At 36.2% G+C, this 72,089-nt stretch overlaps 1 protein-coding gene across 1 annotated transcript; it reads left to right on the top strand.

Annotated features, from left to right (window-relative positions):
* Window positions 1-34,634: 34,634 nt before the first annotated feature.
* On the top strand, window positions 34,635-37,004 carry LOC127218549 (protein PPP4R3C). Its single transcript, XM_051179563.1, has one exon. The coding sequence runs from the start codon at window positions 34,635-34,637 to the stop codon at window positions 37,002-37,004; it is 2,370 nt and encodes a 789-aa protein (XP_051035520.1).
* The last annotated feature ends 35,085 nt before the right edge of the window (window positions 37,005-72,089 follow it).

Here is a 72,089-nt window from a genome sequence, read left to right as displayed (position 1 = left end):
TGGTAAAGATCTTTCCCCATAGTTTGCCATACAAAAGCTTTTCACAATTTAACAGGGTCCCATTTAGTTAAGTGTTGGCCTCAGTGTCTGTGCTATTGGTGTTCTACTCAGAAAGTTGTCTCTGAGGCATCTATTCCCTACTTTCTCTTTTATGAGATTCAGAGTGTCTGGCCTTATGTTGAGATCCTTAATCCATTTGGAATTCAGTTTTTTTGCACAGTAATAAATATGGATATATTGGTATTCTTCTACATGTATCTTCTACATGCATTCTTTCAGTTTGATCAGCACCATTTACTGAAGATTCTGTCTTGTTGCCAGTAAGTTTCTGGCTTCCATATAAAAACAAAATCAGGTGTCCATACTGAACCTTAAGATTGATTGCATTAATCAATTTGTCTGTTTTTATACCAATACCATGCTGTTTTTATTACTAGAACTGTGTAGTACAATTTGTGGTGACACCTCCAGCAGTTCTGTAATTATTCAACAGCATTTTGTTTATAGCTATCCTGAAATTTTGTGTTTCCATATTTAGCTGAAAATTATTTTTTCATTTTCTGTGAAGGATTGTTTATGAATTTTGTTGAGGGCTGTGATGAATCTGTAGATTGTTTTTGATATGATTACTATTTTTACTATAATCATCCTATTGATCCCTGAGTATGAGAGCTCTTTTTATTATCTGATCTCTCTTAAATGTCACAGATATTTTTTTAAATCATATAAATCTTGTTTGATTATAATTTTCTCAATTTTTGAAGCATTTTGAAAGGTATTGTTCTCCTGACTTCTTTGGCCATTTGTAGTTCAAATATGGTACAGCTACTGATATTTTTGTGGGTCAATTTTGTATCCTTCTATTTTGTAGAATGTATAATATCAACTAAAAGTTTCCTGTGGATTTTGTAGGGTCTTTTGCATATGCGGTCATATCATCTACAAGTAAAAATACTTCCAGTTTGTATTCCTATGATTTTGTTTAGTTTTGTTTGCAGCTGAGACTAAAGTACAGTATTGAATATATATGGAGAGAGTGGAAAACCTGGTCTTGCTACTGATTTGAAACAAAAACTTTGAGTTTCTCTCCATTTAGTTTGATCTTGACTGCAAGCTTGTTCTAAATTACATTTATTATGATGATACATGTCTCTTGTATCCTTAATCTCTCTAGGAATTTTATCATGACGGGGTGTTGGGTATTGTCAAACTCACGTCTAAATGGATCATGTGGTTTTTGTCTTTCATTAGCTTTTGTGATAGATTATGTTTATCATTTTATATATGTCTCATTCCATGCATCTCTGGAATTAAAGCTGCTTGATTATGTTGGATACTTTTATTCTCTTGGATGCATTTTTTAAATATTTTATTGCAAGTTTTTTCATCTATTCAAAAGGAAAACTGGTCTGTAATTCCTTTATTTGTTGGGCCTTTGTGTGGTTTAGATATCAGGGTAACTGTAGTCTCATTAAAAGAAGAGACAGTGTTTCTTCTGTCCCTCTCATCTGATTAGTTTTGGTTTGAACTCTATTTTGTGAGCTACTAAAATTGCTATACCAAATTGTTTCTTTGGTCCATTTATTTTGAGTATCTTCGTCCATCCCTTTACAATGGGATGAGATCTATCCTTAACAACGAGGTAAATTTCTTGAATGATGTCAAAAGATGAATCTTGTTTTCTAGTCAAGTCTATTATTCAGTGTCTTTTTACTGGGAGACTTGAGACTATTATTATTGGAAGTTTTCAATAAACATTGTTTATGAATTTCTGATTTTTGATATTATGATGTGGGTTTCCCTTTACCCATTTTTATTTACTGCTCTGGAATAATTTATTCCTTGATTCTTTTGGGATATGGTTAGCCTCTTAGAGTGAAGTTTCCTTTCTAGTGCTTCTTATAGAGTGGGATTGGTAGATGGATATTGCTTAAATTTGGCTGTATCTTTTGCTTTTCTTTCTTTGGTGATTGTGATTGATATATATTTTGGTATAGTAGTCTGGGCTGTCATGTTTGGAATCTCAGAGTTTGTAGATTATCTGTCCCAATCCTTCAGGCTTTTATAGTCTTCATTGAGAAGCCAGCTGTGATAAGTGATTAGATTAGCCTTTATATGTTATCTTGTCTCTTTCTTTGACATTTTTAATTATGCTTCATTTTTTATGTGTGTTTAGTATTTTGATTACTATGTATCAAGGTCACTTTGTTTTCTGGTCTAGTCTATTTGAGTTCTGTATGCTTCTTGTGACTTGATGGGCATCTCCTTCTTTTGGTTAGAAAAATTTTGTGTGATTTTGTTTAAAAAGAAAAGAAAGACAATTTCTGTGCCATTGACCTGGGTTTCTTCTCCTTGTGATCCCTATTGTTTGTAGATTTGATTCTTTCATAGTGTCCCTGATTTCTTGGCCTTTTTGTGCCTCAATTTTTTTTTTATATTTAACATTTTCTTAGCCTGAGTTATCCATTTTTTCCGTCTTGTCTCCAATGCTTGAGACTCTCTCTTCTCTTATATTCTGTTTTTGAGGCTTGCCTCTAAAATTTTTGTTTAAGCTCCTCAAATTTTGATTTCCATTTGTTTTCAGTTTTGGTTTTTTTAGTTGTCCTATTTGTTCATCAATGTTTTGAGGTATTTTCATTATTGCATTCAAATGTTTCTTTTTCTTTCATGGATTTCTTTGTGTCTCATAGACTTCATTAATGGATTTGTTCATATCCTCTTTAAGGTCCTTGAACATATCTATAATTACTATTTTGAAGTCTTAGTCTTGTTTTTCACCTATATTTTAGGTTGACTGAGTACTTTTTGAGTCATATTGTCTTATCTATTCATGTTTATGTTTTGGGGAAGGTGTCTAGGCATTGAAGTTGTGATGACTGGGGGGATTCTAGATGTTGATATCTGGTATTTTTTCCATTGCATGGATTTTCAATCCTTTGGATTTTGTTGATCTGTTTGAATATCAGCAAAGTGTGGTGGCAGTGGGTTCTCTTGAGAGAGTGTTTCTGCATGCCAGTGGGTGCCAGAGTGTAATACAGATGGCATATGAGACAGAAGACTCAGGCTGAGGGAAAACACTAGGTATATCTGGTCCACATTGGCAGTATCTGAGGAAAGGCTACTACAAGTAGGTGGCAGTAGGACATGTACTAAGAGAAAGGGAAGGGCTGGGAGGATCCTGGGTCTGCAATAGGAGGTGGAATCTCCAGTCAATTGAGTTGACATTGGAGGAGAGGACCCTGCAGTCAGACTTTCTACAGGGCTGGGATTGATGTCAGAGTGATAGTAATGGAGGACAAGAAGAATAATGCAGTTTACAACCTGAGTCCCAGCTCTTTTTGGCCACTAGGCTTCCCTGATAGTGTTCCTAGATTTTAGAGATAGATTTAAAAGAGTGGAGATGGACTAGAAGAGAAGGCTGCTGAAAGAATTGTAAGGAAAGAGTTAAGCTGAGTCTGCACCTAGAGGCTGAGTCCCCAGAGAAACATCATAGCTAGTTTCAAGGATCTCTTAAATGGTAAAGATAATAATGAAACATGTTCACAAAGAACATAACAATGGGCTAGGCATTGGCAGCTCTTTCCTTTAATCCCAACACCCTGGAGACAGAGGCAGGTGGATCTCTGTGAGTTTGAGGCCAGCCTGGTCTACAGAGTGAATTCTAGGACAGGCAGGGCTTCACAGAGAAACCATTTTAAAAAAAAAAAAACAAACAAAACTTGAACAAAATATTTATCCTATAAAATGGCATCCACAAGTACATGTGGGTGTAAATAATTCTCCAAATAAAAAATAAAGGAACAGAGCTCTTTCTCTTAGTAGAATTCCAAATAACATATGTTAAAAATGAAATGAAAAACATTGTTCACCAAACACACATCACTATGACTGTTACAGATAAGATATGAAATGATGTATATCAGCACTGGTAAATATTTGATGAAAATGAGAATTCATTGTCTCCTCAAAACTTGTTACTAAAATCAGAAATAGTAACTTTGTAATTCAGAAACTTAAAAAAACAGTCTATATCAACCAAATGATCAAGCTCACATATGAAGCCCTGAGTTCATTACCTAGCAACACACACACACACACACACACACACACACACACACACACACACACACACACACACACGCACGCACACCAGGAAAGGAAAGGTGGAAGGGACCAATGAAGATTCATGCTGCAGTACTGATTAAAAGATTCTGTCATTTTTGCTATGTTGACAAGATTTCTGAGGAATTAGGAGACAAACTACATGAACTGAAATTCAACTTTATCACACTGAGTTCAAAGTTCAGCTTTCTAAACACATATAGTGGTTGTAAAACTTCTTCCATAAAAGGCTCTGTTCCCAGAAGAGTAGATGACTTACTGGTGTGTTAAAATATATTTATTTCAGCAATTCATATCCTTGGCACACACAATTAATGATAGTAATATCAGTGCTTATATCTGGATTTAATAGAGAGATAGGACTATTGACATATCAATGGATAGTGCTATTATATGTATGTGGTTTGTCCACCACAGTACTTTATTTTGGAAACCTCTTCATCAGCATTGAATTGTTGACATTATAGGGCCTTTAAAGAAATGAGTTGGGGGCTGCTAACAACTTACCCCCACACACATATACACCTATAATTAAAATTAGATCTTAAGAAAGTAAATTGACATAAAGAAAAGTTCTTAGAAAATTGTGGGTGCCATTCTCAGAGGTCTCCTAATAGCAGTTTTTAAGAGAGCAAACTGCTAAGAATATTGGTTACTGGGATTTTTCCCTCTGATGTTCCCTTGCTTTCAATCTCTCATACTTGAAGCTTACTTTCAAGATTTTATCCTTTGGATCCAAGCAGATTACTACCATGACAACAGAAAATGATGTGACAATGCTTTGAGGGTTTTTACCAGAACAAAACATATTGGTACCATGTGCTTGAACCTCCAGTACTATGAGAAAAACACTTTCTCATAATAATAGTGCTTCAGACATAACAACAAAATCTATACAGATGGTAGATAGGTAGATAGATAGATAGATAGATAGATAGATAGATAGATAGACAGATCATAGATAAATAGATGGCTAGATACATAGTTAAACAGACAGATACATAGATGATAGATATATATATAGATAGATGATAGATAGATAGATAGATAGATAGATATAAGAAGAACTTATATAATTATGGAGTCTAATATATTGCACATAGGCATTTGAATACTGATAGCATGACTGTTGAAATCTGAGGTGTAGAACCAAAAAATCAGTAATGTCGCACTAAGTCCCAAGCTGTAAGCATGAAAACCTGATAGGGAGGTACTGGGATATAGAGATCATAGAATCTAGTATTCTGACAGTTACATGCAAGAGGAGGCTACCCCAACTCAGGTGGCAGCAGTTGGAGGTAAGTGGAGGAGTTTCCCTATTATTGTTTTATGTAGCCTCTTTGACTCATTGACTGTTGTTCGTATTGAGGCAACATTTTTCTAGTCATGTGAATAATTCAAGTGCTAATCTTCACTGGAACCATTATCACAGAAACTCACAGAAAATTTACTATACTAGTCAAAATGAACACCTAAAATTAGCCATCACAGTGGTCTAACAATATTGGATATAAATAACTTTATTTAATGTGTTTTCTTGTTTTACTAAATACTTCACTGTCCCTAGATTATAAATGTTAAATAGGTGGAGATACTGCTATATTTCATTTTCCTACATTGAAAAAATAACACAAAATTATTTACACATGACAAATCCAAGTACATGAGAGTTTTGTTTTCTGGTGGATTTTAATTAACTAAAATGTTCTACCTTCCTTATCTAAGTTCCTTCACTAACAGAATTTGATTTATATCGCATCTGAGAATATGCAAACTATTTGTAGCAAATAATGAATCTCTCATTTATAATATTACTGATTATCCTTCCTCAGATTCCAAGGTTTATCTTTAGTATTGATATATGAATATTCCTTTTTTAATCTTTTGCTACTTTTTTCCCCATGCAGTGGTACTAACATTTGTAAGTCAGAATTCTGTCTCCACATTTCCTAGCTTAAAGAGTCCAAACCCAACAGATTCATAACATCTAGTCTTTCTGTCAGTAACAACTCTTAGTGAATTTTTCTTTGACTTGACAATGATTTAAGGACGGTTTATGATTTAAGATCCTGATAGGTGTATCCATAGAAAGAGGCATAAATGCTTAGGACTCTTACATTTGAGTCACTCAACTGACTTGCTCACTAGGCATTTCTAATTATAGTTGACTGCCTTTCCATATTTTCCTCAGGAAAAGACTGTGCTGGTCTGATTGAACTGACCCTTTATCTAGTCAGATTGACATTTGTTTTCTCATGGTAAATTAACAGGTCAGTGGTCAGGTGGACTTGGAAACATCCTGGGAATTTCATACATGGACAAACATCTCTAAATCTGATGTCACAGAAACAGGAAAAACATTGAGTTTCTAGATCTAGTTCATGATAAATTCCGCTGGGTGAGAGCCCTTTGCAGACCATACTTCTAGTAATGTACGTATATATAAGAATGCCATTTATCATGCTTTCTGTATAATATCCATTGCTAATAAATAACAGAGGGCTTAATTTCAGTCTTATGCAAAATGTTCTATACATACATACATACATACACACACACACACACACACACACACACACACACACACACACACACACATATATATATATATATATATATATATATATATATATATATTGGTTTTTAGAGACAGGGTTTCTCTGTGTATCTTTAACTGTCCTGGAACTAGCTCTTGTAGTCCCAGTTGGCCTCTAACTCCCAAGTGCTTGGATAAAAGGCATGCACCACCACCTCCTGACTCAATATACTATTAAATAAACCATACTTTTCTTCATATAATATCACTTTGAAGAAGCTTAAACTGTCTTCTAATATAACCAAAAAAACAAACGTAATTGTAATTGCTGTTAGTTAATCTGAGGAACAATTTCACAAAAACCCATTATCAATGTTTTATTATTTGTAAAGATTTTTTTTTCTCCTTTTGACATTTTTTTTGTACTGGATTATTGAGTTGAATGCCATCGATTTAGATTTATTTATTTAATTTTATGTATATGAGTTTTGCTTGTATGTATGTATGTATGTATGTTTACCACATGGATGCTTGGTGCCTGAGACACTCAGAAAAAAGGTACTGCATTCCTCTTTGGAATCCAGTCAGAATTGGAGTGATCCAGTAGGAGTTACAGAAGGTTGTGAATCACCATATGGCTCCTGGGAATTGACAGTGGGTAATTGCAAGAGCAATCAGTGCTTTTAACCACTTAGCCACATCTCCAGGCTCATAAATTTTGTATTAAAATAAGCAAGGGATAATAAAAAATCAGAGGAAAAAATAAATATAAGTTACAATTTGGAAAAATAAGTTATTGATAACATTTTCCTTTTTAACCCATCATCTTGGCAAGCATATGTACTTGTCACGGTCATTTTAACCATATTCGCCATACAGATAGAGGAATAGAAATAATGTTGTTTCTATTCTTTAGGCAAAGCATTATGGTCCTAAAGCAATACAATTTTTTTTTAAGTTCAGAAATCTCTAGTATGAATCACATTGTGTTGACTCTATGACCTTCTATCTCCATTTTTCTATACCACCTGGACTCTGTAATGGAAATAGAAGAACTTCATTAAATATGTTCATAGATGTGAAGGAATAACACACAGATGAACAACTCAGTTGCATTTTAAGTTACAAGTTTTATCCAATGGGGGAAAAATAGGCAAGTAAAGAGCTCTAGAGGAAGGCCAGCTTTCCTTAGATTCATGAACATTCTGCTTCATGTAGATGTTGATATCTGCATTTGATACTTAATATGATGAAATTTGTGGGTGATCATATATTTTTCCATAACATATATATTACTTTATACCAACATATTTGCCTTTCAAGATTCATACAAAAGTAAGTAAACACAGTTTTTAGGACATTAGCTCAAGTATCACAATCATCAAAGAACTCTCACTGGCAAGGAATTCCTCAGCTATCCCTGATTTCCTGCAACACAACATCTGTTCCAATGTGTATTCCTCAGATAATAGCACTCATTTTCTAATATCGTTTTAAAGTTTGAGATATTATAGCAAATATAAATACTTGATTCACTGAAGTCCATAGTTTGACTTATAGTCAACTATGTTCTGTCTTCTGGCATCAGTGATTCAATTTAACTGCCTTTATTGAGTGTTTCTGGGTAACAAATGCCTGGGTCCTGCACTTTCTTTCCCATACATAAAAGACACCTTTTTGTTTGTTTGTTTGTTTTGTTTTGTTTTGTGTCTGCTTTCACAAGTAAGTAAAATGAAATTTTGTCTGTATCTATGTCTTGCTGTTCTGTGCTGGATTAATCTGGTGGCCCTGACTCTGAAAGAATGGCTTTATATGTATTGCGACACTTCTATTCTCCTCAAAATATTCCTGGGTAACCAGAGACCACCATAATAAAGTTGACTAAAACAATGAGAAATTCACACGTATTCATTGCCCTATGTGTGTTTGTGTGTGTGTGGAGGGGTACTTATAAATCAGTTATTTTTGTATCCTTTAAAATAAGGGAAATAAATACAAGTATCAATCTCAGTTTTAGAATAAGAATTAAAATACTAGCATCATCCAATGATGAATATGTGTTCGCTGTCATACTTACATAACTTAGAATATTTTTCCAAATAGTTGAATCCTTAGGAACAAAAATTTTTCCTTTCTTGACTGTAGATAAATGGAACAAAAGAAATAATCCTTAATTATAATTTATTAATAATGGGGAAGATTAATCCCAATATAAGAGCATTCTAGGAGAACTGATTTCTATTCATCAATTAGAGAAATAACTGCAGTGACTAAGCTCTCCTTATTTAGTCTATGTTTTAGGAATGTCAAATATTTTAATAAAATATAGTCAAAGGAAGAACTCTAAGCAAGCACCAAATGTGATTCAATACATAAAGGCTCATGTAGATTGCCTAAGGATCCTGGTATTTTATACAGTTACATAAAGAATATAATTGACATTTTCCTTCTTACATGCATTTAATGAACTCTATCACTCTACTATAGCTTTATTTTTAATTAATTAATTTTTTAAAAATTATGAATGTACATGTGTGTTCATGTGTGAGCAAATGCACCTTTGTGCAGGTGCTCACAGAGTCCAGAAGAAGGTGGTGGATTCCATGCTGGTGAACTGCTGGAGATGAGTCCAGGGAATTGAACTGGGGATATCTGCAAGAACAACAAGTCCTCTTAACCATGGAATCATTTATCTAGACCCAAAGGCCTTATTCTTTTCAATTTTTTTACAATTGTTTTTATTTTACATACCCAATCCCAGTTCCCTCCTCACTCCTTTCCTCCCACTTACCCCACCTTGCCCCCACCCCTATGTGTAATCAGCTTTAATTTTATAAGGAAAATTATATGTAAATATGTAGGACAAGACACTTACCTTTTTTGTTCAGAGCAGGATGAAATAGTGACCTTATTTAGAATATGGTAAGGAAAAAAATAGTTCAGTATCTATTGTGTAGTTTGTTGTGGCCATATTTCTTAAATGGTAGATCACACTCCAAGAAAATTTCATAAACTTCCATAAAATGAAAAATTGCTTAATGAGTATTTTGACATTTCTTAGTGTACCCAAATAACCTAACTGTGATATCCCCAAATTCTGAAAGTTAATGTTTTTACAGAAATACTTAGAATTTCTTCCCAATATAGTAATTAAACCTTCAAGTATCCCCAGTAGTTACAACCACAATTACCCTAGTACTCAAGGAAAGTTATGTTTAATAGTTAAAAATTATCAACATTATATGTTATTAAATGAAACTCCTACTGGTGAAATATGTAGTAGATTTTGGTGTTTTTGATGCTAATGTCTCCCATAGGTTCAGATATTTAAATATTTGGTATTATCTGGATAGGTTAGTAAATGTGGCATTTAAGTATGTCACTGAAGGCAGGTTTGAAACTTTAGTCTTTCATTATTCCTAATTCAATCTCTCTGCTTTGAGGTTATGGTAAAGGATGAGAATTCTGAGATTTCTTCTCTAGCCACCATGCCTGTCACTTGTTGCCCACCATGATGTATATTTATCCCTCTGGACCCATAAGGATTACTCCTTCCATAAGCTGCCTTGGTCATGGTATTTTATCACAAGATTAGAAAAACAAAACAAAGATGTTATGCAAGGAAACACTTGAGGTCCCATCAAAAAATGTAGTCTATTGTCATTGCTTCTGGTTGCCCACCAAAACTATATGATGAGTCTCTGTTGTTCATGACACATCATGCTATAGTTTCAGGATATAGAGAAAGCAAGCAGAAAATAAGCTGGAAGTTTCCAATGTGTTAGCTATCTTTTACATTACAAAATGTGTTTTGAAGGCCTCCAGGTGAGAAAAGGAATCAACAAATTTACCAGCTGCATAACCTGTATACTAAAAACTAACTAATAAGTTGATAGGTTTCTTTTTAATATAAAACTTTATTAAATTTATTCTTTGACAATTCCTAAATGTACATAGTTCATCCCTACTTCTTTTAAACCAAGAAAAAGAAAAGTTTATTGTTTTTTGTTATTTTGAAGGGAGATAGCCTTAGATGGAAGGCAAGGTAGATTTCCTTCTTTTATTCATCAGAACCTTTCAGGATATAATGATTAAATCCCTTTGTTTGTAAAAATGAACTAAATAAAATAGGAAGGATCTAGAGATTATCATCTGGAAAGACTGAAAAATAGCAAATAACTTCCCCTGAAGGAAAATTGAGGAGTTCAGGCAGTTGAGCCACAATAAATGAAGCCATCTAATTTTAAATGGCATCTTCAAGTATATGAGAAGCTGGCTTTAGATGGAAATTAGGCAGTTGACCCATTTAAAATTGTAGTTCAAGCAGGTTGTGGTAGCACACACCTTTAATTCCAGCATTTGAGAGGCAGAGACAAACAAATCTCTCTGAGTTTGAGGTCATCCTGGTCTACAGAAAAAGAACCAGGACAGCCTCCAAAACTACAGAGAAAGCCTATCTCGAAAATCCAAAATAAATAAATAAATACATGAGTAAAATTGCTGTTAGGAAAAAAAAATGGGTTATGTCAATTTTTACATATGGTAATCAATTCCCTCTCTCTTCCTCCCTACCTCTCTCTTCCCTCCCTCCCATCCTCTCTCCCTCTTTCCCTCCCTCTCATTCCTCCTGACCACCCTCCCATTCCATTCCCCCCACTCCACAGGGAGGGTGGGGCCTTCCAGGAGTGGTCAACATAATCTGTGAAGTCATTTGGAATAGAGACTAGGCCCTCCCTCCTGCCTTAGGTTAAGGGAGTATCCCTCCATGGGGAATGTGCTCCCAAAGTCCTTTCATGCACCAGGGATACATCCTGGTTCCACTGTCAGAGGTCCCTTAGACTGCCCAGGCCTTCTAATTGAGACTCATGTTCAGGGAGTTTGAGTCTGTCCAATGCTGGATTCCCAGCTATCAGTCTGGGGGTCCATTAGCTCCTCCTTGTTCAGGTCAGCTGTTTCTGTGGGTTTCTGTAGCCTGCTCTTGTCCTCCCTCTCTATATCAGGATTCCAGTTCTGCTCAGTGTTTAGCTGTGGATGTCTGCTTCTGTTTACATAAGCTACAAGATAAGGGCTGTATGATGGTGGATAAGTTAGTCATGAATCTCATTATCAGGGAAGGGTATTTATGGTAGCCTTTCTACTGTTGCTCAAATTGCTAGTTGGGATCAGTCTTGTAGGTCTCTGGACATTTCTCTAGAGTCAGTTTTCTTTTCAAACCTATAATGGCTCCCTCTTTTATGTTCGTTCTCTCTCTCTCTCTCTCTCTCTTTTTCAACTATTTCTCCTCTGACTCAGTCTTCCAATTCCCACGTGCTTGGGCTGGAGACACGGCTCAGCCATTAAAGGCTAGGCTCTCAAGCAAAAATGTACATTTGTTTTAATTTATGAAAATATTCATCCTACTAAGCTCGAGTCAAAAGGTAATAGAAAACCAGTAAATTAGGAGATCTGATAACTAATTGAATACCAAAAAAAAGAGAGAGAAAGTTACAAAGCAAGATGGTCTTATAACAAAACTTTCAACATAGTCAATTCATTTTAAATGGTTGAACTCCAAATAAAATAGAATAAAAGGCATCATTCAAAACTAATTCTATCAGTTCAGTATCAACAGATATCAAAGAAAGTGAAATACCAAAAAAGAAAATAAAATTACAGATTCACATCCAAGATGATCAGAATGTAAAAGTCCTTAATAAAATACCAGCTAATTGAGTTCAACAGCACATTAAAAAAATTCATACATACACAGCAACTTACAGAATTTCCCCCTGGGTATGCCAATGTTTTTACCAGACAGACTCAATCAATGTGATAGAGCATACTAACAACAACAAATATATGGTCATATACACAAAGGCTGAACAAACATTTGAAAAACTTTACTATCCCTTTTTGATTAAAACTCCCAATATCACAACTGCTGCATATGAGACTCAGGGACCATCACTTTACAGGAGGCAGAAGAATTGTTAGACCCAGTGGATCAGAATATCTCTTGTGAGATAGGACCTTCTAGAAAAGGCAGACAGTCTACACGCAAGAAATCTCAACCACATTTTTGTTCCTAAATAAGATTTGAAAAAAAAAAAAAAACATAAGCAATTAAATACTGAAGTCATTAAAGTGAATCAAAGGAAATATCTACTCTTTGTGAAAAAAAAACAAAAGGGTCATTGCCTAATAAATAGTGAGTTGTTCTTAATATTCATCTCTATAACCATATTTGAAAACTACTTTATATTCTTAATGTAAGAATTCCAGCATGACTTCTCTTTAATAGTAAATATCTTTCTCTGTAGTAAAGTTGTCTAAATTGATTTAGATTCTTTAATGCATAAATTCCACATCAAAGAGAAAATATTCAAGACTAGGAAGATCAGTGCGTTTGCAACATAAGAATAGATTATTCTAAAGGGTCACAGCCAAATATATAAAGGTCAAATTATAGAAATAGCCACAAAAATATGAGAAATATGTCTATGCTTTCCCCTCTAGGCTAGTGAACTCTGGGAGAAAACTTACCTTTTGTTTTCTATAAAATTATATAATTGCCAGGGACAAGTGTTTTCAAATGAGAGAAAATCATGTTAAGCACAATTTCATTTTACAATGTGATTGGAATTTAAACCAACAGATCAGATAGATATATGGAGTTATCCTTTTCTATTTTATAATTCAAGGCTAAGTAGACCTCTCAGGCTGTGAGATGTTTAATTATGAGAAATCATGTTGTATTGTTATTTCTACAAAATGATAAATAGGCAGAAAGTATAACTACATGGATATAAGTTAGTAACTGAGCAGAAATTAACTATGTATGTTATCTATCAACATTTTATACTCATCAATCAATATAGTTGATTACTTATTTTAGTTAATATTTGGAGATTACTTATCAAGATCATATACTGTAATAAACTGAAACTATTGGGAAGACCTCCACATTGTGCTGAAGTGTAGTATATGTTCCAAGTAGAGTTGGATGACACTTTGCTTGCCTAGAATTAAAGTTGGGAGGTCAAGTAGACTGGATATACCTGTTCAGCTCTTTCTTGTTTTATATCTCAGCTACAGAGTGTAGCTTTAATGTAGTCACCCTCATCTGAGACCAACCCAACTCTGATGTCTATATTGGTGAAAGGCATAGACACCTGCAAGTTTCTCCCTAAATCCAGACAAAATGATGAGCAGTTATTGCTCCGCAGTACCCCACAATCTTAGACCTGTTGTTTTACTGTGTCCCAACAACCACTCTCAAATAACCAACACACTGACTTTAAAGCAATGGTTGCCCAACCTGTTATTAGCCTTAATATATTCTTGTCCCTTAAGAACTACAAATTATCACTTGGTGGCATGTGGGCCACACTAGGCTTTTGCTATTCTGGCATGTACTTCATTTTCATAACAGATATTTAGTCAGGGTAGTACTTTGTCTTTACTGTATGCAAAGATTCAACCAGCACCACTGTCCATGGGTTTATATAGTGCTGAAAATGTTGATTATACATATTATAAATAATGTAGTTTCAGACAAGAGATATGAATTTACAGTAAAGGAGGCATGAAACTGGACAATTGATCATAGTCAACATAGTAGATCGGTCATATTATATATACCTCATCTGAAAGAGCATATGAGGTATAAGCCCACAAGCTTCAGGATGTTGTATATAATCCAAATGAGTAATTTTCATGAAGTTTTCTTGTCAGTACACAGACAACTTAGGAACCAAGGAATGTTTCTATCCACCTGCCATTATACTCAGCGACCCACTGTGAGCCTGTGTTTTCTCTAATTCTGCAAGTTTAAATGCTACATGGCTGGGAATCTTTTTTTTTTAAATAAATGTATACCACTTCCCAAATAATGAAGTAGGTTTCTCATTTAACAATAACCTAAAATTTTATTCAAGCAAAAAAAGTCATTGTTGACAAGAAAAGCAGTTCATAAGAAGAAGCAATGCTGCTTAAGCAATAGGCATATAGTAGAATGTGTGAAATCTAGTTCCTACACAGGAGTGCTTCATCTTATTCCCTTGCCTAAATGTGACGGTAAAGGGGCAAGTATGGACACCTGTTATGAGAAGGAAAGAATGACCAGACCAAGGGATAAAAATTCAATTTTACGTGTCAGGAAATGTTAGGGTTATTTAAAGTGCAATTAGAAGTGTGAGCTGCCTAGCAACTGTGATTGAGTATTTAAATGTAGCAGTGAAACTATTCTTTGCCTAATTGATCTTCTAAGCTTTTCCATTGGAATTTTCTAGATCTTTCCTCAAATGAGAAATTAGAAAAAGGGTCTATGTGATATAAAATGTGATTCTAATGGAGACTAAAATGCAACATCCAGATCCACTTTCAAGTAAGGACCTCAAATCTGCAGGGTCTCAATCAGTTGCATAAATCTGTCTCAACACTGGTCACATTCTTTTCAGGAGATCCAGTGTGCCTCACTGAGCAAAACAGTAGTACAAAATAAGAACCATTATACTCCTTCATGAGATACTAGGAAAACCATTACCCAAAAGCTCCCTAAATACAATTTCAAGTTACCTCTCTGTCCTAATAAACAACCTGCTTTCTACACTCTAACAAGAAAGTCCCTTCAAGGAATCCAGTCAGAATAGTAAATTTTATAGTATTCTTCTCAAATTCAGACATACATGTATAGTAGATATCCTTGCTTATATTCTTTTCATTTAGTTTGTTATTCTAGACAGGTAAAATGCTGTGGTTAGTATAAATCAACCTATGGAAAGAATTTTAACAATGAAAGTATTAGATAACTTGACATTTCAATTTTCCCATTTTATTTTATTTGATGCTGGGAAGTGCCACATTGAATGTTGTTTGATCAGCTCCTAAAAACAATATAACATGACAAAATATCTAATATTATGAGCATTCAAGTTGATAGATTCTTTAGACTAGAAAGATTGTTTGAGTTTTTAAATGTCTTTTTGTTATTTGAATAACTCAGGAAAATTTATGGATTGATGAACCTATTTTTGTATTTTTTACACTGCTGATTTGGAGACTTTAAAATATTTAAAAGCTATTAAACCAAGGGAAAATTAACAGTGTTTGTGAGTATTTTCAGAAGTAAAGTGAATATGAATGATTAGGCTCTCCCTAATCTTATTTTAACATTTGCCACACACTTTCTTTAAATGATGCATTTGTCAGATGAAAAGCATAGATGACCTATCTCAGCACATTGCTAATAGCTGTTTTTGGAGCTGATGTGATCTTCCTAGTTATATTAGCATCCAAATGTGTGATGCTTTATAATATATATTTAAGCTTTATAAATATACTTGGGTGGGTGCACTTCTAGTCTTGTCCTCTTTATCATGATCCTATGGTACTTCAGTCAAAATTCCTCCTCTAAGTAATTTTTATGACCACAAAGGGGATATTTTCTCATATTGCATAACCTGGCACTCTCAGCTCTTCTGCATGAATGACAATGATAATTTGAAAATAATCCATGAGCAATGCATAATATTTTGAAACTAGACACCCATATCTTTATCATCATATAATTTGTCAACAACAATGAAATATTACTTCATGAGTCTTCCATTTGATATTACTAATATAAACTAAAAGTGTTTATATTCTTATTGAATGTTGCACCTTACAAAGTTTTTATATGTATATATCAGCTGATCTACAGAAACAATATGTTAACAAGACTACACAGGCTTAAAATATCTTAGTTGTATAGGAAGTACTGGAACTAAGAGAAAAAATTAAATTGGAAATGGTCGTAAATATTGGGTTGATGAGTTTAATTTTTGATGCTATGATAAAGAATTGTGACTAAAATCAACTTAGGGGAGGAAAGAGTTCATTTCAGCTTCTGGTTAGAGTCCATTATTCAGAGAAGTCAAGGCAAGAGCTCAAAGCAGGATCTTGAAGCAAAAGCCATCAAGGAATGCAGCTTGCTGAATTGCTTATAGGCTCATGCTTGACTAGCTGTCATATACCATCCAAAACAACCTGTCCCCGCAATGGTGCCACCCATGGTGGGCTGGGCCTCAGGCCAGTTTTATCTGGGAAAAGCATCACTTGAGTGAGCTTCCCTTCTCAGGTGACCCTAGGCTTTGTAAGCTTGATAGTTAAAGCTAACTACGACAGCCCATTAAAAGAGACTGAATGTAAAATGTAAGAAAAATCTGTATGGTATATTATGGCTAGGGAGAAACTGGAAGAGAATCTCCCTTTGGTAGCTAGTAAGAAGTCACTGACTTTACATCTTACCAGCAAAAGAAAATTGTGTTTGTGTTTCTTGGTTGGAGATGTTGGGCCCTGGTTATTGAAGCTAACATCTGTAGATCATATAAACCCAATTGGATATTAATGTGTCAATACATGATGTGTCAGACATGAAGATCTGAAACATAATCATAGTGTTGTCAGGGCCTACAGCAAAGTGGTCACTGCTAGGGGCCACACCTGGGAAAGGTTCCTACTGCATGTTCTAAACCTCACATCTCTCACCAATGACATAGCAACTAGAATAAGAAAACAAAATAAAACCAACAAACAAACAAAAACCTCTGTAATGTGACTAAGGCAACCTTTATCAAGAGACTGTAACATCGGGCTCCCTATAAAAGAAATAAAATAATTCTTTCCATCAAAGCAGAATAGTTACTTACAGATGAATATGGGGCTGAGAGAAAACAAATCAACAGTTACCATAATTCCTTACTTACTAAGAAGTCACTGTTAAACCCATCAACAGTCAAGTTTGATGTTTGGCAGCAATATTCATTTGAGTTATTGAGTGAAAAATCTGTCGCCTTAGTTTCCGCCATTGTATCTACTAGTTTCACAGACATATGGTATCATTGTTTGAAATAGCCAGTGTCAGAATCTAGTTGCCATGTGCTGATCTTGTCATTCAGCATACATGTGAACATCTAAGTTTATTAAGTTATGGTAAATGCTCCCTTAGTCACACAAAATAAAATATTCATTTGGTGCTCCTTGTCATGCCAATCTATGTGTCTCTAAATGAGACCACTCTATTACCATATTCTAGTATTCTTTCTTCATGGGACTCTCATCAATGTACCAAGTCATTCAAAGATGCCATGATTCCACACTATCTCAAACCAAATATTTTTGTAGTTGTTTCAAATGAATTGATAAGGTATAACTTCTGAGCCCTGCCCATTGGGTATATTTTCCTCAATATAAACATTGAAGGATATCCCAGTGTGAGGTTGCTATGGTATCACAGTCCATTTTCACTTTTTTAAAAAAAATATAACCAATCTTAGCTCCTAGAGAGATTGCTTATGGATTAAGAACACAGTCTGCTCTTCCAAAGGAACCAGACTCTGTCCTCTGTACCTATATCTGGTGGCTCACAATCACCTGCAACTCCTGTTCTTGGCGATCTGATATTCTTTTCTTACCTTTTCAGAAAACCACACTCACATGCCACAAATACATATACTTAAAATCATAAAGTGGTTATAAAATTAAATAATAAATCTTTAAAGCCAAACTCATCACCATGAATGGTGGCACACATCTTTAATCCCAGCATTCAGGAGGTAGAATCATGTGGTTCTCTGTGAGATCAACCTCAGCCTGGTCTGGAGAGTGAGTTTCAGGACAGTCAAGACTACACATAGAAACCCTGTCTGGAAAATCCTAAGAAATAAATAAAATCAAGTTTATCTATATGTTGATTTAGAGTTACACATCTAATGTCTCTGTACTCAGCTTAAGACACTCTTCTGTTTGATAAAGTTCACATCATTTAACACTTAATAATGCAAAAAAATTAACATATGCACAAACTGGAAGATAGCTATTTATTTATTGGCATGGAAATATGAATAAGTGTTGCTTCATCTTTCTTAGTCCCAGATATTATCTAGTATCTTATATCATTATGATCTCTTCCTCACTCCCTTCTTCCTCTTCACCTCAATGCTTTATTGAAGTTTTGTAAACATGTTTTACTTGAAAACCAAGCATCTCTAATTCAATACAATTAGTGTTGATGTCGTAGTGGTGATTATAGCTGTCTTACAATTCAATACAATTAAGTACTTAAATAATTTACATATAAATCTTTTAAATATTTGCCACAATGAAAAAATAGTTTTATGAGGATGAACTACTTTTATGTTACTGTTATTCATAGCATTCGACATCTAAGAGAGCAGGAACACTGGTTTGGTACATTTAGGAGGGTTTAGTTTTAAGAAACCTAATGAAATTTACTGGAATTAATAAGGCAAAAGCCATAGCCCTGACACGCTAGTAAGCCATGTTTGTCTATCCATCCCTAATTAACCCATTGAAGAAACAAGTAATAGTATAAAGCAGAAAACAAATTTATTCAATGTTGCTGCATTGGAGACAGCTAAGTCCAATAACTTAGCAATATGAGTCAAGAAGTGGCCACTTCCACCATTGCTTATTCTCTAGTCTCTCCTGCAAGGTGATCTGAGAAGTTGTCAGAACTGTGTAAAATCTCTTTCCAGGTAACCAACAATCCTCTGACTGACACCATACTTCAGTCTTTTTCTTTTGCCAGTTCACTGGGATGCATTGTTTCAGTTGTTTTATGTTTTTGAATTGAAAATCCAAATATATAATAGAAGCATCAGACAAGGACCCCATATAATCCGTTTTTAAATCCCCAGAAACTGCATTGTATGTGATAAAATACAGTAAATATTTGTTAAATTGATAGTATATAAATATTAGAAAATATATTCTTGAAAACAATATGCTTTTCAATTCAGAGTAAATGAGACCTGAAGTAGAAAAGAAGTCATCAGGAAAAAGGCAGGCACATCTGGGAATTAGGAGGGAAGAGAGGTGTACATTTTGTGTCACTGGCAGTCTCAGTATCTCACAGATGAGTGCAATAGCAATTAGGAAAAGAAGTAGTGACATTGATTGACCCAGTACTACAGTTGATTAACCTTGTATGCAGGAAGAGAGATTTTAAGGAGTGAAATGAAAGCAACTACAATCTAGGGACACTGATAAATTACCACAATTAACCTTTCTGATAGCCTAAAGCAACTAGCACAGCATGATAAAACGTAGAACACAGAAGTTACAACAGGTGAGAGATACAGGCTTCAAGGGAGGATGGAGACTTCATTTCAGCTAAAGTCTCTCATGTGTCGCCCAACAAGGCAACATTTACATTCTGCTAAGAAGAAAAAAAAAAAGAAAAACTGTTTCAACTTTATACTAGCTATGCATTATATACTTTGCAAGTGATGTTAGTTATAGCAAAGACATCAGCATAGAAACAGTATATACTGCATTGGTAAACATGTAATGAAATAACTGAGCAAGGATGAAAAGACATGGCAAGTACAGGGACATGAGTTAGGAGAGGAGCCCTCACCTGTGAATCTGACCTCCTTCCAATAGCTAAGCAACAATTACAACATAATTAACAATGGCTTAATACCTTTCTCCCTTTGTTAAGGATAAATTTAAAATTATCTAAGAATCTCACCATAAACCTCATTTACAGAGGAAAAATATGCATCAAAATCCTTTCACAATACAAATGGCCCATGATGTTACCCTATTTATATTATATTACATATAATAAATATACCATATTACAATTCTATTCATGCCATCCCTGGATTCACCTTACTTATCTAATTTATCAAACGAGATTGAAAAGAAAAAATAAAATGTCTTCACAAAATTTTTTTTGTTTATACCTAGGATTTAATTTATTTTATGCATATGTGTTATGCCTAAATGTATGTTTGTGTACCACATGCATTCAGTGCCCATGGAAGGTAGAAGGAGTCAGAATCTTTATAAATGGAGATGTTGAGCTACTATATGGATGTTGGGAGCTGAACCCAAATTTTTGTAAGATGAGGGACTGATGTTAACCTCTGAGCTTTCTCTCCAGATCCAAAGATTATTTATTGTAGGCATATGTGTGTGCACCTGATTGTCTATATGTGCACAATGTGCATGCAAGTGCTATGGAGGCCAGAAGAGGACATAAGATTTCCCTGGAACTGAAGTTATGGACAATTGTGAACCACCTGATGTGGGTACTGAGTACTAAACCAAGGTAGTCTACTGGGGCAACAATTGCTCTTAACTACTGGGGCAACTCTTCAGCCCCTACTATTATTTTGAGATGTAACTTGAAAATAACCAAAGTTACGTATATAGCTAATGCTGAGACAAGTAGTTATGACTGTGACTTGAGGAGCATATATCTACATATGGATATTCCTTTCTGCATCTCTCTTTCCCAAATCTGAGTATGTGTGGTCTCCTTGATTCCCAGTCTTTCCCTCCTCAGCCTCAATAAATAAAGATTACATTAAACTAACTTAAATGAATCTCCACCTCTGCATCAAAACTTAACTATCTGAAATTTTTCTCTTTGTCCAAGTCATGAATCCTGGTTTCCTTGTTTCAAGTTCTCCAAAAGATTTAGAGAACTTCTCAGGCTGCTGAAGTTGATAATGTGGAGCCATTACCTCTATTACTTCACTACTGACAGGAGGTGTAGAGAGAACATATGAACCTAATGCATGTAACATTCAAGATCCAAGTATTAATATATTCTAGTACGTACATGTCTGTAGAAGGAGATTTTCTCCATCTATCTTGGTCCCACTGGACTGGTTTTCTTTCTATCCATTGGGTCCAGCAGCCACTTAAACAAATAACCACTCTGAGCCTCAGCATCAGTTACAATTGTTAGCCAGTGGCTTTGGCATTTTATTGGCTAGCTCTCTCTTAATTATTAACCCATTTCTAGTAATCTGTAATCAGTGTATCTCTTTGTGGCCTCAATTACCAGTAATACCCAGGTCTCTTGACTTCCTGGCTGCTATATGGCATTTGTCTTTTCTGTTTTCCTGGTTTTTTTTTAAGGTTTTGTTCAGAATTCCTGCCTAGCTAAAGTCTGCATGTCCATTGGCCAAAACAGCTTTATTCACCACCAATAAGAGAAACATATAGTCACAGCATACAGAGGATATGCCACATCATCTCCTCCTTTTCTGTCTAAATAAAAAAGGAGAGTTTTTAACTTTAACATAGTAAAATATATAACAAATTGGTTATATTTAATGTATCTTTTATCATACCTGAGGAAAAACATAACCAAAACTGTCTGTCTTCAAAACCATCCAGAAGAATCCAGAAGTATAATATATATATAAACTACAGATTGACAGAGACTTGCTGCCTTGATAGATTTTTTTTTAATGATACATGAAATAGACTGACAATCCTGTCTTTTGGCAAGTTCAGAAATCACTTTCCTTTGTAACCTGCTTGTCTAGTTTGGGTAGCATGTTGTCAAGCAGTTCAGTCAAGAGTAGTTTCTTATCCAAATGGTTATCCCTGCCATATTGAAGACAAACTCAATAGTGAGTTTTTTCAATGCCCATCTTCCTCTCTGATGTAATTAGTGTTGCCAGAAAATGTGTCTCATTGTCATGAAAAACCCTAAGTCAACAAACCAATTTGAATAACATATTCTATAGGTATTTGAAAGGTTTTTGAAGAATACCTATCCATCTGAAATATATCTCTATATATCTAGAAAACATAACTAATTTGACTATAAGTTTTGACTATTATAGTTGACTATTACATTGTATTTTTAATTTTTACATTATATTTTAAAATGAGCTGTATAAACCCAATAAGTTAATAGGAGTAGAAATGTACATATAACAAAATTGACCTTAAATTTTTTTGAATAAACCAAAACCCATAACACTGTGTAACTCCCTCAGGTTTCTTTTATCTTTACCTTTCTTTCTTTTATCCTTTCTTCCTTCCTTCCTTCCTTCTATCCTTTCTTCCTTTTTTCTTTCTTTCTTCTTTTGGATTTTTGAGACAAGGTTTCTCTGTGTAGCTTTGTAGAGCAGGCTTCCTTCTTATTCGCATAGATCTGCCTGTCTCTACTTCCTGAGTGCTGAGATTAACTCTAAACCATTCAAAGTCACATAAAGATTCTTTCCATCAGTATGCATATAACTTCTAGTTACTTGGAGCAACAAAGACAAATTTTTTTAATGTTCTTGATATTATTCATTGCCTTTGGAGGCAGCAAATTATTTTTAAGATAAAACATTTTAAAATGAACCAATGTGTTTAAATTATTTCACTGGGTCGACTGTGTATGTGTTTTGATCTTATACCAAGGGAATGAAGTATAAAATGGTTTTACTAAAATGACAATTTTATCGAGACTCAAATATACCAAGTATTTTGACCATACTACATTAATAATGCCTTACAAAATTTGGATTTCAACTTGAGGTTTCTATTTTTCATATTTGAACCCTTTACCAACAAACATGCTTCTGTTCAGTTGTCCATTTAGATTATGGTAGAAATGTGAAACTAGAAATGTATGTTTATGTGACTGAATACAAATATGAAAGCAGAAGTTGATATATAAAAATGTGCCTATATGACACTACCTCTATTTTAAATATGAAACAAAGAGTGATTATATGCTATGTCAATTTTAAAATGTGCTCTTTTGTGTTCATTTCTTTGAAAACTTTCTTCTTTCAGTATCTTGCATCACTACCTAGGTTTCTTCCTGTGTTTTCATGAACTATTTTCTGCACAAGGATAATTGCTTCTTGTACCATGAGCAGCAAAAACTTTCCTGAAATAACTGAAAAGACCCAAGGGACAGATTTCTAGTCAGAAGCCTTAGGTATTAAAATACACTTGGGGCTTCAAATGAGGTTGAACATTAGAGCCCTAGGGGGTGGATATGCCTTATCAGTTTTCTATGTCTTCCTTTCCTGCTTATTTTTAATAAATGACAGGGGATTCCATAAGTATCTGCTCAGGGCAAATTCAGAAGTTTTGAAAAAAGAGGAATATGCTTAGCTTTGTATTTTAATTGTTAAATTATCGTGAAAGCACAAGCAATATGTGTGAGGCAAACATATGTAACTTTAAAACAAACATTACATAATTTGGTATGTGTAATTTTTAAGAACAATATAGGATTTCTTTATAGATTAGAATGATGTTTTCCTTTGAGATATGGTATAGGAGTCTTAAAGATAAGATGCAGCCACAAAAGTCAGATTAATGTTCAATTACAGGAGAAATAATTGTAACAAGTAGATATGTTTAGCGTGAGATTGGGCCTTAACTTTGTACAAAAAGAGCAACTAAGTCTACGTAGAGCCTCATTCTCTATCTTTGTTTTGGGGAAGAAAATAGAAAATTAAAACAGGGAAATTTACTCAAAAGAAGAGTCACTAAGAAATTCCATTGGTGCAAGTTTTGATACTTAAAAAATTCTCTGTGGACATTATTACATTTCACTACATTATAGTATTTAAAATTAAAGCAAATGAATACCAGCTGAAAATAGTAATAGTTACTCAGAAAATTCACTTCTTTCTATGGACAGAAACCATTATAAAAAATTCATGGGAATAAAAATTTATTCTGATTATATCCTTCAATTAGGGTAGGTGATGAAAATGAGTATCAGTCTCATATATGTAATTATATTTTTATTTATTTATTTATTTAATATAACCAAGTCCATTTAAATGAAAACAAACATTTATAGACAATATTTGGGAATTTGGGAATCGTTCTTTCCAAACTACTTCCTGCTGGTAAGGGGCGCTGTCATGGGGGATTCCAAGAAGATTCAGAAATCCTGGCTGTAGTCTGTAAGGCTGCTTTGTCCAGCTGTTTTGAATGTAGGATCACCTGGTACTCTGTTTCAGGCTGTCTGGCGTGATCAAACCACATTAGTCTGGAAGGACTACTCATCTTTTCATTTTCTGTGGAAACAAAAATAGAAATCCTTTTCCCCAGTAACTTGTCCTTGAACTTAAATTTTGGAGTCAAAGCATTTTTTTAAATTTAATTTATAATTTTACATGTCGATCCCAGTTCCCCCTCCCTCCCTCCTTTCCTCCTTCCCTCCCTTTACCCTCTCTGCCCTCTCACATGTACTCTAACAACCCGCCCCTCCCATCCTCCCACCACAATTCCATATGTAGAGGAATGCCATCCAGTTTGGGTCATGTGGGTCTGACAGGCCATGTGAAGTACGGACTAGGGCTTCTCTCCTGTCTCTAGATTAAGGCAGTTATCCCTCCATGGGGGATGTGTTCACAAAGTCCTTTTGTGCACCAGGGATACATCCTGGCTCCACTGTCTGAGGTCCCTTAGACTGCTCAGTCCTTCTGGCTGAGACCCATATTCTGGGGGACATGAGTCAGTCCCATGCTGGCTTCTCAGTTATCAGTGTGGTGGCCCATTAGCTCCTCCTTGTTCAGGTAAACTGTCTCTATGTGTTTCTGCTGCTTGATCTTGTCCTCTCCATCTGCATATGGGTTCTACTTGGACTCTGTGTTTATGTATGGGTGTTTGCTCCTGTTTCCAACAGGCATTAATTGAAGTCTCCATGGATAAGTTAGTTGTTGATCGCACTATCCGGGAAGGGAATTTATGAAAGCCTTTCCACGGAAGCTCAAATTGTTAGTTGGAAGCAGTCTTATAGTTCTCTAGACCTTTCTTTGTGTTCAATTTTATCTTCAAACCAATATTGGCTCCCTCTTTTATGTTCTCTCTCTCTCTCTCTCTCTCTCTCTCTCTCTCTCTCTCTCTCTCTCTCTCTCTTTATTCCTATCCAGTCTCAATCTTCCTGGTCGCACATTTTTTCCTTTCCTCCCCCTCATTTTCTCCTACTTGTCTCTACATTTGGTGCCCCCCCACACTTCCCCTAAGCTCTGGGAGACTTGTCCCTTCCCGGTTCTGTGAGGGACTTTATATGAAACCCTTAGAATACACCTTATATCCTAGTTCCTCTGCTGGTGTGAATTATAGGCTGGTGATCCTTTGATCTAGGTCTAATATCCATATATGAGTGAGTACATACTGTGTTCCTCTTTTTGTGACTGGGTTACTTCATTCAGGATAGTTTCTTCCAGTGCCATCCACTTGCCTGCGAATTTCAAGATACCATTATTTTTTTCTGCAGAGTAGTATTCCATTGTTTAGATGTGCCACATCTTCATTAACCATTCTTCAATTGAGGGGCATCTAGGTTGCTTCCAGGTTCTTGCTATTACAATTAGTGCTGCTATGAATATATTTGAACAGATGTCTTTGTTGCATGGATGCGAGTCCTTTAGCTATATGCCTAAGAGGGGGTTTGCCGTGTACTGTGGTAAACTAATTCTCATTTTCCTGAGGAACCGATATACTGATCTCCAAAATGGCTGTATGAGTTTGCATTCCCACCAGCAGTGGAGGAGTGTTCCCATTTCTCCACATCCAGTCCAACATGAGTCATCATTGGTGTTTCTAATTTTACCCATTCTGGCAGGAGTAAGATGTTATCTCAAAGATGTTTTGATTTACATTTCCGTGATAGCTAAGGATGTGGAACATTTTCTTAAGTGTCTTTCAGCTTTTTTGATTTCCTCTATTGAGAATTCTTTCTTCAGTTCTGTACACCATTTTATTTTTTAATAGGGTTATTTGGTGTTTTGTTGAGTAGGTTCTTGAGTTCTTTGTTTTTTTTTTTTTTTTTTTTTTTTTTTTTTTTTTTTGGAGATCAGCCCTTTGTCAGATATAGGATTGGTGAAAATCTTTTCCCAGTCTGTGTGATGCCTTTTGGTCTTGTCCACTGTGTCCTTTGCCTTACAGAAGCTTCTAAGTTTGAAGAGGTCCCATTTATTAATTGCTTCTCTCAGTGTCTGTGCCCCTGGAGTTATGTTCAGGAAGCGGTCTCCTACACCAATTTGTTCAAGGGTACCTCCTACTTTCTCTTCTAAGAGTTTCAATGTGGCTAGATTGATGTTGAGGTCTTTGATTCATTTGGACTTGAGTTTTGTGCATGGCGACAGACATGGGTCTATCTTCAGTCTTCTACACACCCTCATCCTATTGTGCCTGCAACATTTACTGCTGTCCTTGCGCATTGTATAATTTTAGCTGTTTTGTCGAAAATCAGGTGTATATAGGTGTGTGGGTTAAAATCAGGATTTTCAATTCAATTCCATTGGTCTATCTGTCTATTGTTATGGCAATACCAGGCTGTTTTCAGAACTATAGCTCTGTAGTAGAGCTTAAAGTCAGGAATGGTGATGCCTCCTGAAGTTCTTTTGTTGAAAAGGATGTTTTGGCTGTCCTGGGTCTTTTGTTTTTCCATATAAAGCTGATTATTTTCCTTTCAAGGTCAGTGAAAAATTGTGTTTGGATTTTTAATAGGGATTGCATTGAAACTGTAGATTGCTTTTGGCAAGATTGTCATTTTTACTATGTTTATCCTACCTATCCAAGAGCATGGGAGATCTTTACATTTTCTGGTATCTACTTTAATTTCTTTCTTTAGAGCCACAAAGTTCTTATTATGTAGATCTTTTACTTGTTTGATAAGTGTTACACCAAGATACTTTTTGTTGTTTGTGGCTATTGTAAAGGGTGATGTTTCTCTGATTTCTTTCTCTGTGTCATTTTTGTCTGAAAAAAGTAGGGCTACTGATTTTTTTGAGTTTATCTTGTAACCTGCTAGTTTGCTGAAGGTGTTTATCAGCTGTAGGAGTTCCCTGGTAGAGTTTATTGGGTCACTTATGTAAACTATCATATCATCTGCAAATAGAGACAGTTTGACTCCTTCCATTCCAATTTGTATCCACTTGATCTCCTCTTGTTGTCTTATAGCATTAGCTAGAACTTCTTGTACAATATTGAAGAGATATGGATTGAGAATGCAGCCTTGTCTTGTTCCTGATTTTAGAGGAATTGGCTTAAGTTTCTCTCCATTCAGTTTGATGTTGGCAGTTGGTTTGCTGTATATTTCTCTTATTATGTTTAGGTATGTTCCTGTTATCCCTGACCTCCCCAAGACCTTTATAATGAAAGGGTGTTGAATTTTGTCGAAGGCTTTTTCTACATCTAGGGAGATAATCATGGATTTTCTTTTTCAGTTTGTTTATATGGTGGATCACGTTGATAGATTTTCGTATGTTAAACCATCCCTGCATTCCAGGGATGAAGCCTACTTGGTCATGTTGGATGATTTCTCTTATGTATTCTTGAATTCGGTTTGCCACTATTTTATTGAATATTTTTGCATCGATATTCTTCAGGGATATTGGCCTGTAGTTTTCTTAGTTGTGTCTTTGTGAGGCTTGGGTACTAAGGTTATTGTGGCCTCATAAAAAGAGTTTGGCAATGAACCTTCTCTTTCTATTTTGTGGAACAGTTTGAGGAGTAGTGGTATTAGTTCTTCCTTGAATGTTTAATAGAATTCTGCACTGAATCCATCAGGCCCTGTACTTTATTTGGTTGGAAGGCTTTCGATGGGCTGGATAAATGGCTCAGCAGCTAAAGGCTAGGCTCACAACCAAAAACATGTAATTATTTTTTTATTTTATTATTTTACATGTCAATTCCAGTTCCCTCTCCCTCTCTCCAAACCTTCCTCACTTTTACCCTTTCTGCCCTCTTACATGCACCCTAACCACCCTCCCCTCCCATCCCCCCACCTCAGTTCCATATGCAATGCAGTCCAGTTGGGTTCATGTAGATCTGACAGTTAAAAAAGTTTCCACCAGTAATGGCACAAACCTTTAATTCCATCATTCAGTAGGCACAGGCAGAGGCAGAGAGGCAGTAGGGGTCATGTAGATCTGACAGGTCATTTGAAGTAGGGACTAGGGCTTCTCTCCTGTCTCTAGGTTAAGGCAGTTACCCCTCTATGGGGGAAGTGTTTGCAAGGATTTTTGTACACCAGGGATACATCCTGGTTCCACTGTCTGAGGTCCCTTAGACTGCTCAGTTTTTCTGGCTGAGACCCATATTCAGGAGGGCCTGAGTCAGTCCCATGCTGGCTTACCAGCTATCAGTGTGGTGGCCCGTTAGCTCCTCCTTGTTCAGGTTAGCTGTCTCTATGTGTTTCTGCCCCCTGGTCTTGTCCTCTCCATCTGCATCTGGGTTCTAGTTCAGCTCAGTGGTTAGGTATGGGTGTTTGCTTCTGTTTCCAACACCTATTAGATGAAGGCTCCATTGATAGTTAGTTGTTGATCTCACTATTCGGGAAGGACATTTATGGTAGCCTTTCCATGGAAGCTCAAATTGTTAGTTGGCAGAAATTTTGCAGGCCTCTAGACCTTTCTTTGGGTTCAGTTTTCTCTTCAAACAATATTGGCTCCCTATTTTATGTTCTCTCTCTCTCTCTCTCTCTCTCTCTCTCTCTCTCTCTCTCTCTCTCTCCTGTCTTCTATTCCTACCCTGACTTAATCTTCCTAGTTGTTTTCCTCTCCTCCCCAACTCTTTCTCCTACTTCTCTCTCCATTCGCCACCCCCCCACTTCTCCTGTGCTCTGGGGAGACTTGTTCCTTCCAGCTTCTGTGAGGGACTTTATATGAATCTCTTGTATCCTAGTCCTCTGGTGGTGTGCATTATAGGATCGTGATCCTTGGCTCTACTCCTAAAAACCATATATGTGTGAGTACATACTATGTTCCTCTTTTTGTGACTATCCAGGACCTTCTGGCCTTGAGGTTTTCCATGGAGAAATCAGGTATAATTTTGATAGGTCTGTCTTTATATGTTACCTATCCATTTTCGCTGTTCTTAATATTCTTTTTTTTATTCTGTATGGTAGGTGTTTTGATTATTATTTGTCAAGAGGTCTTTTTTCTTTAGTCCTGCCTATTTGGTGTTCAGTATGCTCCTTATACTTTCTTGGGCTTGTTCTTCTTCAGATTGAGAAAGTTTTCCTTGATGATTTTGTTGAATATGTGTTCGACACCTTGGAGCTGGGCTTCCTCACCTTCCTCTATGCCTATTATTCTTAGCTTTGGCCTTTTCACGGTGTCCCACATTTCATGGATGTTTTTTGTTAAGGATTTGTTGGATTTATGATTTTCTTTGGTCGATGAGTCTCTTTCTTCTAGTTTATCTTCTGCTCCTGAGTTTCTCTCTTCCATCTCTTGAATTCTGTTGGTTATGCTTGTGTCTGTAGTTCCTGATTTTTTTGCCCAGTTTTTCTGTTTCCGGCATTCCTTTGGTTTGTGTTGCCTTTATTTTCTCTATTTCAGTTTTCAAGTCTTGAACTGTTTCCTTCACCTTCTTAATTGTTAGTTTTTTTTTTTCTTGGCTTTCTGTACTTTCTTTACTTTCCTTAAGGAATTTGTTCATTTCTTCCTCTTTTTCATTTGTTTTTTCTTCCATTTCTTTAAGGGATTTTCTCACATCTTCTTTGAGGGCCTCTATCATTTTTATGGTGGTATTTTTTAAGTCATTACCTTCTGCTTCCTCTGCTTTTTGTTGTGTTCTCTTCTAGTTGGTGTAGATTCCCTAGATTCTGGTGTTGTCATTCTTGTCTTTCTGCTGTTAGGTGTTTTCGTGTATTGCCATCTTCCCATAGCTTCTTCCACTGGTGTGGTCTCTCCTTTTCTCTATGGCACTTCCCCTGTGTGCTTATGTGGGTCAGAGGTTTGATATCTGTAGCTCTGGGTGGTCCAAGCTCTCTAGGAAGTCTCTCCGCAGACAGAAGCCAGGGGATGGGTCAGGGATCAGGCTCCAGTAGAAGATGCTGGCAGGAACTCAGAGTGGTCCTGCAGAGATAGGCAGATTTGTGGCTGGGGCCTGGGACTCCAGCAGAGGAGACCAAGCAGGTGGAATTTATGGGTGGACCTGCGTGGATAGGCAGGTCTCCTCTGGCCAATGGCTGTTGTAAGAGGGCAAAGGCTGGGCTGATACTCCGGATGTTTCTGCATTGATAGTCAGATCTCACTGGGACCTGGCACTCTCCACCTGAGACCTCTTTCTTTAGCAGAGGCCCTGCTTTGGGGGTCAAGGATCTTGCCAGCAGGAATTCAGAGTGTACCTGCAGAGATAGTCGGATCTCTGGAAGGGGCCCGGAATTCCAGTAGAGGACTAGAGGTGGTGGTCAGACACCAAGCAGGTGGAAATTACGGGTGGTCCCGTGTGGATAGGCAGGTCTCCTGTATTCAGAGTTGCTAACCCTAACCCTGAGTTGTAGTTGTGTGGACTGTTGGCTCTGCCCTCTGTCCCAGTTCTCAACCAGAGTGGCGGGACTGTGGGCAGGGCAGGGCACAGGGTATGGGCGGCAGGCTCGCAGTGGGGATGTATGGGGGTGTATCAGAACTCCAAGGGTGCTCTGGATGGGGAAAGGACACAGGAATAGTTCTTGGTGCTGTAGTCGAAGTACAACAGGAGAACTAACATGGGAAAACTAATGTAGCAAATTTCCTTAACAGTTTTCTAGAATAGGGCCTGATAAAAATCGACACTTCCTGTTTTACAATGAATATGCAGAAATTCTACTTAAATGAAATTTGGGGTGACAGAATTTCAAATATTCTCATTTATGGTATCAGGCCTGTGAACATAAACACAGAATTTCTCTTGGTATTTAATTATTCTTGATTGCCAGTAGTCATTCTCAACCTGAAACAACTTTTCCTACCACACCTGTGGATATTAGGTACTCTTTTTTGTTATAACAGGGGAATGAGGCTTTACAAGATTTCTAGTCATTAAATGTATCTACTGTATTTTAGTGTGCTTGTTAATAATCCAGCCAACTAATCCATCAAACAAAACTTATGCTCCCATGCTAGTGTGTTATATGAATGACATTTATTAACGTTTACTTCATAGGATCCCTCTATATAACATGTATGAGGTGCCTAAGGTATATATAAACAGTCATTATACCTAAGAAGTAAAAGATATATAAACTATGTTTAACATGATGGTCTAACTGGCATTCTTTAAATGTATTAATGCATGTTAACATTCTTGGAGGTAATTTTGTAAACAGAGGGTAGTGTTTTTTTCTGAATTAATTTTATTATAGAAATCAAAATTAATTTTCTGGGTTGGTATGATGTTTAGCAGGGGACGGCACTTTCTGGCAAGCTAGATGACCTGAATTACATTAGTAGAACCCAAATGGTGGAAGTAAAAGTTCAACTATCACCAATTATCTTCTGAAATCCACATACGCAACATTGCACATATATTTCTTCCTCCTAACACAAACACAGAAAATTTAAAAAGTAATGAATGCGTTTCTTAGTGTATATCCTGCTGTAATATATGATGCTAAGTGCTATGGAGAAAACACATATTAGGACAACATAAGTAGTCTTATATTACAAAGAAATGGTAAGAGTTAACCTCTGACAACAAAAGGAGAAATCAAATAAAATTTTGAAGGAAATGAGTGTTTGAGACAAGTCCTTAATGAGAAAAAGAAAACTTCTGGTTAAAAAGGTACAAGTTGACAACAAGTGTACAAACATGTACAACAGCCCTGAGATTCAAGTGTGTGTTATTCATTTTAGGCACAGCTAGTAGTTTTGGAGACTAGAGCACTACAAATGAGAGAGATGCTATAGGGTAAAGAATTTTGTTCAGTTAATGGGGGAAAGAAGTGTTTGGGCTGTAAAGATCCCAAATTAGAGGTATGGTTTTTATGATTACTGATGTCTACAAATATCAATTTTGTCTATGAAGTACCATTTCACATTGGAAAGACAAAAGAGGAAAAATGAAAGTATAAAATCTTACCTTACTAAAGCCTTGACATCATCACTTTTTGTAAGTATTTTCACCAAATGCTTTATGATATTTATGAGGTAGTAGTTTCTATTCCCCATACTATAGCAGTAGTATCCTCTTTTGGACAAGCCTTTATGATGAACATTACAAACAGAACTATGAATCTCCTAGATTCCATAGAACATGGTGGTTGCTTACTTATACCTTTATTCCTGGGAAATCAGCAAGGACAATACCAATGACATAATAGTCTTATGTAGGTATAATTAATAAAGCAAAGTGGAATAATATTTCCTCAAACAAAAAAGAAGCTGTTGCAACAATAGCAATAACGACTGTGCCTAAATACTCTTTTAAATTGTAAAGAAACTATTTTGTTAATCTAATTAAAATTAAATAATTTTTGGCCTAAAAGAAATTACAAGGGATAAAAACTGTGAGAATACATGGATTTGAGCTGGATGCTTTTCATAGTATCTTGACTGAAGACATACTCAGAGAAGTGATGGCCGTTTGATTATTGTGAAGGAGGCTTAATATAAACACAGTAGATGCAAAAATTTGGTGAATAATTAAATACTGGTTTTTATATTTCTAATTAATTCTTATTAAAATAAAGTAATTTAGCTACACATAACAGACCTGATGATGGTCATTTCTTGTTATATTTACAAAATACAAAATTACAAAATTTCTGAACTTAAAGTATTCTCCATACAATTTAATATTTAATATTTTTTTCGTAAATGATTGCCACTTACATATAGCATCAGTAGTGCTTTCCTGATGAGTATTCTAGAGTATAGTATTTTGAGTGTCATATTTCAAGAGAGCATATAGAAATATTTCTGTGCCCGACATAATTTTCACACATAGCCAGTGCCATGGAAAATTGACATGGTTACTACAAACAAGAATTTTCAAGTTCAAATAGTCTTAATATGTTCAATTGCCAACTTTCCTCTTGAGCTAACAGGGTTAATATTTGGAAGAAATATTTCTTGAAAAAGGAAACTGCAGAAGTTGCTGTTACATCAAAATACAACTTAAACACTATTAAAATTATATTTAACAGAGTTGCCATATCCAACCTTCTATTTTTCTGTTGTCTATACACAGATGTGGATCTAAAGGAGGAAATGTGTGACTTTCATCTAGTCTTGATTATTTTACGTTGATTACAAATTATATAGATGGGAGGAATGGGAAGTAGTGTGTAATGAATGCCAAGAAAAGAAGGCAATAGCAGTTCAATTCCACAGTTTACCAGTTTGGGAATTAGAAAAGCACGTACAAATTAGAACTCCCCAATTTATTAAATATGTGAACTTTGAAAATTTATTTGAATTTTGTTTGTTTCCTGACCCTGAGGTCATGATTATAGTAATATACATATATTGGTAGGTTATTATGAAAATTAGGCAAAAACATAAGTCCTTGTCATGCCGTAATAAATGTAGTAATCAATCAAGTATGATACTTGATCTATTAAGTTTTACCTTTCTTCATAACAAGTAATCACTGAAATTTTAGCAACTGTGAGGTTATTCTTAATATCTTCATCATTATAACTAGCTACAGACTATAAATATGGTTTAGTTTTAGAGTCATTCCTTATGAAGTATCCAGATACTCAAATATAGCCATATCATGTTCAAGGTCCAATAGATTCACAAAATAGAAAAAAAATCAGAAAAGAAAATGCAATAATTTTAAGTGTCAATTCTCAATCATGGCAAATTTTCACTCACTTCCTTTTTGACCCAGTTCCTCTCAATAACAATGTGGATGATCAGGCAAAGAAAACATTTGAGGCAATGTTCCATCCACTTAATTGAAACATGAAACTCCCAGCTGAACAGTAGAAATGTGATAGAGCACATCTTGTAAAGAAATGCAATCATAGTTTGTGATTCTAGGGAAGGCAGTTTGTCTGTAAATAATGCATTCCTGCTTCCTAATAAGTCCAGGCTTTCATTGAAAGTGAAAAACTTCTGAGAAACAAAACTCAAAGCAGTAGACTTCCATTTTTAAGGCAGGGAAAGCAGGTCCCTTTAACAGTATTTGTTACATAAGCACATTCGTTTTAGGAAGAATCTTGGGTGAATCATAAGATTCTTGCCAGAATGAAGCAGGCTCCCGGAGTCAAGTATAAAGGAGCGAGGTTTGTAGGGGATTGTTCAGTAGTAGAATATTTAGAAGTATCCAGGCCTATTTCCCCAGTCATTCTAATGACTTTGGGCCCTCTCTTAGCCTCTGCCAATATATTAAATCCCACTAATCTTCTCTCTGATGATTTTTCAGAATTGTGAACTCAGTGATGATCCTGGCCAAGGTAACCTTAGCCAGAGTACACTAAGCTGATATCTACGCAAGGATGTGGCCTAGGGAGGCAAAGTCACAAATCCACCCACATGACAGATTTTATAGAGTGAAAGTCTATGTCCGGAAGGAAGATGAGGAATGGGAACATCTAGGCTCTGGACAAATTTCCACCAAATACATCGGTCGCCTGCAAGATGTTTGCCTGCTTGTTCACTCAAAATCAAATGACTCACTGATAATGGAGTGCACAATACATCACAATGTACCATATAGGAGACTAAAAAGGAATTTAATTACTTGGACTGAACCTAACAACCTTACCATAGCAATACGTTTCCGTGACCCAGATGGTTGTCAAGATATCTGGGAAGATATCTGCCAAGTTCAAGGCAAAGATCCAAGTGTACAAATCACACAAGAACCTACAGATGATTTAGATGTTTTTCAAGAACTTCCCAATATCCAGAATTTGTATGAGATGCAAACTTGTGAAAACAGCACTCTTGAGCACATTGCAGATTTATTTAATTTTGTTGAGGAATCGCCATGCTACAAGGAAAGGCTGGCTCTTCTTTTGGAAAATGAAGATTACATTAAAAAATTGCTACAGATCTTCCACATTTGTGAAAACCAGAAGAACATGGAAGGATTATATTATTTATACATCATTGTTAGAGGAATGTTATTTCTCAACAATATGCCATTGTATAAGATCTTGTTTTCTGATGAGTGCATCATGGATGTATTAGGATGCCTTGAGTATGACCCTATTTTGGATCATCCATATCGGCACAGGGAATTCTTGACCAAAAATGCAAAATTCAAGGAAGTTATGCCAATAACATGCTCAAAACTCAGACAAAAAATAGACCAGACCTATAGAGTACAATATATTCATGACATTCTATTCCCGACATCATCCAAATTTCATGATAATCGTCTTTGTGAATTTACAACTTTCATTTCTTATAACAAAATTGAAATAGTTACCATGCTGCAGGAAGATGAAATGCTTTTGCATGAAGTATTTGCTCAGTTAAAAGATAACACTATAAGTCATGAAAGACAGCTTGAGTTGTTATTTTTTTTCAAAGAATTCTGTGAATTTGGTAAGATATTAAATTCTCAAAACAAAGATGAATTGTTGCAAACAGTGATAAATCTTGGACTCATGAGTGCTTTAAAAGTTTCAGTACTTAAACAAGACTACCAAACAAAAGAAGCTGGTATAGATATATTTACTCGTCTAGTAGAATACAATCCACAAATAGTCCGAATGTATGCAATGGAAGAAGCACAGGCAAGCGAAAATTATGATGATCTTCTCATCAATATCATGATCAAACAAATCATCTGTGATCCTGACCATGAATCTCCATATGTTTTAAGTTTGACTGCAGTTCTCCGTGCAATTCTTGATCCACAAAGCATGTGCACAACAGGGGACAGATGTGAAAAGGAGAAATTTATGAATTTCTTTTATTCACATTGCATGAATAACTTGGCTGAACCAATTTTGTCTATTCCAGGACAAAGTGATAGTGATGATAACAGGGCCAACATCTATCCTGATAATTACCAAAATGCACAATTGCTTGGAGTAGTGTTAGAATTACTCACCTTTTGTGTAAAACACCATACAACTTACATTAGAAATTATATTTTGAGCAACAACTTGCTCAGCAGAGTCCTGGTGCTGACGAGCTCAAAGCACACATTTCTGGTTTTGTGTGCTATCAGGTTTATGAGACAGATGGTTGGCCATAATGATGAAATTTATAATCTTTACATAATGAAGAAAAATCTTTTTGAACCTGTTATAAAAGCTTTTACACGTAATGGGGAAAGAAATAATATGCTAAACTCAGCTATTATTGAGCTGTTTGAATTTATAAGAGAGGAAAACATCAAGTCTCTTATTGCAAATGTTGTAGAAAATTTTTTTACTGCATTGGAATCAATTGAGTATGTCCAGACCTTTAAAGGGTTAAAAGTTAAATTTGAAGAGGAGAAGGAAAGGGAAAGTCAAATGAGAAAGAATTTACGTAATATAGTATACCAGATTGTATACTGCACACATAAGAAGTCTATGGAGGTACAAAGCAAGGAAGAAATGTGTTCTGGAGAAAGTACTGAAGCTATTCTACCAATGGGAAGTGATTTTCCAAATCATTATGACATGTTTGTAAGAATTAAAGATACAAGTGAAAATGTAGAACAGCCAGAAAGAAAAGCTTTTGACTGTTCTTCATCTCATTCTGATGCTTCTGCTAATAGAAAGTGTGAGCCAAACTATAGCCACAAGATTCCTTTAGTGGACTACCCAGATGATGACGATGATGACGTAGACAATGAAGACCATCATGACATTGATAAAGAGGAAGAACAACCTCTTCCCAAAAGATCTAAACTTGGTTCATAAAATCAGATGAGGTGCTCAACTTTCTTTCTTTTATGGACTTTTAGGTATGGTAGTGTAAGTAGCAAGTATGATGAATAAAAGGCCTCAATTTTGTATGAAGAATATCTCCCATAACATAGACGTACAGCATAAAATAGTCACAACGATGTGATAAATTCTTATTGGTAACACCTTAGTTTGGCAGCAGACTTTGGGAGGAGGAAACAATCTGATAACATTATACAATTTTCATTCTTGTCTTTATATAACAAATAACTTCAAAAGTTTTATTGCAAAGCCTGCTTTCAAAAAAGGCTCTGTTTAACAATTGCATTCTTTTAATAAATTGAAGTTTTTTGATAGAACATTTTTCTATGTGTTAAAGAAAAAGTCAATATTACAGTAAAAATAAAGTTAGAATTCAACTTTTTGTGACTTAGCAAAAGCTCAGTATTGTGAATAACAGGATGGAAAGAACATTCAGCACAGTTAAGTGAATATGTTCATGAATAAAATGTTAAGCTGGATCCTAAATGATCTCTTGTTAATGTACTTCTTTTTAGATGAGAAATATCAAGTATCAGTATCAATACAATACATTTCCTAATGTGCATTCTCTAGGTCCTCTGAGAATGAAACAGGATGTACCAAATCTCCAGATTGTTGTTTCGTCATTCAGTTATGAAGCTTTGTTCTTTTCCCCAGATTAGTAGGTACACAGTAGCTAAATAAGCATTTTTTTTTCTGGTTACTGAAACAAAGTAACTAGCAAAAACAACCAAAGGAACAAGTTTTAATTTTGCCTTACAGTGTGAGGGATTACATTCCATCCTAGTGGGAAAGGTACAAGAGTGGACTATTCATTGGTGGGAGGAATCTAAGCAGCATTTCACATTGCATCCACTATGTATAAGCAGCCAGATGAATTCTGATGCTTTTTACAATTTCTCTTTTTATTTACTCCAGGACATCAGTCCATGGTACAGTGTCACACACATTTAAACTATGTCTTTTCATACACAATTTTTTCAGTCTTTGAACTGCCACATAAACATGCCAAGAAATTTGTCTCCTAAACATAAATTATGTTATTAATTATCACTAATTAACATTGACACATTGCCTACTTAACCCTCAAGCACATGACTTTTAGTCTCATTGCCATTTGATACTACAAAAGGTATCCAGTCTAAACCAGCCTCCCCTGGATAGCAAGGAGGAAAAAGGACCCTGTCTTAGCCGTTGAAGACTGATTAGACAAAGGAGAACCAGGGAAGCCTGCTCTGGACTGAGGAGAAAACACAGGCTAGGCAGTTGGGTATTATTTTGGTGAGAAAAGACATGGTGTCTGACCCTCTCCCTTATCAGCTGAAGCACTCAGGAAAGCAGGCCCTGTGCCTTGCCAAGGGATGCAGTTGAGCCCTCCCCTAGAATGTGAGTGTGGAAGAACTGGTACCACTACTCATCTGACACATGCTGGTTTGTGTGAGGGAGAGATGCCCCCCCATCATTGCTGTGGTGGTTTTGAACCTGATACTGACAGGGTCATGAAAGCAGGAGTATTGGACCTTCTCCCCTTTACTTACAACACTCCTGAGAGTAGCCCCTGCATCAAGCTTGGGCAACATGGTAGAATTGACCCTGGTGGTATACCTGTGGGTGATCCAGCCTTGAGGACCTGAGAACAAAAGAACAGGCCCAATACCTTGCTCCTTGCTACATAGGGTGAACAAACAAGGCAATACTGGTAGGCAGACCAACCCTGAATTTACCCAGGCCTAGAACCCATGCTATGAGTTGTCCTACCCTGGCATCCAAGCCATCTATGATCTGCTAGAACACATGAAGGTGCTGGTCCTGCTTGTCCAAATTATAGGATCCCCATGACACAGGGCAAGAACAAGATATCCAAGAGATAATCCAAATGAGGGCCCAATAATAATATTGTAGCTGAAACTAGAAGCCTGGAAGAAGACCAAAGACGCTTTGCAATAAATATTTGCATTAAAAATATATAGACTGAAGTGCACATTGTGTGACTCTCTGTATCACACTACAGCTTCTTTTTTGTTTGATTTTTCATTTCTTGTTTTAATTTAAATAAGAAACAATCTTATTGTATGTATCAACCCAAGTTCCCTCTCCCTCCCATCCTCCTATGTCCCCCACAAACCCCGATCCTATCTATCTTCTCTTCCCCAGGGAGGGTGAGGCCTTCCATGGGGGATCTTCAAAGTCTATCACATCATTTGGACCAGGGTCTAGGCTGACAGAGTATCCTTCTATGTGGAATGGGCTCCCAAATTCCACTCATACACTAAGGATAAATACTGATCCACTAGCAGAGGCCCCATAGAATACCCAGGCCTCCTAAGTGGTACCCATGAAGATTTTTCTTTTTTACTCTCTCTTTCTTAATTTCTCATGAATTATATTTTATTTGAAGGTGGGTTGCAAGGGTAGAGGGTGGATGCATGATGTGAAAACCACAAAGAATAAATAAAAGTTTAAAAATGTATTCAGTCTAACTATAAAACACTTCAGACTTTCATGGTTTCAACTTGTTCAGAATTGTAAGGAAAGACTATTTTCTAATACTCAGATATTCTCTTAATTGTGAGCCCTCATATAATAAGATTCAAAAAATAGTGATAGCTTATTATGGTTATAAACACATGACTGTGAATCAATTTATGGAGGCTAGAGTGATGACTAAGGATTTAAAGCACTGTTTGTTCTTCCATAAGATTGGATTTGATTCCCAGAATGCACATAACAGCTAAGACATTTTGTACTATTCTAGCCTCCATTGGCACTTTATGAATGGAGTACACAGACATACATACAGACAAAATATTCATACATAAAAATGTATTTAAAAAAATCAGCTCATGGAAGAAATAGTTCCTTTTGTCTTATGGTTGCAGGAGGAAAAGCCCATAAATGGTGGGGGAATCATGTCAGCAAAAGGTGGTGATGACATATTTATCTACATTCAGAACCAGGAGAGAGAGGGGGGGAGAGGGAGAGAGAGAATGAGAAGTAAAAGTTAGGATAATCTATAAATTCTCAAAGCCAACCATCAGTGATGTACTTTGTTTAGCAAGGCATTATCTCCTAAACATTCCATAACATTCCCAAACAGTGCCATCAACCATGGGCCAAGTGTTCAAGTATAGTCTGCCAACAGGGCTGTCGATTTAACGTGATACTGTTGTGTGACAAAATTTTTCCCTGCAGAAATGCAACGTACATGTCTAGTCACTTCAGATAGTAAACCCATGGCAGACCAAAGTACAGCAGATAATACCAAATTCCAACTTGGTGGACCAATGAGGTATTTCTTTTCCTTTTTTCTTTTTACAGGTATATTTAAGAATATGGGTGAAGTCTTACAGGTACAGAAATGACTCAAGGATAACTGTATCCACAAAGTCCACCCCAACAGCTGTGATGACAACTTATAAAATATGGAAACCTACATCCTGCACAGTGTGAAGGCAGCACAACTGGTTGGAAAGTATCTTTTCCATTCGACTCGGTTGATGCAAATTTCTTCCAGGCAATTCAGCTTGTTTTTGCTTCTTCCAGGCTGTAGCCCATTAGTCAGAGTCATCTTTGCTGTTTTTCCTGTCGCAGAGTGACTGTCAGCAGCCTTTTTTTGTTCAATCTTAGGAAAGAGAGGCTTAGTGATTCTCAGCAGTTTCAAGGAATTCCTGAAGCTGTCTAGAGTTGTTTCCCTTCTGTCTTAAAACCCTGTCCTGCTTGAAGGGATGTTTCAGTCTCATAGGAAACTGCTACACAAAACTCTACCTCTTCCTCTGGCTCTTACATTGTGCTGCTCCCTCTTCTACAATGATCTCTGAGCCTTGGAAGAGTTGGCAGTAGATATTCACCTGTGGCTAACAATTAGGCAAGCATGACTCAGCAATAGCCATTTGATGTTTTAAGGTTATTGGGCTATGATGAAACATTAAGGGCAAAAGCAACTTTTTGATGATAGATTAGTTTTTATTTAATAAAGCTTGCCTTTGGGTTCAGAGTGCAAAGCTAGTCATAGATATAGGCAGTGGTGATAAACACATTTAATCTGAGGAGCCATACTAGTTAGCTATAGAGACCACGAAGTTTGTGGCAAACACATTTAATCCCAGGACTCAGCAGGCAGGCATATTGATATCTGTGATTTCAAGGCCACCCAGGTCTACACAAGAATAAATCAGTCTAAAAGAATAACAGAGCTCAAACCTTTAATCCTACCACATGGGAGGCAGAGACAGGTAGAACTCAATGAGACTCATGCAATCCATGTCTACAAAGTGAGTTTCAGGTCAGCCATGACTTATTAACATAGAGAAACCTTGCCTCAAATAACAAAACAAAACAAAGAAGATGGGACCCCACATAAGACCATTCCACCAAGACTGTGATAATACTATTAAGCTCAACAGTACAAACTTGGAAATATACATTTCTCAGAACAATTTCAAGGTGACTTGCTGGGATGATACAGCCACTCTGACCCTGCTAAGAACAATACTGATGTGGCCAGTATAGATGATGCATTCTCACAAACACTGTTTGAGAACAATTGTGAGAAGACTTGCTGAGATGACATAGCTTCACAAACTTTTCTATCTAGGACTTAAGACAAGTCCTTCACTTTTTCCTTATGCAGAGACTGGATAACAAATGATACAACTTGACAATTAAATCAAATTTTATTTTCAGGATCCCCTAAAGATGCAGTCTACCCCAGACAGTAGGAATTAACTTTAAGAACATGACATCCACATTTCTAAGAGGTGGAGTGGATCAGTTTTGGTCATTTGATAATTTATGGATACTTATAATTGTTTAAGGGGATTGTTTACAAGTTGCTATTGGTAATGGTCAGGAAAATGCTAAACAAAGAAGATTAGTTTCAAAATTCTTGTTTTGAAATTATAAAAGGGAACACAGATATGATAGGATAAATGATACATTATTAAATCTCTGTCCAGACCTACGGGAACAAGTTATTCGCGCGTCAAGGTGGACAAGAACCTGAAAATAAATGGGCAAGAAAGAAGGAACGAGACCAAGCAATGGGTTGTCAAAGTCTCATTTATTAGGCACAAAGAGGGGTTTTTAAAGCAAAGTGGGGAAGAAGCAGGGAGGGGTAACTGTACTGACTCTGGGGCTCTGGCAGTTATCTCAGACCATTGTGGTCTCATCTGCTTATCTCAGCTCCTGGCATCTGGTTATATCAATTCCTAAAGTAAGTGGAATAGACTGCCCGTTGAGCATTTTCCTATTTTGCCAGGTTAAGGCTCAACTAGAGGTATGGCATAAACAATTCAGCGAGAATTTTTGACTCAAGGCTGGCTGTGACTCGAGGCCGGCTCCCAACAAATCTCTGAATAGAAAATAAGGACGTTATAGATATAATAATAAGTTAGATTATTGAATATACTTTCAAAAATATAGCTATGATAACATAAAAGGTGGTTTATTGAATCTAATTTTAAAAAGTAACTACTAATTTTAAATATTTTACATAGGATTGGACTTTTTTAATAACCAAGTCCATTTAAATGAAAACAAACATTTATAGACAATATTTGGGAATTTGGGCATCATTCTTTCCAAACTACTTTCTGCTGGTAAGGGGCGCTGTCATGGGGGATTCTAAGAAGATGCAGAAATCCTGGCTGTAGTCTGCAAGGCTGCTTTGTCCAGCTGTTTTCAATGTAGGATCACCTGGTACTCTGTTTCAGGCAGTCTGGCTTGGTCAAACCACATTAGTCTTGAAGGAATCCACAGCTTTTCATGTTTGGTGGAAACAAAAATAGAAATCCTTTTCCCCAGTAACTTGTCCTTGAACTTAAATTTTGGAGTCAAAGCATTTTTTTAATTTAATTTATTATTTTACATGTCGATCCCAGTTCCCTCTCCCTCCCTCCCTCCTTCCCCCCACCCTCCCTCCCTCCTTCCCTCCCTTTTACCCTCTCTGCCCTCTCACATGCACTCTAAACACCCTCCCTCCCATCCCCCCACCCCAATTCCATATGTAGGGGAATGCCATCCAGTTGGGGTCATGTAGATCTGACAGGTCATGTGAAATACGGACTAGGGCTTCTCTCCTGTCTCTAGATTAAGGCAGTTATCCCTCCATGGGGAATGTGTTCACAAGGTCCTTTTGTGCACCAGGGATACATCCTGGCTCCACTGTCTGAGGTCCCTTAGACTGCTCAGTCCTTCTGGCTGAGACCCATATTCAGGGGGTTCTGAGTCAGTCCCATGCTGGCTTCTCAGTTATCAGTGTGGTGGCCCATTAGCTCCTCCTTGTTCAGGTAAGCTGTCTGTATGTGTTTCTGCGGCCTGGTCTTGTCCTCTCCATCTGCATCTGGGTTCTAGTTCGACTCTGTGTTTATGTATGGGTGGACTTTTTATATTGTATACAAATAACTGTATATTGATACAAATTTGATATTAGTTTTGTTAAAACACTGTACATACCTGTACATACCTTTCTAGTATTGTTCAAAGTATTGACATATAGAGTTAATTTATCAAAGTTGTGTAAATTTCTAGTTCTTGAAAGTTATTATTACCAACTTAAGGAAGTATATGTTAGCAATTAGTCACCTATTACAATCAAACTTATAGTCAAATTAGGGATGGTTTCAAGGTAAAACAGAAATACATTTTAGAAATACAGGACATCTTTAGACACTTCAGAGATCTATAGAATATGACATTTAAGATGTTTTAATAGCCTAGGTTCTTTTATTTTTATGGAGATGAGACATGTCTGCTCTTAGCAGCACCAGTCTACTATAAAAATGATCATGGGCATTGAAGAAACTCCACATGGAATTTACTTTCTATGTGGCAAAATAACCACTGGACAAGAATATGCCCTTGCTTTGACTGCTAACTGTATACGGTCAAAATTCGACAAACATGACCCAAAGTAGAATGAGTGTAAACATTGCCATGACAAGGTGGCTCAGTGCTTCAAAAATCCAGCCTCACAGAAAAGTCTGTCAGATACCCAAGACCTTTATACCTAAGATGGACTCCACAACTTTTCAGTAGAACCTTGGGTGCTGTAAAGGCAGCAAGCTGGTTTTTCGTTTTGTTTTGTTTTTTTTTTTTAAAATCATTTCTCAAGTTTTTGGAAGTTACTTGATTGCACATCTTGCTCGTTCTCAGGTCTTTGAGGGAGTTGAAGACTAGATAGTTACAATTATAGTTGTCCTTGTTTACAGGACTCAGAAAATAACTCACTAAAGAAGTGTAAAATGTAAACATTTGAAGATAATTTGATGATGCAAATTACAATAGAATGTAAATTAGATATAAGATTTTGGATGCCTAAGATTGAATAGATAATGGAGTATTTTCTCTGAATTTGTCAAGTGAAAATGAACTAGGTATTGTTGATGTACTTATTGCCTGTATATATTATATATAGTTACTATACTTATTGTACATACGTTTTCTCATGTTAGTTATTTTCTTCTTTTTGTATTAGATAAAAAAGGGTAATTGTAGTAATATATTATTTATGATTTAATAAAGCTTGCCTGGGAGTTCGGAATGCAAAGTTAGCCACAACCATAGAGGCAAGCAATAGTGATACACAAGTTTAATCCCAGTGGCCATACTAGCTAGCCAAAGAGGCCAGGCCATAATGTACATACCTTTAATCCCATGACTTGGGAGACAGAAACATATGTATCTCTGTGATTTCAAGGCCACCAGAGCTACACAGGAATGGATAAGATTAAAAGAAAGAATAACAGAGCTCACACCTTTCATTCCAGCACTATGCAGTATAAAAGGACGAAGCAAACAATGTCATGTGACATTTAGTTTCCATATAGTGAAGGCATTGCATTATACTCTGAGAATTCATGGAGGCAGGATCACCCATTTTGGTCTGAGGTAAAGGTAAGAGCTAATAGCTGTATGCTTTGCTTCCCTGATCTTCAGATTGAACTTCAATATCTGTCTTTGGGGCTTTTATTATCAGTCTTACAAAAGTTGGTGTGAAAGCATTTATTTCGTGCATTCTTACACATTCATTTATTTTATTTTATTTTTTTCCTTATTTTACATATAGATCTCAGTTCACTCTCCCTCCAATCTTCCATTCTTAAAGGAAGTCAGAGCAGAAACTAAAACAGGGCATGAACCTGAAGGCTGGAAATCATGCAGATATGATAGAGTGGTGTAGCTTACTGGCTCTCTGTGACTTGTTCAGTTGGGTTTCTAATACAGACTAGGACCACCAGCCCAGGGACTGTCCACCCATACTGGACTGTGTCCTCCCACATTAGCCTAAACTCCCTCTTGTGGAACAAATATTAAATCCAATCATAAGGCTGTTGGTCTTACTAAAGATAACACAGCTACCAATGATCAAGCAGACACATTCTGCCTTGCATGTCAGTATTTTAGCATGATGATCCAGGGCTGAGCAGGAAAGTTGGTGACAGCTCTCCACCAGAAGCCTGCATAGCACTATGGTACCATGGAAACCAGTAAACAGAGTGGAACTTTCAGCATCAGTCCCAGATTAATTTTTCCATGTCCTACAGTTAAGCATGGTTTTCAGAAATAAGGTCCTATTCTTTAATTCTGGGGAACTAGGTCTGAGGAGGAGCCCGGGAGTACTCACTTGCTGGCTGGACAGGAGAGCATCGGGTGGAAACTGCCGGTGTTCATCTGTCTATGTTGTAAGTTATTTCTCCCTGAATAAACATCAATTCAGCCTATTTGTTTACCCTGATCCTTATTAAACCACGATACTCACATGAGACCCTTTGCTTCTTATATACCTCCCTAGTGCTGGGATTAAAGACATGAGCTTAGTTATTCTTTTAGACAGATTCATTTTTATGTAGCCTTAGGTGTCCTTGAACTATGCCTCACTCTCCTGAGTACTGGGATTATAGGTGTGTGCCACTATTCCTCAGCTTCTATGGCTGTGGCTAGCTTTGTGTTCTGATCCTTGGGCATGCTTTATTAAACCACAAACAATATATCACCATAGTTCTTGACTTATTGTCACTATAAAGAAACCTGAGATGACTCAGGTACTTTCAGGAATGCTCTCAGAAGGGTGAAGGTAATGTGGCCTTCAAATTATTTGCTTTTCATACTCCCACTGTAACATACCATTATGAAACAAGTCATGTGATCACAGGTCAGGAAAGGGGCTTTTCCATAGACCAACACATATGGTTATGGTATACACATAATAAGCAACACTGCCAATTTCAGTACTTTCATTTACAAGTTAATTCATTTCTAAAACCCAAATTACCATCTTTTTTAGACACAAGGCTTTGGGGACCAAAACTCAGGATAAGTTAAATGTAAGCACTCAGTTAATAGCAATAAAGCATCACAGTTCATAGTGGAGTAAAGGGGATTGTTAAAAGCAAGTGCTAGTTTGTACAAAGCAAGCAATAGTGTTTGTTAATAGGGTGATGATTTATTGTTACTAAGACAAAAAAAATCAACATACTTTATATTCAGAATCAATGATGTATGTTATAAAAATTAAATTTATGTATACACATAAGCACACAAGATGCACAACTGGACACCAACATACACACACACACACACGTATGTATGTATGTATAGAGTAATAAGTGTAGAAATATCCTGAAGTTGACATATTAAGATTACTATTTGTGGAAATAAAAATGCAGTGATGTTTGGTACTATCACTGAATGACAGTGATATGAGAAAAGTGCATTCAGATGTACACATGGACACAATAAGCAGAATACTCTTAGGTGAACAAGTAGGATGACAAAAGCTTTCAATTATTTCTCAATCAGTGCAGTTTCTTCCTGTAATTTCCACTCTTTGCCATTTAATCAGAAGAAAGTGGTTCATTTGAACCATAACCATTTAATAATTCCAAGCACTATAACATTTGACCATTAAACTCATTAAACATGTTTGTTATGGAAATTTTATTACTTTAGTTATTATAGACTCTACAACTCTAAGAGCTGTGTTTATTTTAGGAAATGTATCTTTACCAGTATTTCTTAAACAAATCATTAGTCTTTGGGTAATAAAACTGCTGTCATACACATCTATATGCACATTCAGGCAGGAAAGAGAAACCCAATCAGCAAGGACAATGATAGATAGAAGATAGGGACATGTTAATTTATGGATATTGTTAGATTCCTTTAAAGGTTATCTTATTACAACATCATTAAATCTTAAAGGCACAAGCTCTCTAGTGAAACAAACTGAGTTCATTCAGTTCTGGTGTCTTTATCCTGTTTGGTTAGTCTCCTTGTACTTCATTTTCTTCATCTGTAAGCTCACTAAATATATTGATTAGCTTTTGTGATAAGTAATTATGATAATAACTGTGTGATAGGAAGTAATGAGTACCTTTTAACTGGTGTTGGTGTTATTTGTGTACAAGCTACAGCAGGTAATGATAATTCATCTTTTTGAATGAGTCTTAAAATAAAAATTAGTTTTTACAAAGTTAAGTGTAAATACAGAGAGAAATTTCATTCTTCTGCATTGTTCATTGATAAGTTCACTGAATACACTACAGGCTATTATTTGAAAGCACCAGTTAGCATTGTTCATGTAGATTCATTAAACTTATCTATTTTTGAATGTTAATGTTCAATGGATTCCAACTAAATAAGATAAAATAAAAATAAACTTAACTATAGAGATACTTCAGCACAAATTCTAGATAGAAGCATTTATATCATTAAATTACTAGACATTATTGTATATATGTTGTATGTATGTGAATATATGGGAATGTATTTTAAAGTTATCATTAGTTTTTTTCTCTTTGGACCACAATGCAACTTAAGAAGTTTTACTTTTTATACCTCATCTTATTTGTTTGTTGTTTTGTTTTGTTTTTTGCCAAATACAAGTAGGCATATTCCTTGAACTTATTTTTTTAACATAGCAAAGTAAAATATAATAAGAAGCAAAAGGTTTCATGTCAAAATTGGACACGGCAACCCAACAGAAGAAAAATTGCCCCAAGGGCAGGGAAAAGGTCAGAGACCCACTTGTTCTGATAGTCAGGATTTCCATAAAAATACTAAGCTCAACAAAGAAACAAAAGAACTAACAGAAGTTATGTCTCAATTGGGGTTAACAGACATCTATAGAACATTCCATCCAAAGACAAAAGTATATAACTTCTTCTCTGCTCCACATGGAACCTTCTCTAAAATTGACCATATACCAGGTGGCATAACAAACCTCAACAGATACAAGAGAATAGGAATAGTCCCCTTTATCTTATCGGACCACCATGCTTTAAAATTGGAATTCAACAACAACACAAATAGCAGAAAACCCGCATACTCAGGGAAAGTGAACAATGTGCAATTGCACCACACCTGGGTCAAAGAAGAAATAAAGAAAGAAATTAAGGACTTTCTAATATTCAACGAGAATGAGGACACCACATACCTGAACTTATTGAACACCTTGAAAGCAGTGCTACCAGGGAAGTTCATTGCACTAAGGGCCCATATGAAGAAAACAGAGGATAGTCACATAAGAGAATTAACAGTACAACCGAAAACCTTAGAAGCCTCAGAGAGAAGCAAATTCACCCCTTAGGACTAGATGCCAGGAAAATTAACTTGAGGGCTGAAATCAACAAAATAGAAACCAGGAAAACAATACAAAAAATCAATGCAATGAATAGTTGGTTTTTTGAGAAAATCAACAAGATAGAAAAACCTTTATCCAAATTAACAAAAAAGCAGAGAGAGAACATGCAAATTAACTAAGTCAGAAACAAAACGGGGAACATAACAACAGACACGGAGGAAACCCAGACAATTTTCAGGTCATATTTTGAAAATCTGTATTCCACAAAAATTGAAAATTCAAAGGAAATGCACAAATTTTTGGATAACTATCACCAAAATTAAATCAAGAACAAACAGCTTAAATAGACCTATAAGCCGCAATGAAATAGAAGTAGTCATCGAAAGCCTTCCAACCAAAAAAGGTTCAGGGCCAGATTGACTCAATGCAGAATTATACAAGATATTCAAGGAAGAACTAATACTACTACACCACAAACTGTTCCACAAGATAGAAACAGAAGGTTCATTGCCAAACTCTTTTTATGAGGCCACTATAACCTTGGTACCCAAGCCTCACAAAGACACAACTAAGAAAAATACAGACCAATATCCCTGATGAACATCAATGCAAAAATACTCAATAAAATACTGGCAAACAGAATTCAAGACTACATCATAGAAATTATCCACCATGACTAAGAAGTCTTCATTCCTGGAATGCATGGAGGGTTTAACATATCGAAATCTATCAACGTGATCCACCATATAAACAAACTGAAAAAGAAAAACTATATGATGATCTCCCTAGATGCAGAAAAAGCCTTTGACAAAATTCAACACCCTTTCATTATAAAGGTCTTGGAGAGGTCAGGGATAACAGGAACATACCTAAACATAGTAAGAGCAATATACAGCAACTGACTGCCAACATTAAACTGAATGGAGACAAACTTAAGCCAATTCCTCTAAAATCAGGAACAAGACAAGCCTGCCCTCTCTCTCAGTATCTCTTCAATATTGTACTAGAAGTTCCAGCTAATGCTATAAGACAACAAAAGGAGATCAAGGGGATCAAAATGGGAAAGGAAGAAGTCAAACTGTCGCTATTTGCAGACAATATGACAGTTTACATAAGCGACCCAATAAACTCTACCAGGGAACTCCTATAGCTGATAAACACCTTCAGCAAACTAGCAGGATACAAGATAAACTTGAAAAAGTCAGTAGCCCTACTTTTTGCAGACAACAAAGAAACAGAGAAAGAAATCAGAGAAACATCACCCTTTACAATAGCCACAAGCAACATAAAGTATCTTGGTGTAACGCTTACCAAACAAGTAAAAGTCCTATATAATAAGAACTTTGTGGCTGCAAAGAAAGAAATTAAAGAAGATACCAGAAAATGGAAAGATCTCCCATGCTCTTGGATAGGTAGGATAAACATAGTAAAAATGGCAATCTTGCCAAAAGCAATCTACAGATTCAATGCAATCCCAAGAACAATTCAATGTTCTGAAAACAGCCTGGAATTGGCATAAAAATAGACAGGTACACCAATGGAATTGAACTGAAAATCCTGATATTAACCCACACACTTATGAACACCTGATTTTCAACAAAACAGCTAAAATTATACAATGGGGTGAGGACAGCATTTTCAACAAATGGTGCTGGCACAATTGGATGAGGGTGTGTAACAACTACAGATAGACCCATGTCTGTCACCATGCACAAAACTCAAGTCCAAATGGATCAAAACCTCAACATCAATCTAGCCACATTGAACCACTTAGAAGAGAAAGTAGGAGGTACCCTTGAACAAATTGGTGTAGGAGACTGCTTCCTGAACATAACTCCAGGGGCACAGACTTTGAGATAAGCAATTAATAAATGGGATCTGTTCAAACTTAGAAGCTTCTGTAAGGCAAAGGACTCAATGGACAAGACCAAACGGCAGCCCACAGACTGGGAAAAGATTTTCACCAATCCTATATCCAAAAAAGGGCTGATCTCCAAAATATACAAAGAACTCGAGAAACTAGTCAACAAAACACCAAATAACCCTATTAAAAATGGGGTACAGAACTGCAGAAAGAATTATCAATAGATGAAATCAAAAAGGCTGAAAGACACTTAAGAAAATGCTCCACATCCTTAGCTATCATGGAAATGCAAATCAAAACAACTTTGAGATACCATCTTACTCCTGCCAGAATGGCTAAAATTAGAAACACCAATGATGACTCATGTTAGAGAGGATGTGGAGACAGGAGAACACTCCTCCACTGCTGCTGGGAGTGCAAACACATACAGTCATTTTGGAGATGAGTATGTCGTTTCCTAAGGAAAATGAGAATTAGTTTAAAACAGGACCCAGCAATTCCCCTCTTAGGCATATACCCAAAGGATTCACATCCATGCAACAAAGACATCTTTTGTACTATGTTCACAGCATCACTATTTGTAATATCAAGAACCTGGAAGAAACCTTGATGCCCCTCAACTGAAGAATATATAATGAAGATGTGGCACATGTACACAATGGAATACTACTCTGCAGAAAAAAAAATTGTATCTTGAAATAAGCAGGCAAGTGGATGGCACTTGAAGAAACCATCCTGAATGAGGTAACCCAGTCACAAAAAGAGGGACACAGTATGTACTCACTCATATATTGATTTCAGACCTATATCAAAGGATCACCACCCTATAATTCACACCAGCAGAGGAACTAAGATACAAGGTGTATTCTAAGAGATTCATATAAAGTCCCTCACAGAACTGGTAAGGGAGAAGTCCCTCAGAGCTCAGAGGAAATGGGGGGGGGCAGTGAATGTAGAGAGAAGTAGGAGAAAATGAGGGGGAGGAAAGGAAAACATGTGCGACCAGGAAGATTGAACCTGGTTAGTGTTAGAAGACAGGAAAGAGAGAGAGAGACAGAGAGAGAGAACATAAAAGAGGGAGCCCATATTGGTTTGAAGATAAAATTGAACACAAAGAAAGGTCTAGAGAACTACAATACTTCTGCCAAGTAACAATTTGAGCTTCTGTGGAAAGGCTACCATAAATGCCCTTCCTGGAGAGTGAGCTCAACAACTAACTTATCCATTGAGCCCTCAACTAATTCCTGTTGAAAACAGGAGCAAACACCTATACATAAACACTGAGTCGAAGTAGAACCCAGGTGCAGATGGAGAGGACAAGACCAGGGGGCAGAAACACATAGACACAGTTTATCTGAACAAGGAGGAGCTAACGCGCCACCACACTGATAGCTGGGAAGTCAGCATGGGACTGACTCAAGCTCCCCTGAATATGGGTCTCAGCCAGAAAGACTGAGTTGTCTAAGGTACCTCAGACAGTGGATACAGGATGTATCCCTGGTGCACAAAAGGCCTTTGCAAACACATCCCCCATGGAGGGATAACTGCCTTAATCTAGAGACAGGTGAGAAGCCCTAGTCTGTACTTCACATGACCTGTCAGACCTACCAAAATGGATGGCATTCCCTTACATATGGAATTGGATTGGGGGGATGAGAGAGGAGGGTTGTTAGAGTGCATGTGAGAGGGCAGAGAGGGTAAAAGGGAGGGAAGGAGGGAGGAAGGGATGGAGGGAATGAGGAGGAACTGGTATTAACATTTAAAATAATAAATTTTAAAAAAATGCTTTGACTCCAAAATTTAAGTTCTAGGGCAAGTTACCGGGGAAAAGGATTTCTATTTTTGTTTCTATAGAAACTGAAAAGATGTGGATTACTTCAAGACTAATGTGTTTTGATCAAGCCAGAGGACCTGAAACAGAGTACCAGGTGATCCTACATTGAAAACAGCTGGACAAAGCAGCCTTGCAGACTACAGCCAGGATTTCTGAATCTTCTTCAAATCCCCCATGACAGTGCCCCTTACCAGCAGGAAGTAGTTTGGAGTGATCGATGCCAAATTCCCAAATATTGTCTATAAATGTTGTTTTCATTTAAATGGAGTTGGTTATATAAAATAAAGAAAATACTTGTAGCAACCAAAAAAATAAAAAATAAAATAGAAGTCAGAGATGACAGTCCATTAGATTTTTAAAAATTCTCTTGAATGGTGACTAGGTATTTGAGTAACAACAGGCTGAAAATGAAAGTCTTTAGTGGAAGATCATCTTTTAGTACCAGGAAAAGAAATTGAAAACCAATATTTGCTTTATGGTTTTGATAAGTTTTACAAAAAATAGATTGAAATAAATTTTTCATTTTATAAATGTGACAGCAACACAGGGTAATCTTTTATATAAATAAAACAAGGGTTATTTATATGGTTTTTATTATAAGGTTCATTGATGAAAATCAAAAGTCTCCATTTACAAAAGCACTTGATATAAACTTCTTGACTCTAAATATTAGAATGCAAATTCATATTACTAGAGAAAGGGACATTTTCATTAATATTTTTAATAAAGATAGTACTCACATTCTTTCTGCCTACTCTTTCAACTTGAGAATGCTTCCTGTAACTTATTTGATGAGAATCATGCTTTCATGATTCAACTTTACATAATTGTTTCAGGATTTTTTTGAGGGGGGTGTTCAAGAAAGGACTTCTCCTTATAACTTTGACTGTCCTGTAACTTGATTTTAAGACAAAATGGGCCTTAAACTCGGAGATATGCCTACCTCTGACTCCTGAGTACTAGAGTGAATAGCATAACTGTGCTGCCACCACATCTGGCTCAGATGGGGATGGTGGCAAAGAAGATAGTGTATGTAAGGCATGATTAGAACTGACAAACTTTTGGGTGGAAGTATGGAAGCCTAGTAAAGTGGAAAGTTCCTGAAATATAAGAGAGTGACCCTAATGAGGACTACTAGTAATGGAGAATATAGTCTTAATTGGACACCTTTTATAGCCAAGCAATGTTTCCAGTGGATGGGAAGGATTGCATTTGGTGAAAATGTTGGCCATGTGGGTCCCTTGGTTATCTTCAAACAATCCAGGTTACTGTTAGCACACAGGGTCACTCCATGAAAACAGAAACCACATCTCCACAGGTCCTTGAATACAGAGGTTTAAGTGTTCCCAGACTTAAACATTTACCCATACATTCTAATCTCTTTAGTTTGAGAGGGTACTTTGATGGGTATAGAGAGAAAAACCAGGACACAAGCCCTTGACATAACAATATATCCTGCCTACAAGATTTCAGGAAGAATGAAGGCTGCAAAATTTATGGGTGGGGCCAACCAATGTTTGGTTTAACTTGAGGGCCACACACAAGACTTAGCCCATATCTTATACTAACTATCTGTATAGCTAGGAACCATAGACTAGGCAGAAGAGAGACCTAAGGTAGAATCAAACAGGACTGGAAAAAGATGAAACTATTTCTAATGATAATATGATATATTCATAAATCATGTTTTTGTCCAGTCATTCTCTGGCAGCAGATGAGAACAGGTGCAGAGACCCAATGTCAGACATTTAGAGAGAGTCTTAATTGGGGATCTCAATCAGACACTTCTATAATATTGTGGAGTCCCACAGAAGTGGGGAAGAAAGATTGTAGGAGGAAGAGGGATGGAGGACACCAGGAGAACATGGACTAGTGAATCAATCAAGTATAGTACCTATGAACTCACAGAAACTGAATCAACAAGCACAAGGCCTGCAGTGATCTGCATCAATTCCTTTTGTGTATATGTTATGGCTGTTAGGTTGGTGGTTTAAGTTGGACTCAAAACAGTAGTAGCATGTTTATATCTAACTCTTTTGCATACTTTTGCATCATGGATTAATAAGGATCAGGAAAAACAGGTAGACTAGATAGGTGTTTATTCAGGGAGAAGTAACTTACAACAGAAACAGATGAACACGACCAGGTTCCTGGTCTTAGGGATCCCTCTGTGTGCTCTCTGTCCCTGTCCAGCAAGCAAGATAGTGCTCCAGGACACCTTCCCTAGACCTAGTTCCCCCAGGTCATGGCTGCCCCTGTCCTTACCCACAATGTGCGTGGTCAGTGCCACAGGTTTGGACAAAGTGAATATCTCACTGCACTTTTGAGACTCATTTCCTTCTATTAGCTTGTCCAGTCTCCATATAAGGGCTTTTGTCTTATGTTATTTTATGTTGTTTTGTCTTGTTTGGCTGTTGTCTCTAGGAAACCTTCTTCTTTCTGAAGAAGAAATGATGGGAGAGTGGATTTTGGGAAAAGAGGAGGTAGATGGCAAATGGTCAGATTGCAATGAGGGGAAACTGTGGTACAGATGTATTATATGAAAGAAGAATCTGTTTTTAGTAAAATAAAAAAAGGGTTGGAAGGAAGACAGAAGAACAGATAGAAAGAAGAAAAAAATGAAAGAAAATTAAATGGTGTTTTTACACATTTATTGTACTGATGAAACTGTAACAAGAAATACTGAATGTTTACCAGAATTGTTCTAAACATGCAAGGAAAACTGAACTCTTTTTTTTCAGAGCAAAAAATAAAAAATAATAAAATACTAAGCTAATAGCCATAATGTATACACAGATGTCCTGATACAGATACATATAGGGCCTGTGCTTGATGATTCAGTCTCTCTGAGCTCATGTGTGTCCTACTTAGTTGATCCCGAGGGTTATATTCTCCTGATGTCCACCATTCCTCTGACTCTTATGCTATCAATCTCTTCTTCCTCAGGATTCCCTTAGCTCTCAGAGGTGGGATTTGATGGAGACATCCCATTTAGTCTCTCTCTCTATGTATAGTGTCTGGCTATGGCTCTCTCTACATTTTTACTATCTGCTCCCAGAAAAAGCTTCTCCAATATTGATTAGATAAGGCACTGATCTATGAACATAGCAGAATATCATTAGGAATCATTTTATTGATTTTTGTTGGTTTTGTTTTGCTGACCAGTCCAGTTTGGTTTTGAACTAGAACTTTGGGCTATCTACTCTCTGGTTCTTATGAAATCTCTGGAACATTGTCATGCAAGCAGTATTGAGTATAGGTTCTTTTTCCTTACACTCTCAGGAATAGGCCTTAAGTCAAATGAGATATTGGTTGCCTCTTCCCATAAATTTTATGCACAATAACTCTAGCATATTTTTTAGGCAGGACAGGTTATAGGCCAAAGGTTTTGTGACTGGATTAGTCTCCATGATTCTATTTCAGTAGCCTGTAGAGTTCCTTCCCACATCAGGAAGACAAGAACATAGTGGTAAAGGCTCCATGTAAACACCAACCTCACCAACTCAACTTCTCTGTGTTCAGTGTATTGTGTGAATGTTGTCCTTGGCAATGTGCCCATGCTGTCAATTTGTGAATAGCATTTGGTCTTAGATCAGCCTGTGTTGTTTGCCTATTTCCATGGATCCCCTTTGGCCAAAACCTCAATTGAATGCAACCAAGACCAACCACTGGAAGTCTTGCTGGGCTACAAGGGACAACCAGTTGAGATTCAATATCCACTATTACTAGGAGTCCTCTTTAGTAACACCTTCATTGATCTCAGGAAATTTCTACTGCACTGGGTTTCCACACCATGCCCCAAATGAGAATTTTAAGGACATACTTTAAAAACCAGTATTCTACCAAATTAGAAAATCTTTAAAACATGGATAATTTTCTCGATGGGCACCACTTAATACTTAAATAGGTATATGATCACTAATAAAATAGGAGTTATCAAAAGTCTCCCAATCAAAAAGAGCCCAAGGCTAGATGGTTTTAATGCTGAATTCTACCAGATGTTCAAAGAAGAGTTAATCAAATATTTCTCAATTTATTCTATATATATAAAAAAAAACAGAGGAAACGTTGCTCAATTTATTTTATGAGGCCATAGCTACCCTGAAACACAATACACACAAAGACTCATCAAAGAAGTAGAATCACAGACTAATTTCTGTTATGGATATGTGAAAGTACTCAATAAAATACTTGTAAACTAAATCCAAGAGCACATCAAAAAGGTCATCCACCATGATCATGTAGGCTTCATCGCAGAGATGCATTGATGGTTCCATATACAAAATTTAGTAAATGAAATTCATTATATAAAAAAACTAAAATAAAAAAGAAAACATGATAATTTCATTTGAGACAGAAAAGGACTTTGACAAAATCTAATCCTTCTTCATGAAAAAAAAAGTTCTGAAGAGAAGAAGGATACATGGGAGATACTAAACATATTAAAGGCAATTTATGGCAAACCTATATCCAACATCAAATTAAATGGAAAGAATTTCAAAACAATTAAACTAAAACTAAGAGCAATCTTTGGTTGTCTACTCTCTCCCTATCTCTTTCAATATAGTGAAGTTTTAGTTAAAATGATAACACAACTGAAGTAGATCAAAGAGATTTAAATTGGAATGGAAGAAATCAAAGTATCATTATGTGCAGATGATATGATAGAATATATATGAGACCCTATAAAGTCTACTTGGGAACTCTTACAGCTGATAAACACCTTCAGCCAAGTGACAGGATACAAGATTAACCCACAAATGTCAGTAGCCCTCCAATATACAAAAACAGTCAGAGAAAGAAATCAGGATAACAACAACTGTTGCAATAGCCTCAAATAATGTAAAACATATTGAGGCAACTCCAACCAAGAAAGTGAAAATCTTGCATGTTAAAAACTTTAATAACTTGAAATAAATTATAAAATGTATCAGAAGATGGAAAAATCTTCCATGATCATGGGTTTATATATTAGTATAATAAAAATAGCCATCCTACCATAAACAATCTATATATATAATGCAATCCAAAGCAAAAGTCCAACATGGTTCTTCATAATACATAATATAACTATTCTCAACTTTATATTGGAGATTAAATAACTCAGGATAATTAAAGTATCCTGAATAATAAAAGAACTGCTAGTGGGGTCATTATTCCTGTTGAACTATAGACCAACACTGCCTAGCAAACAACTGGTGTATAACAATAAAACAACATGGTATTACCATAAACACAGACATGTTGATAAATGAAATCACATTGAAGACCCAGAAATAAACCCAAACACACATAGACACTGGATTTTTTGATAAAGAAGCAAGAAATACAGTATGGAAAACAATGAAAACATGTTTAACGAATAGTGCTGATCAAACTGGATGTTTGCCTGAAGAAGAATGCAAATAGATCCATATTTATCACTGCACCAAACTCAATTTCAAGTGGATCAAGGACATCAACATAAAATTAGATACAAGATAGTGGAGAAAATCCTTGAATACATTGACATAGGAGACAACTTCATGAACAGAATATTGATACTTCAGGCACTAAGAACAACAATTAATAAATGGGAATTCTTAGAACTGAAAAGTTTTTGTAATGTGATGAACACTGTTATTAGCACAAAGCAGCAGTCTACAGAATGGAAAAAGGTTTTTATCAACTATCCATTAAATAGAGGACCAATAAGCAACCATATAAAGAACTCAAGAACTAGACACCAACAAACCAAACAATCCAATTAAAAATAAGGTACAGTTCTAAACAGTGAATTTTCAATAGATGAATCTCAAAATCTTTGGCCATCAGGTAGATGTAAATGAAATGTGTTAGAATGGTTAAGATCCAGAAATACATTCAATAGCTCATGCTGGAGAGAATGAGGAGCAAGGAGAATACCCTTCCACTGCTGGTGGGAGTGCAAACTTGTACGACTACTTTGGAAATCAATATGGTAGTTTTTCAGAAAGTTGGGAATTGACCTAATTCAAGATCCAGCTATACAACTCTTGGGCCAAAGGAAGTTACATCCTTTCACAAGGACATTTGTTCAACTATGTTCATAGCAGTTTTATTCATAGTAGCCAGAAACTGGAAACAACCTCTATGACCTGGTTGATTTTCAGTTTCTTTATTATTAAAGACTAAATATGTCAGACATATATGGTGCCACGTGCAATTGGGAGGTAAAGGCAGGCAGATATCTAAGTTGAGTCAAGCCAGCTTTGTATGTCAAGGGGCCACAATGAGAAATCAGTGTTGAACAAAAAGAAAAGCAAGAGAATAAATGTACATATTACTATTTCATTATTGTTTTGTATCTTTAGAAGTAGATTTTATAAAACCTAGTAAAATGTATACATTTTCTAGTGAAATTCTCTCAGTAATTTTAACTTTCAATTTTTTTTTACTGGAAGAAATGCCATCAAGATGGTTATAGAGGATGATAAATACCCCGTTCTCCCCCATGGAGCCACAAACACAACACCAGAACAGACTATATCCTTTTATGAGATATATTCAAACCAAGTACAACATTATTCATCATAAATTACTCAAGGGACATCAAAATTGGTATACTATCTCTTGGTCTGTCATCGTGTTTAGGGATCCTGTTATAGTGTCTGTCCTGAGCATAGCAACAGGGGGAACTCCTAGCACATAGCTTCTCTTTGGAGAGGGAAAGATAAGAATGCATTCAATTTGCTCACTTTTTACGGTGTCATTTGAGGGCTTGAGAATTCTACTTAGCCTAGCTTAGAGCACAGATGATGCTAGAACACATTTTCTATCACTAAGGATAATTATGAATAAAATATCTGGGAATTCTGCTGCTGTTACAGAGGATATGTGGTACAGTATAGTAAACCAGGAATAAAGACAACAGTGGAACCTATACCCTATAGTCTGTTTTTTAGGGGGCTACTGGAAATGTAAATTCTGTACATTTGTTTTAAGGTACAGATAAGTCTTGGTATATCCTGAATGCTTTGGAGATACTAAGAATAAAAATCAAAACAACAAACAAACCAAGTGTATTGTTTTCCTAAAAGCCCGCAGTACTATAATAGATTTCAATACATCTCACTACTCTAAGAAGAAAAGACACCTGCGTATTCCAACTTCTGGGGTTTATCAGTAGGGTCTTCCCAGAGGAGTAGATTCTATCTGCCTCTATTCATGTCATACAAGGGGCTCTCAATACTCTAGAAGCTCAGACTCAGAAGGAGCAAAATGAAAGAAAAGAAAATGCAAAATAATAAACAGATGAGCAGCATTTTCCTACTTCTAAGAACTGGCGATACAGTAGACTGGCATCAGAATGAGCAAAACATTACAAGGACACAAAATAAAAACAAAATTCTACTAATTAACAATCACCATATGGAAGTTGAGGTACATCACAAAATGTTGAAGAGAAAACCTTGAGTCTCTTAACTAGTCTGATTATAAAGATGTTTGCAGCTTTTTCCAAATAATAAATACAATGCAAAGTTACAAGGAATTTAGAAAAAAAAGAGCATATTTCCCTTGCCCAAAACATAACAAAACAAACCAACAAACAAACAATAGTGCAATGATGAGAGTGCCCCTATTGAAATTGATATTTAAAAAGTCACTCAAGAAATGATTCAAATAATCATCATAAAGAAAGCAAGGAAAGCCAAGAAAAAAAATCAAACAGTTGCAGGAAATATTTCCAACAGTTCAAGACTTGGAAGTTGAAATAGAGAAAATAAATAAATCAGAGACTGGGGGAATTCTGGAAATAGAAACACTAAGTATATGATTAGGAACTAGATACAAGCATAAAAAACAGAGTACAAGAAACTGAAGAGAGAATCTCATGGGTTGAAGATACACTAGAGGAAATAGATTCATCCACCAAAGAAAATCTTAAGTCCAACAAATCCCTAACACAGACTATCCAGGAAGTACGGGACACCATGAAAAGACCAAAACTGAGAACAGTAGGTATAGAAGAAGATTAAGAAATTCAACTCAAAGGTTCAGAAAACATATTCAACAAAATCAGAGAAGAAAAATTCCCCAACCTAAAGAAAAACAAGCCTATGAATGTACAAGAAGCTTACAGAACACCAAAAAGACTGGACAAAAAAAAAAGTTCCCTCACCACATAATAATCAAAAAACCAAACATACAGAATAAAGAAAGAATATTAATAGTAGCAAAGAAAAAGGCCAAGCTACATATAAAGACAGACCTAACAGAATTACACCTGATTTCTTAATGGAAACTCTGAAAGCTAGAAGGTCCTAGATAGATGATCTACAAATGCTATGGGACCAGAGATGACATCAAAGACTACTATAAACTATAAGACTACTATAAAAGCAAAGCATTTAATCACTATAGCTGAAGAAACCAAGATATTCCATGAAAAATAAAACAATATAAAAATATATATCCACAAATCCAGCTCTACACAAAGTACTGAATGAAAACTTCAACTCAAGGAAGTTAACTATACTCAAGACAAAACAAATAGGCAATAGATAATCCCACTTTACCAAAAACCTAAAGGGGAGTGATGGGAGATATCATTCTGTATATGTTTCTCATAAATAAAGCACTGTTGGCCAATAGGAAAGCTAGATAGGCGGGACTAGGAGACGAGGAGGAAAGAGGAAGTAGGTGAGAAGAAGCCAAGATGGAGAGTCTGGAGAAAGCAGAATGCCAGCCAGCTCCCCGGTAAGAGAAATACATAGATCAGCATAAATGGGTTAATACTTAAGACAGAGCTAGCCGATAAGAAACAAGTACCTGGCCAACAGAATTATATCAAATACAGAATCTCGGTGTATTATTTGGGGCTGGCACCACGGCATTTCAAGACTAGACGGCAGGCAGGAAAACCATACTCCTTATGGGGGGGGATCTGCATACAATACCACTACCACCACAAAATCCAAAACAAACAAGAATTACTGATCAACTGATCAATGGTCATTAGTATGCCTCAATATTAGTGGTCTTATCTTGCCTATAAAAAGACACAGGCTAGCAGATTGGAAGATTGCATAAAAAGACAAAATCCATCCTTCTGCTGTATAAAATATAAACACCTCAACTTCAAAGACAGAAGTAACCTCAGAGTAAAAGGTTGGGAAAAGTTTTCCCAATCAAATTGACTTAGGAAACAAGTTGGTGTAGCTTTCTTAATATCTAATAAATTAGATTTCAAACAAAAATAAACTAGATGAAGAAGGGCATCTCATCACAGTGAAAGTCCATCAAGGTGAAGTCTCAATTCTGAACATTCATGTCCCAAATACAAAGGCACACACATCTGTAAAAGAAACATTACTGAAACTCAAATCACACATAAAACCCCACACACTTATAGTGTGAGACTTCAACACCACATTCTCACCAATGGACAAGCTTATAAGAGAGAAACTTAACACAGAAATAAAGAAACTAACGGAGGTGGGTTTAACAGCCATCTATGAGACATTCCATCCAAGCACAAAAGAATATACCTTCTCAGCACTGCAAGCAACCTTCTCTAAAATGAAACATATACTCAGCAACATAACAAACCTCAACAGATGAAAAAAAAAACCCTGTATCTTATCAGACCACCATGCTTTAAAGTTGGAATGCAACAACAACACAAATACAGAATCCCTACAAACTCATGGAAACTGAAAAACGTGCAATTGCACCATTCCTTTAATAATGAAAGAAATTAAAGACTTCCTAGAATTCAATGAAAATAAAAACACAACAAACCCAAACTTATGGCACACTTTGAAATCAGTACTAAGAGGAAAGTTCATAGCTGTAAGTGCCCACATGAAGAAACTGGAGAATAGTCACAATAGAGAATTAACAGCACACCTGAAAGCCCTAGAACAAAAAAAGGCAAACTTGTCCAAGAGGAGTAAACACCAGGAAATAATCAATTAAGGGTTAAAAATCTATGAAGTAGAAAAGAAGAAAACGATACAATGAATTAATGAAACAAAGAGTTGGTTCTTTGAGAAAATCAACAACATAGACAAACCTCTATTCAAACTAACCAAAAGGCAGAGAGAGAACTTGCAAATTAACAAAATCAGAAATGAAAAGAGGAACATAACAACGGACACTGAGGAAATCCATAGAATCGTCAGGTTATAATTGGAAAACTTGTACTCCACATAACTGGAAAATTTGAAAGAAATGAACAATTTTCTTCATAGGTATGACTTGCAAAAATTAAGTCAAGAACATATAAGCAATTTAAATATATCTAAAATCCCTAATGAAATAGAAGCAGTCATCAAAAGTCTCCCCCCCCAAAAAAAAAACAAAAACAAAATAAAAAAACAACATCAGTGCCAAATAGTCTCAGTGCAGAATTCCACCAGAAATTCAAAGAAGAACTAATACCAATACTCCTCAAATTGTTCCACATAATAGAAACAGAAGGCTCATTATCAAACTTTTTATGAGGCTACAATTACCCTGGTACCCAAAGCACACAAAGACACAACTAAGAAAGAGAACTACATACCAATGTTCCTCATGACCATCAGTGGAAAAAATACTCAAGAAAATACTGGTATATCGAATCCAAGAGCACATCACAAAAATCATCCACCATGATCAAATAGGCTTTATACTAGAGATGCAGGGATGTTTCAACATATGAAAATCCATCAATGTAATCCACCATATAAATAAACTGGAAAAGAAAAAACACATGATCATCTTACTAGATGCTGAAAAAATCTTCCACAAAATCCAACACCCCTTCATGAGGCAGAGAACCAACTCCTGTACTGTCCTCTGACATCCACAAATACAGAGGACAACCACCCCTACACACACACACACACACACACACACACACACACACACACACACACACACACTCACTCACACGTAAATGTAATAAAATTATAAAAGGAAATGAAAATATAACATTGTTAATATATCCAATTACATTTAGAAATGTTCCTCATAGATTTGGGTTTCTGTTTGAGAGATGATCTGGAATCTTTATGAAGTGCAGCCTTCCTGGAGGAAGCTCATTACTAGGAGGTGCAACCTTGTGATTTTGTAGCAAAATCCCCCTTACAGTTCACTCTCTACTTCATATTTGGAGCTGAAGAGTTGGTGTCTCTTCCTACTCTGGTTGCTTGCTGTCATGCTTCTCTGCCCATTATGGACTATCACTCTGGAAACTGCCTTATATGAGTTGCTTCTAATTATTTTATCGCATCACATAAGCCGAAGAGTACCATATACACACTACCCAAAGCAATACATGGACTCAGTAAAATCTCTTCAACTTCCTAGTGATACTGTTTACAAAGACAGAAAAGCTATGCTTGGTAACAGAAAATTATATTCCTTACTATGGCAGAAGGGACATAAGCTCAAGGCTGGCATGGGATATGCAGTTAGTTAAGGTCAGCCTATGCTAGAAGATTATGCTATGAAGAGTATATGTGCAACACAAATTGGAGTTGGTGTGTGTGAGTGTGTATGTGTGTTTCTTTTGAGGGGAAAAGGCACAAGGGTAGGAGGGTGGACCCTGGAAGAATGGGAAACAAATATGATTAGGGTAGATTGTATAAAATTCCCAAATAACGAAAATATTGTGTCGACAACATATAAACTCATATAGAACCATAAAGAAACTTAGCTTTCCAGAGCAATATTAACAAAGAAAGGTAAATTTGAAGCCCTCACTCACTTGGATTTTAAAATATTTACATAATTGTAATGATCAATTGTACTATAGATAAAAAGTCCTATAAATCAATGGAACAGAATAAAGACCCAGAAATTAAACCAAACATAGACAGTCAATTGATCTGCAACAAAGTTGTCACAAATTCTGACCAATTATGTGGACAGTACTGTTAATTACTGTGAGAAGAATGAAATAATAATCCTAGAAGAAAATGTAAGGAATGGTTTAATATGATTTGGGTCATGATTTCTTAGTTATGGCATTAAAGACATGGTCAGAAAAAGAAAGGGCTTGAAAAGGCGACTACATCAAAGTGAAATACTTTAAAAACAGTGTGAAAGTAATGATCAAGAATAGAAGAACATATTTTAAAACAATGTGCCTGGCATAGGTTTAATATCCAAAATCCACTAAAAAATAAACATACTATAGCAAAAAAATTAGTAAGATTTTAGAAATTAATGAAAGATATAGTCATTTTACAGAATATGTATTATATATATATGAATGTGGATAGAAGCTATGTGATGTCACTGATCATCATTAAATTATAAATCAAAATCACAGTGAGATATCTCATAGCTCTTAGGGTATTTTTTAGCAAGAACACAAGGGCTGAGTATTGGCAAATATGAAGAAAATAAAAGCCCTGAACTATTGGACATTGAATAGAAATGATATTATGGGGAAAGGGCATGAAGACTACTCCAAAAATTAAAGGAGCTATCATTTTTAAACATTTCAATGTAGCGATATCAGTACAACTCCACTTTCTCTAACAAAAAATTTCATTAATATTCTCCCAATACTTTTTCAGTCTTTCAATATACTTCTTTAATTTCTTACAAAAATTAGTCATATTTTTTCACTTCAAAATACTTATCCTTAACATTGAAGTTTTATTTTTAGATTATGTTTGAAACACAAAAAGTATAACCATATATGTGTCAATAACAAGTTATCAGAATTTCACTTATATTCTTTCAAGATATTACTTTTGAATCTGTAAATCATTATATTAACAATGTATTTATGCACAAAATATCTTTATATTCATTTATTTTGCTTATTTTGCATGCCATTCCCAGTTCCTTTGCCCTCCCTCCATCCCTTTGTCCCCCTCTGCCTCCATCCCATGACCGCCATCCATTCTCCCATCCCATCCAACCCCTCCCTCCACTACACAGGGATGGTGATGCCTTCCAGGAGGGGGGTCAACAAAATCTATCAAGTTGTTTGGAGTAGGAGGTTAAGGGAGTATCCCAACATGGGGATTGTGAGTCAAAAGTCCTTTGGTGCAACAGGGACACATCCTGATTCCACTGTCACAAGACCCTTACACTGCCCAGGCCTTCTAACTGAGATTCATATTCAGGGGGTCTGAATTGATCCAAAGCTGGTTTCCCAGCTAACAGTCTGGGGGGCTGATTAGCTCTTCCTTGTTCAGGTCAGATGTCTGTGGGTTTCTGTAGCCTGGTCTTGTCCTCTCTCTCTACATCTGGATTCATGTTTGGCTCAGTATTTAGCTGTGGGTGTCTGCTTCCATAGTAGTAGAACATGGATTAGGACTCTATGACAGTGGATAAGTAAGCCATCAGTCTCATTATCAGGGAAGTACATTTATGGTAGGTAGCCTTTCCATTGTTGCTCAAATTGTTAGTTGGGGTATTCCTTGTAGGTCTCTGGATATTTTTCTAGAGTCAGTTTTCTCATCAAACCTATAATGGTTCTCTATTTTATGTTCTCTCTCTCATTTCCTCTCTCTCTCTCTCTCTCTCTGTCTCTCTCAATCTCTCTTTTCTCTCTATTATTCCTCGTATGACTCAATCTTCCTAGTCCCACAAGCTTTCCTCTCCTCCCTTTCTCTTTCTCCTCGTTCTCTCTCCAATCATTGTCACCCCCATGTGCTCTGGAGATCTTGTCTTTCCCGATTCTGTGAAGGACCTTATGTGAATCTCTTAGAATCTGCCTTGTATCCTACTTCCTCTGGCGGTATGAATTATGAGCTGTAGATCCTGTGATGTATGTCTAAAATCCATATATGAGTAAGTACGTACCATGTTCCTATTTAGTGACTGAGTTACCTAATTCAGGATCGTTTCTTCAAGTTCCATCCACTTGCCTGTGAATTTCAAGATTCCATTGATTTTTCCACAGAGCAGTATTCCATTATAGAAATGCGCCACATCTTCTTTATCCATTCTTCAGTTGAGGAACATCTAGGTTGCTTCCAGGGTATGGCTATTACAAATAATGCTGTTACAAACATAGTTGAACACATGTCTGTATTGCATGGATGTGGATCATTTGGGTATATGCCTAAGAGGGGGATTGCCGGGTCCTGTGGTAAAATAATTCCCATTTTCCTGAGGAACTACCAAACTGATCTCCAAAATGGCTGCCCAAGTTTGCACTCCCACCAGGAGCAGAGAAGTGTTCCCCTTTCTCCACATCCTCTCCAGCATGTCATTGTTGTTTCTAATTTTAGCCATTCTGGCAGGAGTAAGATGGTATCACAGAGTTGTTTTGCATTTCCCTAATAGCTAAGGATGTTGAGCACTTACTTCAGTGTCTTTCAACCTTTTTGATATCCTCTATTGAGAGTTCTCTATTCAGTTTAATAGGGTTATTTGGTGTTCTGTTGACTAGTTTCTTGAATTCTTTGTATATTTTGAACATCATCCCTCTGTCAGATATAGGATTGGTGAAAATCTTTTCTGAGTCTGTGGGCTGCCATTTGGTCTTGTCAACTGTGTCCTTTTCCTTACAGAATCTTCTACGTTTGAGGATGTCCCATTTATTAATTGTCAATCTCAGTGTTTGTGCTACTGGAGTTATGTTCAGGAATTAGTCTCCTGTACCAATTTGTTCAAGAGAACCTCCGACTTTTTCTTCTATGAGGTTCAGTGCGGCTGGATATATATTGAGGTCATTCTCCCATTTGGACTTGAGTTTTATGGGTGGCAATAGACATGGGTCTATCTACAGTCTCCTACATACTATCATCCAATTGTGCCAGCACCATTTGTTGAAGATTCTTTCCTCCTCCAATTGTATACTTTTAGCTATTTTGTTAAAAATAAGGTGTTCGTATGTGTGTGGGTTAATATCAGGATTTTTGATTGGATTACATTGGTCTACTTGTCTATTTTTGTGCCAATACCAAGCTGTTTTCAGGAATATAGCTCAGTAGTAGAACATAAATTCGGGGATGTTGATGCCTCCTGAAGTTCCTTTATTATACAGAGTTGTTTTGGCTATCCTGCGTCTTTTGTTTTTCCATATAAAACTGATTATTATCCTTTCAGGGTCAGTGAAGAATTGTGCTGGGATTTTAATGGTGATTGCATCGAATGTGTAGGTTGTTTATGGCAAGATTGTCATTTGCACTATACTTATCCTACTTATCCAAAAGCCTAGGATATCTTTCCATTTTCTGGTATCTTCTTTAATTTCTTTTTTGAAGATATAAAGTTCTTATTACATAGGTCTTTCACTTGTTTGGTAACCGTTACCCCAAGATACTTTTTGTTGTTTGCAGCTATTGTAAAGGGTGATGTTTCTCTGATTTCTTTCATAGCCCCTTTGTTGTCTGACTAAAGTAGGGCTACTGATTTTTTGAGTTTATCATGTATCCTGCTAGTTTCCTGAAGGTGTTTATCAGCTGTAGGTGTTCCCTGGTCAAGTTTTTAGGGTCACATGTAAATAGTCATATCATCTGCAAATAGAGAAAGTCTGACTTCTTCTTTCAAATTTTTATCCCCTTGTTCTCCTTCTGATGTCTTATTACTTTAGCTAGAAATTTAAGTACAATATTGAAGAGATGTGGAGAGAGAGGGCAGCCTTGTCTTATTCCTGATTTTAGAGGAATTGGCTTAAGTTTCTCTCCATTCAGTTTGATGTTGGCTGTAGGTTTATTGTATATCTCTTTTATTACGTTTAAGTATGTCCTTGTTATCCCTGATCTCTCCAAGACCTTTATCATGAAAGGGTGTTGAATTTTCTCAAAGGCTTTTTCGGCATCTAGGGAGATGATCATGTGCTTTTTCTTTTTCAGTTTGTTTATATGGTGTATCACTTTGATACATTTTTCTGCGTTAAACCATCACTTTAACCCAGGGATGAAGACTACTTGGTCATGCTGAATGATTACTTTGATATATACTTGGATTTCTTTTGCCAGTATTTTATTGAGTATCATTGCATCAAAGTTCATTGAGGATATTGATCTGTTATTTTCTTTCTTAGTTGTGTCTTTGTGTGGCTTGGGTACCAAGGTGATTGTGGTCTCATAAAAAGAGTTTGGTAATGAACCTTCTGTTTCTGTTGTGTGGAACAATTTGAGGAGTATTGCTCTTAGCTCATCCTTGAATTTCTGGTAGAATTCTGTTCTGAATCCATCTGGCCCTGGGCTTTATTTTGTTTGGTAGGTTTTTGATGACTGCTTCTATTTCGTTAGGGGTTATGACTCTATATAAGTTGTTTGTCTGTTCTTGATTTAATTTTGTTAGGTGATAGTTGTCCAGAAATTTGTCCATTTCCATTGAATTTTCAAATTTTGTGGAGTACAGTACAGTATGACCTCGAAAGTGTATGGATTTCCTCATTGTCCATTGTTATGTCCCCCTTTTTTTTTTCTGATTTTGCTGGTTTGCATGTTCTCTCTCTGGTTTTTGTTAGTTTGGATAAAATTTTTGTCTATTTTCTTGATTTTCTCGAAAAACCAACTGTTTGCTGCATTGATTTTTTTTGTATTGTTTTCCTGGTTTCTACTTTATTGCTTTCAGCCCTCCAATTGATTATTTCCTGGCATCAACTCTCTGGGTGAGTTTGCTTCTTTTTCTTCTAAGGCTTTCAGTTGTGCTGTTAATTCTCTAATATGGTTATGCTCTGTTTTCTTCATATGGGCACTTAGTGCAATGAACTTCCCTCGTAGCACTGCTTTCAAGGTGTCCCATGAGTTCAGGTATGTTGTGTTCTCATTCTCATTGAATTTTAGGAAATCCTTAATTTCTTTCTCTATTTCTTCTTTGACCCAGGTATTGTGCAAATGCTCAGTGTTCAATTTCCATGAGTTTGTAGAGTTTTTGCAATTTGTATCATTGTGAATTCCAACTTTAAAGCATGGTGGTACTGATAAGATACAGGGGTGTGTTCCATTTTTTAATATGTATATCTGTTGAGATTTGTTATATAGCCGTGTATATGGTTAGTTTTAGAGAAGGTTTCATGTATAGCAGAAAAGAAGTTATATTCTTTTGTGTTTGGATGGAATGTTCTATAGATGTCTGTTAAACCCAATTAAGACATAACTTCTGTTAGTTCTTTTGTTTCTTTGATAAGTTTCTGACTGATAGTCCTGTGTAGCATTGAGAGTGGGGTGTGGAAGTCTCCCACTATAAGTTTGTGAGGTTTTATATGAACTTTGAGTTTTAGTAGTGTTTATTTTACAAGTGTTGGTTCCTTTGTATTTGGGGCAGAGATGTTCAGAATTGAGATTCTGTGCTGTCTGATTTCTCCTGTGATGAATATGAAATGACCGTGTTCATGCCTTTTGATTATTTTGGTTTGAAGCCTAACTTGTTAGATATTAGTATAGCCATACCTGCTTTCTTCTTGTGTCAATTTGATTCTCTCTTCCGTGATGTAATGTCTATCTTTGAAGCTTAGATGTGTTTCTTGTATGCAGCAGAATGATGGATTCTGTCTTCATTTCAATTCTGTTAGCCTGTGATATTTTTAGGCAAGTTAAGTCCATTAATGTTGAGAGAAATTAAGTACCATTGATTGTTAATAATTTTTGGTTTTAGATATTTGTTGTTGGTGGTATTGTGAATATATTTGTCCTGCTTTACTCGTGGGTTCTGGTGAAGTGGGATTATCTATTGCCTATGTTTTTGAGTGTAGTAAACTTCCTTGGGTTGGAGTTTTCCTTATAGAACTTTCTGTAGGGCTGGATTTGTAGGTACTTATTTTGAAAATCTGGCTTTGTCATTATATATTTTGTTATTATATATAAAAACTTATACCTTTTAAGAATGTATCTAAGAATTCTTGTAATCTCTAAACATATATAATAAATTGTGTAAATGTTAAAATATTAATCATTGATTACTTTAAAACTGAAATTTATATAAATATTCAAACCATATCTTGCATCATGTTTATAAGATGATTTATTTAATAAGGTCAACATTTGAAATGTTGACTCAATTTTTTAATATTTCCATTAAAGTGAATTATTAAAACACTATCATACAAAAATCTACTGATCTATGTTTCTCTTAACCTTCTTCGAATATCTTCACAGTTTTCAAATCATGTTTTTTTAATTGTTTAATTTCCTTTTCTACATAAGCTGCCTATTAGACAGTTTATACTCACAAAACCACTAACATTTTCACAATTTGAATAAATCAATTAAGGAGCAAAATGTTTAAATGGATTGTTCATAGTTTACTAAATAATTGCATTAGTCAAGGCTAGCCTTGAATTCATAGTTCTTCTTTGGTCCCTCTAGTGCTGGGATTACAGGCCTTTGCCACCATTCCTATTTTAACATGTCACCTTTAAAATATTGGTAGTTTATTTTCCATCTAATACTTTAGGGGATGTGATGCTTTTATATTCCATTTAGTTTAACAAAAATACTTATTGTAACAGAAGCTTCATACTCAAGCACTGTTCTGTTGCACTTACACTTGAAAATACAAACAGCTGTTTAAATACACATGTGAAATATTTCAATCTGTTTCTAAAAGAGAATTGTAGTAATTCTAAAAATGTGGGGATTAAATCAGTTTTCCTTTGCAAAAAGACAATAGTCTTTGGAATTATTTAAGGTGGTTAAATTGCATACCTTTCCTCTTCCAAGCTGTCAATAACACAGAAATAAAGATTTAATTTGTAAGCTTTATATTTACATTAACAAACATTTCAAAACTGTATGAGCAAATACTGTACAAGACACAGGCATAAACTTCTAAGCCTTTTAAAGACTAGCTCTTCCACATAAGTCATTTGCTTCTATGTTATAAGTGTTAGGAATTAGCAGCCTGCTGACCCCTCCCCCAACTATGGGCAGGACGCTCATGGCCATGCCATTGCCATGTCAGGTTTTACCTGGCTGCTCAAGCTTTACCTGGCTGCCAGAGGACTCAATTACGCATGTTCAAGCCCTCCTTTTAAAGCAACCATGCCAAGCAGGCCTCTCTCTTGTTCTTTCTCTCTTCTCTTTCTATCTCTCCCCTGCTTTTGGTTAGCCACCAGCTACCCCCCTTACTCTCTCCTTTCTCAATAAACTCCACATGGGCTCTGCATCTCAAGTTTGTGTTTTATAGGCATTAGGTGCAGCAAAAGAACAACATTGGTGCTGAAACCCAATCAGGCTCTTCTTGAGGATCACTGGAGGCTGTCTGCTGGTGGGCGGCCAGCCAGAGATACTGGGACCCAGATTCCAAAACCAGCGGTGCACCTCCATCCTACCCCCCCCCCAAGTTCGCTGGAAATACCATCCCACAATGTCTTCAATCAGGTAAGGTACCCATTTTAAATTTGCATTTAACCTATTTCCTTAAGGTCGGGTACATTCCTCACAGGTGGAAGACATACCGCCCAGGGCGGTATATCTGATTCTGGCTTTAAGCCTCTCTGCTCTCGGAATGCTGAGTCCTCCTGGCCTCTGTTGGCCCTGGCAATGTTTTAGGGCTGATGAGCTTTGAATAATGCTCTGCCATTCTCGTTTATTGTGTGGCCACACTCTTGAGCTGACTAGTTCCAAGCCTGATTGGTCACTTCTCACTTCACCCATGGGGAATAAACTGACCAAAGAAATACTCCCCCACCACTCCACTGGGATGCTTAATAGAAAATTTAAAACCCTTTCACTTAATGCCACTTGTTAAGTCACCCAGACTTATTTACCTTTGTACTGAAAAATGGCCTAGATACCCCTAGAAAAATAATTCAAATTGGCTTAACTGTTCTCTAGATTCCGATATCTTACGGGAGCTTTCAAATTACTGCCAGCGAACAGGTAGATGGGAGGAGTGTTTTCTACCCCT

Source organism: Phodopus roborovskii, unplaced genomic scaffold (assembly GCF_943737965.1).
Source record: "Phodopus roborovskii unplaced genomic scaffold, PHOROB, whole genome shotgun sequence".
NCBI lineage: Eukaryota > Metazoa > Chordata > Mammalia > Rodentia > Cricetidae > Phodopus > Phodopus roborovskii.
The sequence above is the reverse complement of the archived record's forward strand: the minus strand, read 5'-3'. Positions and strand labels throughout refer to the sequence as shown.

What these genes read in the sequence shown, in the direction of transcription:
- LOC127218549 (XM_051179563.1), top strand. Translation starts at nt 34,635, where the DNA reads ATGTGGCCTAGGGAGGCAAAGTCACAAATCCACCCACATGACAGATTT.